The sequence below is a fragment of the Macaca thibetana genome, chromosome 12, assembly GCF_024542745.1.
Source record: "Macaca thibetana thibetana isolate TM-01 chromosome 12, ASM2454274v1, whole genome shotgun sequence".
NCBI classification, from domain to species: domain Eukaryota; kingdom Metazoa; phylum Chordata; class Mammalia; order Primates; family Cercopithecidae; genus Macaca; species Macaca thibetana.
In genome coordinates, this window is record NC_065589.1 from 124,516,163 (window position 1) to 124,588,251 (window position 72,089).

Sequence of the window (72,089 nt, forward strand, 5' to 3'; positions counted from 1 at the left end):
TGATGTGAAGACATTACTTCACACTACTGGAGGCTTTAGAAACACTGCACACGTATGCTACCCTGAATTTATTTTTTACATATTTTCTTTCCTCAGTAATACATTAACCTCAGCTTACTGTAAATGTTTTACCTTACAGACTTTTTAATTGTTTTTGTTTCTTGTTGGTACATATAACCTTACATATTTACGTGCATAAAACATGTAATGATCAAGTCAGGGTGTATGGAGTATCTGTCACCTTGAATAGTTATCATTTCTGTCTGTTGGGAACATTTCAAGTCCTCTCTTCTATATACTTTAAAATATACAATAAATTATTGCTGACGATAGTCGCCTATTCTGCTATCAAATATTAGAACTTATCTCTTCTATGTAACTGTGTCAGTGTACCCATTAACCAACCTCTCTTCATTATCCCCTCCCACACACTCTTCCTGGCCTCCGATATCTATCAATCTATTTTATACTTCGATGAGATCAACATTTTAGCTCCCACATATAAATGAGATCATGTAATATTTGCCTTTTTGTGTCTGGCTTATTTTGCTTAATATAATGACCTCCAGTTTCATCCCTGTTGCTGTAAATGACATGATTTCATTCTTTTTTATAGCCAAATATTATTCCGTTGTGTATATGTACCCCATTTTCTTTATTTATGCATCCATCGACAGACACTTAGGTTGATTCCATGTCTTTGCTATTGTAAATAGTGCTGCAATAAATAAATATGCAAGTGCTGGTATCTCTTTAATATACTTATTTATTTTCGTTTGGATGAATACCCAGTAATGGAATGACTGCACTGTATGGTAGTTCAATTGTTTGTTTTTTGATAGATCTCCATATTGTTTTCTGTAGTGGCTGTCCTAATTTCTAATTTACATTTCCTCCACTAGGGTATAAGAGTTCCCTTTTCTTTCTCTGTATATTTGGTTCTGTTGTCTGTGCTTCTGACGTCTTAGCCATAAAATCTCTACCTAGACCAATGTCCTAAAGTGCTTTCCCTAGGTTTTCTTCTTGTAGTTTTATAGTTTGGGGGGATTATGTTTAAGACTTTAAACATTTCGAGTTGATTTTTTATATGATGAGAGATAGGAGTCCAGTTTCATTCTTCTGCATATGGATATCCAATTTTCCCAGCACCCACTATTGAAGAGACTGTCCCTTCCCTAATGCATGTTCTTGGTGCCTTTGTCAAAAGCCAGTTGGCTGCAAATATGAGGATTTATTTCTGGATTATTTATTTTGTTCCATTGGTCTATGTGTCTGTTTTCATACCAGTACCATGCTGTTTTGGTTACTATAGCCTTGAAATATATTTTGAGATCAGGTAATGTGGTGCTTCCAGCTTTGTTATTTTTGCTCAGGGTTGCTTTGGTTATTTGGGCTTTCTGTTGTTGTTCCATATATATTTTAGGACTATTTTTTCTAATTCTGTGAAAAATAATATTGGTAGTTTGATACAGATTGTATTGAATCTAGATTGCCTCGGGCTGTGGGGTCATTATAACAATATTAATTCTTCAAATCCATGAGAATGAGATGTCTTTCCATTTGCTTGTGTCCTTTTTAATTCCTTTTATCAGCATTTTGTAGTTTTCCTTGTAGAGATTTTTCATCTCCTTGGTTAAATTTAGTCTTAGGTATTTTATCTTCCTTGTAGCTGTTGTAAATGAGACTGCCTTCTTGACTCCCTTCTCGGCTAGTTCATTATCTGTATGCAGAAATGTTACTGGTTTTTGGAATGTTGATGCTGCATCCTGCAACTTAACTGAATTTATTTATTAGATCTGAGAGTTTTTTATACAGTCAAGGTTTTTCTAGATATAAAATCATATCATTGGCTGGGCATGATGGCTCACACCTGTACTCCCAGCACTTTGGGAGGCCGAGGAGGGTGGGTGAGGTCAGGAGTTTGAGACCAGCCTGGCCAACATGGTGAAACCCCGTCTCTACTAAAAATACAAAAATTAGCTGGGCATGGTGGCATGAGCCTGTAATCCCAGCTACTTAGGAGGCTGAGGGAGGAGAATTGCTTGAACCCAGGAGGCAAAGGTTGCAGTGAGCTGAGCACTGCACTCCGGCCTGGAAACAGAGTGACACTCCATCTCAAGAAAAAAAAAATCATATCATCAGCAAAAAGCAACAATTTTACTTCCACTTTTCCAATTCGGATGCCCTTTATTTCTTTCTCTTGCCCAAGTGCTCTGGCTAGAACTTCCAGTACTGCATTGAATCATAATGGTGAATTTGGGCATCCTTGTCTTATTCTAGTTCTTAAAGGAAAGGTATTCAGCTTTTTGCCATTCATTATAAGGTTATCTGTGGGTTTGTCTTATATGGTCATTATTATGTTGAGGTACAGTCATTATATGTCTAGTTTGTTGAGAGTTTTTATCATGAAGGGATTTTGATTTTATCAATTTTTTCTGCCTCTATTTGATGATTATATGGTTTGTATTCTTCGTTCTGTTGATGTGATGCATCATGTTTATTGATTTGCACATGTCTAACCATCCTTGAATCCTTGGGATAAATTCCACTTGATCATGATTTTTTTTTTTAATGTGCTGTTGAATTCGATTTGCTAGTATTTTGTTGAGGATTTTTGCATCTATGTTCAATAAAAATCTTGACCTGTTGTCTTTTTTGTTGTGTGATATGCTTTAGCTGTGTCCCCACCCAAAACCTCATCTTGAATTGTAATCCCCATAATCCCCAAATGTCAAGGGCAGCACCAGGTGGAGATAACTGGATCGTGGGGACAGTTTCTCCATGCCATTCTTGTGATAGTGAGTGAGTCTCATGAAATCTGATGGTTTTATAAGTGTCTGGCATTTCCCTTGCTTGCACCCACTCCATTCTGCCACCCTGTGAAGAAGGTGTCTGCTTCTCCTTTGCCTTCCACCATGATTGTAAGTTTCCTGAGGCTTCTCCAGCAATATGCAACTGTGTCAATTAAACCTCTTTCCTTTATAAATTGCCCAGTCTTGGGTATTTCTTCGTAGCAATGTGAGAATAGACAAATACAATAAATTGGTACCAGGAGTGGGATGCTGCTGTAAAGATACCCAGAAATGTTAATGTGACTTTGGAACTGAGTAACAGGCAGAGGTTAGAACAGTTTGGAGTGCTCAGAAGAAAGCAGAAAGTTGTGGGAAAGTTTGGATCTTCCTGAAGACTTATTGAATGGTTTTGACCAAAATGTTGATAGTGATATAGACAATGAAGTCCGGGTTGAGGTGGTCTCAGATGGAGATGAATAACTTTTTGGGAACTGGAACAAAGGTGATTCTTGTTATACTTTAGCAATGACACTGGCAGCATTTTTGCCCCTGCCCTAGAGATCTTTGGAACTTTGAACTTGAGAGAGATGATTTAGAGTATCTGGTGGAATAAATTTCTAAGTGGGAAAGCATTCAAGATGTATTAAAGCATAAAAGTTTATAAAATTTGCACCCTGATGATGTGATAGAAAAGAAAAACCCATTTTCCAGGGAGAAATTCAAGCTGGCTACAGAAATTTGTATAAGTAATGAGGAGCTGAATGTTAGGAAGACAATGAGGAAAATGTCTCCAAGGCATGTCAGAGACTTTCATGGCAGCCCCTCCCACCACAAGCCCAAAGGCCTAGGAGGGAAAAATGGTTTTATGGGCCAGGCCCAGGGCCCCACTGCTCTGTGCACCCTCAGGTCATGGTGCCTTGTGTCCCAGCTACTTTAGTTCCAGTCATGACTAAAAGTAAAATTTGGCCCATTGCTTCAGATGGTGCAAGCCCCAAGCCTTGGTGGCTTACAAGTGGTGTTGAGTCTGTGGGTGCATAGAGGTCAAAAACTGAGGTTTGGGAACCTCTGCCTAGATTTCTGAGGTTGTATGAAAACACCTGGATGTCCAGGCAGAAGTTTGCTTCAGGGGCAGAGCACTCATGGAGAACCTCTGCTAGGGCAGTAGAGAAGGGAAGCATGCTGTCAGAGCCCGCACACAGAGTCCCCACTGGGGCACTGCCTAGTGGAGCTGTGAGAAGAGGGCCACCATCCTCCAGACCCCAGAATGGTAGATCCACTGACAGTTTGCACCATGCACCTGGAAAAGCCACAGACACTCAACGCCAGCCCATGAAAGCGGGGAAAGGAGGGGGACTGTACCCTGCAAAGCCTCAGGGGTGGAGGTGCCCAAGGCCATGGGAGCCCATTAGCATGACCTGTATGTGAGACATGGAGTTGGAGGAGATCATTTTGGAACTTTAAAGCTTAATGACTGCCCTGTTGGATTTCAGACTCGGGCATGGAGACTTTAGCCCCTTGTTTTGGCCAATTTCTTCCATTTGGAACAGGTAAATTTACCCAATGCCTTTTCCTCCATTGTGTCTAGCAAGTATCTAACTTGCTTTTGATTTTACAGGCTCATAGGTGGAAGACACTTGCCTTGTCTCAGATGAGACTTTGGACTTGGACTTTTGGGTTGATGCCAGAATTAGTTAAGACTTTGGGAGACTGTTGGAAAGGCATGATTGTGTTTCGAAATGTGAGGACATGAGATTTGGGAGGAGTCAGGGGCAGAATGATATGGTTTGGCTGTGTCCCCATCCAAAATCTCATCTTGAATTGTAATCCGCATAATCCCCACGTGTCAAGGGCAGGACCAGGTGGAGGTAATTTGATCATGGGGGCGGTTTCTCCCATGCTGTTCTTGTGATAGTGAGTGAGTCTATCATGGTTTTATAGGAATCTGACATTTCCCCTGCTTGCACTCACTCTGTCCTGCTACCCTGTGAAGAAGATGCCTGCTTCTCCTTTGCCTTCCGCCATGATTGTAAGTTTCCTGAGGCCTCCCCAGCAATGTGGAACTGTGAGTCAGTTAAACCTCTTTTCCTTTATAAATTGCCCAGTCTTGGGTATTTCTTCATAGCAGTGTGAGAATGGACTAATACATGTGTCTTTGTTTGGTTTTGGTAGCAGGATAATGCTGGCTTTGTAGAATGAGTTAGGGATAATTCCTTGCTCTTCAATTTTTTTGTAATAATCTGAAGAGAATTGATGCTAATTTTCTTTGAATGTTTGGTAGAATTCAGCAGTGAAGCTATCTAGTCCTGGATTTTTGTTGTTGTTGTTGTTGTTGGAACACTTTTTATTACTGCTTCAGTCTTACTAATTGTTATTCATGTGTTCAGGTTTTCTGTTACTTCCTGATTCAATCTAGTGTGTGTCCAGGAATTTAACCATTTCCTCTAGGTTTTCCAGTTTGTTAGTGTTTAGTTGTTCATAATAGTCTCTAACAATCTTTGTATTTCTCTGGTATCAATTGTAATGTCTCCTTTCTATTTCTGATTTTGTATTTGGGTCTTCTCTTTTTTTCTTTTGGTTTATCTAGTAAATGGTTTATCAATTTTGTTTATCTTTTCAAAATGCAGCTTTTTGTTCTATTGATCCTTGAAATTTATTTTTAGCTTATATTTTGTTTAGTTCTGCTCTGGTCTTTATTATTGCTTTCCTTCTATCCATTTTGGTTTGGGTTCATTCTTGCTTTTCTAGATCCTTGAGGTGCTTAAATTGTTTGTTTTAAATCTTTCTTAGGTTGTTTATTTTAAATCTTTCTACTTTTTTGATGTAGGCATGTAGGCATGATACTGTAAACTTCCCTCTTCGCATTGCTTTGATGTATCCTATAAGTTTTAGTGAGTTATGCTTGATTTTCATTTGTTTCCAGTAATTTTTCAATTTTCTCTTTAATTCATTCCTTGCACCAATGGCCATACAAGTTGTTTAATTTTCATGTTTAATTTCCATTTGTACAGTTTCCAGAATTCTTCCTGGTATTGATTTCTGGTTTTGTTCTACTGTGATCTGAGAAGATACTTGGTATGATTTTGATTTTGTTTCTTTTGTCTAGATTTGTTTTGTGTCCTAACGTATGATCTAACCTGGAGAATCTTCCTGCCTTGATGATAAAAATATGTATTCTATAGCTATTGGAAGAAATGTTCTGTAAAGGTCTCTTAGGTCCATTTACTCTAATGTGCACTTTAAATCCAGTGTTTCTTTGTTGATTTTATGCATAGATGATCTGTCTAATGCTAAGAGTAATCTGTTGAAGTCCCCAACTACTAAAGTTTTGGAGTATGTATCTCCCTTTTCTGTTTTTTTGTTGTTGTTGTTGTTGTTGTTTTTTGTTGTTGTTGTTGTTTTTGACAGAGTCTCTCTCTGTCGCCCAGGCTGGACGTGCAGTGGCGCGATCTCAGCTTACTGCAACCTGGAGTGCAGTGGCGCGATCTCAGCTTACTGCAACCTCCACCTGCCAGGTTCAAGCAGTCTTCCTGCCTCAGCCTCCCAAATAGCTGAGACTATAGGCACATGCCACCTCACCCAACTAATTTTTGTGTTTTTGGAGAGATGGTGTTTCACCATGTTAGCCAAACTGGTTTCAAACTCCTGACCTCAAGTGATCTGCCTGCCTCAGTCTCCCAAAATGCTGGGATTACAGGTGTGAGTCACTGCATCCAGCTTCTCTCTTTAAATTTAATAATATTTACTTTATACATCTGGGTGCTCCAGAGTAGGTGTGTATATGTTTAGAATATTTTATCCTCTTGCTGAATGATTCATTTATCATAATGACCTTTTCCTCTCTTTTAGCTGTTTTTGACTTGAAGTCTGTTTTATCTGATATAAGTATACCTACTCCTACTCATTTTTGGCTTTCATTTTCATGGAATCTGTTTTTCCATTCCTATACTTTCAGTTTCTATGTGTCTTTATAGGTAAGATGAGTTTCTTGTAGGTAACATATAGTTGGGCCATGTTATTTACCTATTCAACCAATCTGTATATTTTAAGTGGAAAGTTTAATCCATTTATATTCAAGGTTATTATTAATATGTGGGGGTTTATTTCTGTCATTTTATTAATTGATTTCTGGTAGTTTTGTATATCCTTTGTTCCTTTGTTTCTTATTGTTTGTCATTATGGTTTGGTGGTTTTCTGTAGTGGTAACATTTGAATCTTTTCTTTTTCTTGTTTGTGTGTTTCTTCTACCAGTGGGTTTTATATTTTCATGTGTTTTTATGATGGTAGATATCATTAGTTTGCTTCTGGTGTAAGACTCCATTAAACATTTTTTGTAGGGTCAGTCTAGTGATAACAAATTCCCTCAGCTTTTGCTTGTTTGAGAAAGACTTTATTTCTCTTTCATTTATGAAGGATAACCTTGCTGAAAATAGTATCTTTGGTTGACACTACTTTTTTTTCAGCACTTTAAATATATCATCTCATTCTCTCCTGGCCTGTAAGGTCTTTGCTGAGAAATCTGCTGTTAGTCTGATGCGGGTTCCCTTATAAGTGACTAGACGTTTTTCTCTTGCTGTTTTTAGAATTCTCTCTTCGTCTTTGACTTTTGACAGTTTAACTATAATGTGCCATGGAGATCTTTTTGCATTTTATCTGTTTGGGATTCTCCAAGTGTCCTGTGTCTGGATATCTAAATCTCTTGCTAAACTTCAGAAGTTTAAATCCATTATTTTGTTAAATAGGTTTTCTAACCCCCTTATTTTCTCTTTATCTTCTGGGACTCCAAGAATTTGAATATTTGGTCACTTTATGTTATACCATATATCATATGCAGGCTTTGCTCGTTCTTTTTATTCTTTTTTCTTTATTGTTTTTCTGACCAGATTATTTCAAAAGGCCTGTCTTCAAGTTCTGGAATTCTTTTTCTGCATGATCTAGTCTATTGTTGAATCTTTTAGGCATATTTTGTGTTTCATTCAATGAATTTTTCAGTTCCAAAATTTGTTTGGTTCTTCTTTATGATATATCTCTTTGGTAAATTTCTCGTAAATACCCTGAATTGTTTTCCTGATTTCTTTTTATTGTTTTTCAGTATTGTCTTATATCTTACTGAACTTCTTTAAAATCAGTATTTTGAATTCTTTTTCTGGGATTTTATAAATTTACTTTTGATTAGAATCTATTGCTAGGAGATTATGTTCCTTTATGAGGGTCAAACTTCCTTGCTTTTTTGTGTTTTCTGTGTCCTTACATTGATATCTGTGCATCTGGCATAATAGTCACTTTCTTCCAATTTTTTAAGTTTTCTCTCATGGGGAGTGCATTTTCCTGAAGATGTATCTATGGTGTTGGTTGGGTGGGGCACTTTGGCTTTGATTCTGGGTGCATGCAGTAGTGTAGCCTCTGTATGATTTCTTTAGCTGTAAACGACATCAGTGGTGCCTGTGATTTCCTCAATGGCTTTGGGTACAGTTATTAGTGAAGGATATGGTGAAGTTTTGCTGGGGACTGGGATGCCAGGTGGGTCAATCTTTTGGCCCCAGTAGTGGCAGTGGTGGGCTGAGCATGGCTGTCTTTGGGGTCTAGGGCAGCATCCATTGGCACTGATGTCAACAGGTTCAAACAGGCCAATTCTTGGGCCTCCAGTTGACTTGCTCAAATGCAAAGAATGGCAGCAGTGGGCAAGGAGGATGTGCAAGTTCTTAAGCCCCTAAGCAGCAGGAATGGTGTGAATGATGGCAGTAGCAGTGGTAGGACAACCCTCTGGGTCCTGTGTAGTGTACACTAATGTTGGCAGTTTCTGTGATGGGCTGGGTGGACCAAGCTCCAGGCCTGCAGGTGGTATGTGTAAGTTAGTGCCAGCTATGTGGTAGCGGCACAGTGAGTGGGCCCAACCTCAGGATGAGTGCTCAGATGCCAAAGGTGGAGGACTGTTCTGGAAGATCTCCAGGCCCCCACATGGCATACTCTGGCATGAGCGATTGCAGGCAAGCTTGTCCTCAGGCCCCCCAGTGACACCTACAGGCATTAGCTCTAGTAGGCTGGGGCAAGGTGTTTCCTAGGCCCGCAGTGGAATGCTTGGTTTGTGGGTGGCAGTGGCTTCACTTTGGCCTTGCTCCTAAGGAAGGTGTGGTTGCTTTCAGTGGTAGCAGCCATATCCAGTTGAGTGGAGAACATGTACTTGGCTTATGGTTCAGTCCTGGTGGCAGCAGCCCATGCTTGACTTGAACTTCAGCCCCAGCACTACAGCAATGATAGCTGTGGGTCTCCAGGGGGGCAGGGCTCTATGCACGCGAAAATACGTGGTGGCTCCAATGGTGGAAGCAGCAGGGTTACAGCCAGTGGCCCATGCTTCAGCCCCAGCAGCAGCAGCCATTTGCAGTGGTAGCTGCAGATGGGGGATATCACTGGGGCTCCAGGGATATAGAGATACACACACTGGTTGAGCAGGATACAGTCTTTTGGGGGTTGTGATCTCAAAATGGTGCCTTACTGTAGCTACTTAGGACTGCGGGGGGAGGGAGAGAGCAGTGCGGGACCCACGTGAGCTTCCTCTCTGGAGCACCTCACTGTCTCCAAGCAGCTCCCTGTGTTAACTTCAGGGCCCATAAAGGTCAAGTGGCTCTACCATGGCTAGGATTGCAGGAGTCCATGGTGGGAATGTGGACCGCTGGGATCTCTCACTCACCCTTTCTCTGCACTGGGGAGTCTCTCCAGGGTCCCAGGTGATCCTAGCCAGGCAGGCTACCTCGGTCCCCTCTCTTTCCCTCCTTTGGATGTTTCCCGTCCCTTCTCTGTTGAATGCCAGTGTTCTCTCTTGGTTTATCTATTGGACGGGTGATTATCTGCTCACGACTGGGGTTCTTCTTTGTGGAGCTAAGTACAAGATGTCGCTGGTCAGCCATCTTAAGGCCCTTATTTTTAACTTTTTGACTCTTTTGTAACAACACTTAGCTTAAAACACAAGCATGTTGTAGAGCCGTACAATTTTTTTTCTTTATATCCTGATTCTACAAGCTTTTCTTTATTTTTTAATTTTTTTTAACTTTTTAATTAAAAACAAAGACACACACCCGTTAGCCTAGGCCAACACAGGGTCCGGATCATGAGCATTACTGTCTTCCACCTCCACATCTTGTCCCACTGGAAGGTCTTCAGAGGTAATAACCCACACGGAGCTGTCATCTCCTAGGAAAACAATGCCTTCTTCTGGAATACCTTTCGAAGGACCTGCCTGAGGCTGTTTTACAGTGAACTTTTTTATAAATAGAGATGAAAAATATAGCATAGTAAATACATAAGCTAGTAGCATAGTTGTTTATTATCAAGTGTTATGTACTCTGCATAATTGTACGTGCTATTCTCTTATACAAGTGGCAATGCAGTAGGTTTGTTCACACTAGTATCACCACAAATGCATGAGTGATGTATTGTGCTACAATGTTATGATGGCTGTGATGTCACTAGGCGATAGGAATTGTTCAGTTCTATTGTAATCTTATGGGACTTATCATACAGGCAGTCCTTTATCAACAGGAACATCATTTTAGGAGGCAATTAAAGTTGAATGAGGTCAGAAGGGTGAAGTCCTAATTTAATAGGATTAGCAGCAGTTTAAGAAGAGGAAGAGGGAAATACAAGTAGCTCTCTCTTCCCACTCACGCATCAAGGAAAGGCCATGGGAGGACACAGTGAGAAGGTAGCTATGTGCAAGCCGAGAAGAGAGCCCTCACCAGAACCCATCCCGCCTGCACCCTGAGCTTGGACTCTCAGACTCCAGACTGAGAAAATAAACGTATGTTGTGTTAGCTACGCACTTTGTGGTATTTTGTTATGGCATCCCGAGCTGGCCAATGCAGAACCTCTATCCTGACATCTGCTTCCCCAGGCGGGTTTGCCCGTGTGGACCCCACCACCCACACATGGATTCCCCCCAGCCAATGAGATGGAGCAGCCAGGCGAGTCATGAGAGCACGTCAAAAATGGCCCCTTCCCTGGTGGGCCAGGGCTGTGACCCCTGAAGGCATGCTTGGAGACAAGTGGGGCAGGCAGATGGCTTTGGGAAAGGACAGGAGAGGGGCTCTGTCCCCTGCTGCAGCACTGCGGAAACCTCAGCCTCCGCTCCCCATCTGTTCCCACCGAAGCCGGAAGGGAAGGCTGCAGCTTTCTTATGGATAGGCTTGCAGGTTTTCTTTATTTTTAGACGATGTCTCACTGTCTTTCTTCTGTGGCCAGTCCTGTTGGTATGAGAGAGGGGTGTGGGAGGAGGCCAGCTGTAATAAATCCTTAATGAGTTGTTAAATCAGTCCCAGAAATACGACAGGAGCTATTTGGCCAGGAAATGGGATTCTAGGTCTCCACACTGGAGGTCTGCTATTTTTAACATGAAGTTAAGAGAGGAAACTGTCTCAAGGTAAGGACCACAGTAAATTCCAACTCACTTTCATTCTTCCTCCTTAAGAGTATAGCAGTAGAAGACTGGTAAACTCAAGGAGAGCCACTTGAAAGGGAGGAAAAAATAAAATAAAATCCCAGATAACATACTTGGACTGGGTATTTCCACTCCCTTGAATGCCAAGACTGTGCTGCCACGTGGAGAGCCCTGGGCCTGAGCTCAGGGAGGCGGGTCTAGCCTGGGCCCCTCACCAGCTAGCTGGGCGGTCGTGGGGATCCCTTCCGCTGAAGGCCTCGGTCTCCTCCTCTGTAGCATGAGGGGATCGGATTTATTTGCTTTATTGATTTAACATCTGTTGAGACCCATCTTGTGTCCAGCAGTGTTAGACTCTGGGATACAGTTGAACTGACCATGTGCCATGACCTCCAGGGACCCCAGGAGGTGGCAGAGACCAACAGAGATCCACAGAGTGGCTTGTGCTGTGCAAAAGCTCATGGTGGAGGAGCATGGCAGGAGATGTGGAAGAGGCACTAACTCCAGGCTGCAGACCATGGAAGGACAGACCAGTGTGGTCCCTGAGCTGAGTTTTCAAAGGTGAATAAGAGACATATAAGTTGGGGTGGACAGGACCTCAAGCAGAGGGAATATTGGAGTACCCCCTTATCCATAGTGATATCTTCCAAGATGCCCAGTGGACACTGCAGGTAGAACCAAACTGTATACATTATGTTTTTTTGTATACACACATCCTATGATAAAGTTTAATTTATAAATTAGGCATAGTGAAAGATCAACAATAAAATAGGAAAACTGTACCTAATAACAAAATAGAAAATTATAAGGATATACTGTAATTAAAGTTATATGAAGGTAGTCTCTACATCTCTCTCCTTTCAATATCTTCTATTAATACAAATAATCAACCAAGGTTGACCACGAGTGACTGAAACCTCGGAAGGTGAAACTGCAAATAAGGGGGTCCACTGCGCAAGCAAAGGCGAAAAGGGGCAGGTTTTGAAGGTGGGATTAGCGAAGTAGGTGAGGGCCGGTTCACCGGGGCACACACTAAGGCACACGGCATTTGTCCCACAGCATGACAGCTCCAGAACAGCTTGAGACAGAGGTGCCACACAGTCTGATTCACAGTTAAGAAAAAAGACAGAGAGGTGAGAGAGAAGGAAGTGTCAATAATAACACCTCGATATCTGGCCTTTACCAAGAAAGGCAATGTGAGTGGAAGAGCGGGTGGGGTGGAGGGAAGCAGGAGGATGGTGAGTTGAGTTCAGGGCACGTTGACATTGTGGCTTCTGTGAGGTGTCCACACAAAGGCGTCCTAGATACAGCTACATGTCCCATTGCAAAGCTAGGGAAAGGGCACTCTGGGCTGCAAACATAGACCTGGCAGCCATCAGCACGAAGTGTGTGCAAACTGTCTCACAACACTAGCATCAAGACGTCCAGTTTCACACCATTGGGCCTCCTCCCTCCCCACACCTACATCAGCCAAGACCCCCAGTGGCTCACTCAGAACAAAAGAGCGACAGTCTCCTTTCCCGGCAAGGCAGCAAGAGCCATGGAGTAGCTGGGGCTGCTGATGAGGGGATGGCTCCACCAGAGGCACCCGGCCAGACACAGCTGCTGCCTGCCAAGCTAGCACAGCAGCTGCAGAGCCGCAGAGCTCAGGACAGACCTCTGAAGGAGGCAGGCGCAACTGGCCATGCCTTGTTCCACACCAAGCTCAGTCCCACAGCCTCCGGTCTAGGCCCCTACCTCCCCCTAACCATTGTCATCATTCTCCCCGAAATCCCCACTGAGCCAGGCTGGGGTATCCACCATCCACCAGACACACAGCCAGCAGCCTTCCCAGCTACTCAGACAACCGCCACCTTCAGCCTCACCTTTCTCAAAAACATTTACTTGACTGTATAGCTTATTATGGTGGGATTATATTTATTTCTCGAAAATGCTAATATAATTCACATATTTCAAAAATTTGAAAGTACAAAAAGGAAGACAAAGTCTTCCTCCTCACCACTGTCCTCAGCCACCCGGCACCCTAACCCACAGTTCCCCAGGACACTTCTGCCGTGCAATCACAGGCTCACACAACCCTCAGACAAAGGGCAGTGAGCTACGCATGGCTCTGCACCTTGATCTCTTTCATTTAATGATACGTCTTGAAGAGTATTTCCAACTAGCACTTAGAGAGCATTCTCATTCTTTGTACTGGTGCTTTGAGGGTATGCATTACCGTCATAATTTGTGTAGCCCCCTCTCTATTGGTGAATCGCTGGTGTGTGTCCCATGGTTTGCTGTTACTGACAATGTTGTGGTTAATAACAGCACTTAGATGTCATCTCACCCACGTGTGAAAAAATTTGTAGACTAACACCCTAGAAGTGAAAAGGATGAAGACGTGTTACCGTCTCTCAAAAACCACCCAAGAGACCAGCCAGCACTTTTTTTTCTTGTAGCAGAAAAGCTGAAATAGAAGTGAAATGCCATCAGAGAAGGGAAGACAGACGGCAGGAAGCAAGATGGCCCTTGTGCCCAGACTTTCCAGAGGAAGCAGGAGTTAGATAAAGGGGTGGAGGAGGATGAGCAATGGACAGACACAGAAGGTTGGGTTTACCCGGAGGCAGACTCAGAAATAGAATCTAAGGAGCAGAATGTTTATGAGGGAATTGCCTTTGGAATCCACATCCTTGGCAAAGAGGGGATGAAGCAGGCATGAGCAGGGGAGAAGCTGGGCAGCCGTGCAGGCCAATACTGTGAGGGACTCAGAGCTGAAGGGAGCGGTCAATGCCTGATGGAGGCAGGGATAGGTATTAAGGCCCAGCTATTCTGACTGCGTTGGGTGGATCAGGCATGGGCCATGCACCGCCTTAGGCAAAGGGACTCTGCAGCTGAGGGAATCCCTGAAGACAGCTGAAAGCTTTATGCCAACATCACTCACAGCAGTAAGGGCACTAAGTCCTCCCTGAAAGACAGTCTGGGCAATGCATCTCCATGTCCATCTCAACGGCAGACAGGACCGTGGGAAATAACAACAGTTCCTAGAAAGGCAGATTTAGAAAGAACCCAAGAAATGTTTTTTTACTGATAGAGGTTCAGGACATCAACGGAGCCCCAGCTCAGTGAAATGGGAGGATGGTTTCTCCATTGAGACAGAGGTGGTGCTGAAACACAAAAAGGCAGCCAAGTGGTACAGATGGCATGGCTGGGGACCCAGTGTCAGCTCCAGGCTCTGAAATGCAGGGCTCCAATCCCGACACTAACCAGGCATGACACTGACAAGTACCTTGGTTACTCTGACAAGTGACTTTACATGGATTCCCCTTGCCCTTTGCTTCCCTCCACCCAAGGGCTGAGCACTGATGTCCACGGTTCTTCTTGGTCATCTTGCCCATCTTCTGGGCCTAGAACCCTGCAGGTGGGGGTGAGAAGTGGAAGGGAAATTGAACAGGGTGAAGGGGAAATGCAGGTTAATACAGGATTACACTCTCTATCCTTCAGTTTCCTCAACCATAAGGTACAGGAGATAAAACTTACCTTGCAGTCTGTCTGAGACTTCAGTGAAGAAAAGACATAAAGTCTCTGGCACATCGCAAGAAATAGTAGCCACCCTTGTTAATGCTGTTGTGATTACAGAAACAGGTGACTCTAGAATTCGGAAATTCAACCTTGCACAGCAAGGCTGCAGCCAGTCAATCTGTCAGATTCCCCCTCAGCCCCCTCCCCTTGGCTGTCACCCTCTCCACAGCACCTGACCATTTCCCCTTCCCAAAGGCTGTGCTACCTACTGGCTCTTAGCAAATCCAAACACAGGTCAGTTGCATTCTAGAGGGATTCTAACATTGAAAAGCCTGAGAGACCCAGAGTAACAGAGCATTACTGCAGGCACTTGAGGCCCAGAGAGCTTTTCCGTCCAAGCCCCTCTACCTGGCAACCACACTCAAGTGTACACGTCTGTGCGCAAAGGTGCGTGCATGCATGCGAGACTTGACGTAGCCTCTCTGTGAGACTGAGAGAGCTTTGCAAGCATCTTAGGTCTTCAGCAAAGCTGATCCATTTCCCAGTGGTTCTCAAAATGTGTCCCCAGACCAACGACATCAGCCTCACTTGGGAACTTGTTATAAATGAAAATGTTTTGGTCCCCACCACAGACCTTCTGAATCAGAAACTTTGGAGGTGAGCCCCAGAAATCTGAGTTTAACAAGCCCTCCAGTTGACTCAGGTACACACTCATGTGTGAAAACTACTGCCCTAGGTGGAGACTTCGGGGTGGAGGCTGCTGTAGAGAAAGAGGCGGCCCTGGGTCTGCAGTGCAGCTTCTCAGCCTCGTTCCACCCACTGCATCAATAGCAAAGTCTCTCATTGTCTCTCACTAGACCAGTGTCGCTCTCTCACGCCCGGGTTGCTCATCTTTGACTGTTCCCTCTTCAAATAAGGCTCCTCAGCTGCTGGATTGCACTTCTCAAGGCATGGTTTTACTCCTTCACTCTACAGCTCAGACACCTTCAGTGGCTCCCACTGCCCATAGGACCAAGTACAAACTTCTTGATAAGATCATCGGACGGTCTCACTGAACAACAGGCAGTGTACCCTTTAGATTCACCTCCCATTATCCCAGCCCGGAGTTCATGCACAAGCAGAGAGGACAGGCAGGCAGTGCTAAATGCACTAAGCCCAGTCAGCACATGCCCTTCCACTGAAATGATCTATCACTCTCCTTTTGAAATCTTGTTCCCCCAGCTCTTTTCTCTATTTCTGCATCTCTGACTCTTCTTTTAGCGTTCATCATAAGAATCGCCATGGGAAGGCTAATTGAGTTTCAGCCCCTTTCCCCAAGACGCCTAAACTCATGCCCCTTTCCCCTAGCTGGACAACATCAAGCCTCCAGAGAGAATAATCTGCCAAATAGAGGCGCTGGTAAGCAAGACCCAGCATCCCATGTTAAGGGGTAGATACAAACCCAGAGAAACAAGGGTTTTAGAAGAAAAGTAGCTAGTTGCCCTATTGTTGGTAAAATTTATCATCATTTAATGGCCTCAAACAGTGACATTAATAAGCATATCAATGAACCTCTCCTCCCCTTGCAAGTTTGCCAAATGCCAATTAAAAAGCCAGGACCTCTTTCTGAGTGGCATTTGGCAAACTTGTTTGTTTCAGAACCTCCCAGATGTTTAAGGGAGCGCCTCCTCTCCACTGAGAACAATACCAGTTATTACTAAAAACTCCAGAATGTGGTTAAAAAGGGCACAAAGAACAGACAAGAGCCGGTGCAAACTGAGGATGTCTCACTGAAGACCACTTGAAGACCCATCAGCTAGTCATAGCTAACACAAGTAACTTACTATATGTTCCCACACTTTTACACGTATTAACTGACTTTATCTTCCTCACCTCTATGAAGGAATTTCTATTAGCAGTATTACTGGTATATTTTGTACTGACTAATATGATTTATTTTCACTCTGCTTTAAATAAATCAACATTGATTCCAATGGCCATAGTGAACCCAGCTTTGATTTTCTGGTTTGCTTACAACTAGATTGTTGTTACTATGGAATTAAGCCATCATTCATTCATTCATCTATTGAATGTGAAAATGCATATTAGGTGCCTACTGTGAGTGAGATACAGTGTCCCATGAAGCAGACAAAATGAAAAAAAATGACGAAATCCTATGTGTTCCCCAAATCTTTCCATTTTCTTCCTGAACACACACATTTAACGACATTTACAAGACCCCTGGGACTTAGTCTGGGGCCAGGTGACTGAATCAAGGTTAAGAGAACAAGGGCAGAAGTGGTATACACCACCTCCAGGCCTGGCCCGTAAAAATCTCCACTCCGTTCACATTCTTGCTGCAGTAACATGGATGGGCACACATGCTGAGGATGGTAGCACCACAAGACAGAGGAACATGGTCCTTGAAAGGCTACATGGAGCAGATTGTCCTCCAACCAGTGCCAACCACATCAAACTTGGGTCATTAATACTATTTTGTGTCTTAAGCCATTGAGATTTGTGGGCTCTTTGTTGCCACAGCTACCATTACTGAAGCAGGATATTTCCCTGACCCCTTCGCAGGTAGGAAGTGGAGCGCAGGGTCACTGGAACTAGCCGGCCACTTCACTGCTAGCAGGGGTGAATCCCACTCAGTCAGACCCACTGTGCTTTACCCCTCATGGGGGGAGAGCACACAGGTGAGTGGGTGCAGGAGCCGGGGCAATCACTTTTGGGTGCTGGAAGGAATGAACTTCGGACCGGCCCCACGGAGCTGCCCCTGTCCCCTGAAGCCCCAGAGGGAGTGTTACAGTCAGTGCTCTTTTAACTTTGCCATCTGCAGATGGTTTAACAGCTCAGTGGAGGGTTAGTGTGACAGCCTTTTGCACCCACACTCATGGCTCCAAGCTCTTGTCCAGTGTCCAGGAAAAATGAAGTCACACAAATGAATTGAAAATGAATTGAAAATGGTAAATGCGGGGAATTTTATTGCTGGTGAAAGTGGCTCTCAGCAGGATAAGGAGTTGAAAAGGGGATGAGGCAGGAAGGCAATACTCCCCCAAAGTCCAGCCACTCCCAGCCAAACTCCTCTCCAAAGTTACGCCATCAAGCTACTTCCCTCTGGTGTCAAGCCACTTCTGTCTGACGTCCAACCATAGTCTCCTACGTCCAGCTGCTTCTCCTCTTCTCCTTCCTCTGCCCGTTGAGCCTGGGTTTTTATGGGCACAGGATGGGGGGCAGGGCAGGCCACAGGTGGTTTTGGAAAAGGCAACATTCAAGTAGGAAAACAGGGATGCAAGTTCTCACTTGAGGCTGCGGCTCCAGACTTGACAGTGGGGGCCCTTGCCAGGAACCTGCCCTCTTCTGCCCAGAATTTTCCTGCCTGCTGTCCCTACCATTACTACCCTCAAAAATACTCTACATCTCTGAGATTTTAGTCAATCACTGTTCAGTCTTTTTATGTCAGTACCCCTCCTTCACTACTTTGCCACTGTGTGCTGTAGAGGGGCCAGAGACCCCCTCCAACTCTCCTTTAGCTCTTAGTGGGCTCTCAGGCTGTATCTGGAAACCAAATTGATACCAGGCAGATTAACAAAAAGAAAGCACCCCAATTTTATTAGTTTTACATGTACATGGGGATCTTCACAAGACAGTGGAGTCCAAAGAAGTGGCCAAAGGGAGATGCTTTTATACTTTTAGTCAAAGAACCATAAATTTGCAAAGAAATGACAGGACAAAGGGGATCTGGCTAGTGCAGCAAATTTCCAGGGGACTCACTTGGAGATGTATAGGGGCTGGGGAAAGTGGTAAAACTGAAGGAAGATAAGCATTACTGTTGTGGAAGGAAAACAAATCACAGGACCCCAAAATCACTAGGCCAAAGGGAAAAGTCAAGCTAGGTATTGTGTAGACAAACTGGCCTCCCATTCTATTCCTTAACAAGACCGCTGTAAAGACTTTTTTTAAAAGCTGCATACCTCCCTCACAGTTTGCCCACAAGGAAATCCCTTGTGGACAAAAGATAGACAGGACTCAAAGTCATCCCTCTGCTCACACGAGACAAATGCATATCTGATTGCTTCCTCTGCCCTGTTATTTCACTAAGCAAGACTAAGGCATAAGTGACTTATGTAAATTATGTATTCAATGAAAGGCTAATCAGAGACACCAAAGAATGCAACCATTTGTTCCTTACCTACCTATGGCCTGGAAGCCCCGTCCCCAGCCTCGAGTTGTCCTGACTTTCTGGACCATACCAGTGTACATCTTACATATACTGACTGCATGTGTAATGCTCAAAAATGTATAAAACAAGCTGTGCCACCTTGGGCACATGTTACCTGAGGCTGTGTCATGGGCATATCCTTAATGTTGGCAAAATAAACTTTCTAACTTGGTTAAGCGCTGTCTCAGACATTTTGGGTTCACACTTTAGGTATGTTTATTCAGGTCCATTGTAGCCCCAGTTCCCAGTCTCTAGTGATAAGGGCTATTTTCTCACCCTGGTACTGTGAGGGCACCCCTCCCAGAGGAATATTAATAGTTTGCTGCATGCAGAAGACAGGTCAGCCAGCCCTTCCTGAAACTACATATTGAATATTTTCCACTTGAAATAATCAATACACCAGTCTGGCATATTTTGGGATGGTATATGCTTCATTGCATCAATGTCTTTGAGAAAATTATTTAATCTACGTCAACTGTGATTTACACACTGGAAAACAGAACTAATAGTACTTAATTAAAATACGTGGTTGTGGAGAGATTTGAATGTAAAATAGCACTGACATTGTCCATGGTTTGTAGCAGATGCTCAATTAATGGTAGTTATCTCTCGTGCAGCCATTCGAGCTCAAAATTGTCACAAAAATAAATGATACTGGATGAAGAAGGAAGATAATTGCATTTTTCCTTGTCCCCTTGGGATGAGTTAAGTCCGGGATTTTCACAGTTTGCCTCAGTTTGGCTTCACACCTTCTGTGTTCATCAGAGGTTGCTTTATTTACCTGGATGTAGAATCCAATAGGTGTGAATTCCAAGATAACAGCTCTGGAGGGCTGACATTAGCATTTCAAAAAAGTCGTCAAATGGCTGATGGGAAGTGTTTTCACACACTGCCTAATCTCTTTTCACACATCTATGCTGCAGGCTGGATGCTTTTTGTCACCTGTGGAAGGAATTGAATAGCTGTGGGTTCCACAGCCATGAGGCTTACATCGTATTTTCGCATTTCAAAGGGAAATCAAAGGAGCCTTTAGGAAGAATTTCCACATTTCTCAAAGTTATACCTGAGTATTTTCTGGATTCCAGTAAGTTGTTGTAAGTCCAGAAAGAACTGAACTGAGAAAATCGAAGGAAAATCAATTTTGCATGGAAAGGCCCTCAGAGCCCTGCAGGGCCCTCCTGCCCCATGCTGACAAGGAGTCTCGAAGCCCTGATGTGCCCCTGGTGGTGGGACAGGCTCCCTCAGGGGCAGCTGCACCGCTGTTGAGCCTGTCAACTTTGAAGATTTTTTCTTCTCTTGGGCAAACATCTGCTTCCCTAAATGCCTGTTCATCCTTCCTGGTTATATGTTTTACAGTAAGACGGAATGAGCTAGACTCCCTGTTGTGGGACAATCCTTCGGACATCTCACGGCAGCTGTTGGAGATGCCTGTCACCCTCAGCCTCACTACCTGGCACCCTCATTCCTTCCCTTTGTCCCAGACATGCCTTCACTGGGAGCCTTCCCAGATATCCTGGCCACTCTCCTTCTAATGGATTTTTTTTTAATATACTTTATTTTTTAGAGTAGTTTTAGGTTCATAGCAAACCTGAGCAGAAGGCACAGAGCTCCCAAATACCCCCTGCCCCACCTATGCACAGCCTCCCGACCTATCAGCATCTCTCACCACAGCAGTGCATTGCTACAGTTGATGAGCCTGTGCTCACATGTCACTGTGTTACCCGAAAAAAAATGGGGCTCATTCTGAAACCAGTCCAATTGTCCTATCAAACTAATACTTACTTTTTTTTAATAAACCTAGAAATTCACTCCCCCCACCCTGAGCTTAAAACTTGTAATTTGTCTCATCTGTGTTTCTTTCTCAGAAAACTGACTCTCAGGCAAGAACCTGAAACTCATCAGATTTCCACTTCCAGACAATGAGATGTCAGCCCCCTCATCCATCATGATTACTTCCTTATCCCTCCCTAATTCCTGGTGCTATAAGCACCCCAATTTTAATCTGTTGGAGAGATGGATTTGAGACTGAGCTCCCATCTTCCTTGGCTGCAGCACCCAATTGAAGCCTTCTTCCCTGGCAGTACTTGCTGTCTCAGTGATTGGCTTCCTGTGCAGGACCTAGACCAAATCCTCAGTGTTTCAGTAACAGTTTGCCTGGCAGGTAATGGATGACTCCCTATGAGAACACAGGTTTTGATCAATAGTTTCATTACTTGGCACAAATAAGAAGAGCACTGGGAGGATTCTCCAAAGCAGTGTCTCCCTGAGAAAAAGGGACAGAAGAGTCTTATGGGGTGATGGGGTGGGGAGAGGGTGCATAGCTGCATGCAGAGGAGGGGTCCCAGTGGTGCAGACACAGTGAGTCATCACGCCATCGCTTGGGTTGCATGTTATGGTAATGAAGCCACAGCTACTCCCAGCACGGAGATTTTAGCATGGTCATGAGGAACGTTCACTCGGGTCCATTTATAAGTTGCTGGGGTCTGTCGGGACCTGGTTTCAACTGACTGGGTGACTACATTCCACACACTGTTTGGGGAAAAACAGGCTGCAAGGTAGGAGGCTGTAAAACAGGCTAATTGCTGAAGTTGGTTAAATTCCTACAGTCCTTGGAGACCCTCCCTGTCTGCTGACAACGATCATCCAAAGACCATAGTTTGCATGAGGATTCAGTCTGGATAGCGCATATTCTGTGGGTTTGGACAAATGCATAATGACATGTATCCACCATTATAGCATCATACGGCATAGTTCGCTGCACTGAAAATCCTCTGGGCTCTGCCTGGTCATCCCTCCCCACCTCCTATAGGGGAGGAAGATTTCCTCAACGCTTTTGGGGTCCCTGGCTAGGCCCAAAAATAAAACTGACAAGTTCAGTTTTGATCAACAGGAGAAAAGCCCACAAATTTATTCAAGAAACTTTACATGACATGGGAGACTTAATAAAGAAATGAAGAGTCAAAGAAACTGCAAAACCTGTGTGTTTTTATGCTAAGCCTGGTGAAAGAAGTGATGGCTGTGGGGAAACAGGACTGGACAACGTGGGTGTCATCTAACAGTAAAACACTGAGGGGAACTCAGCCTGACCTGTGTGGCCTGGTGCATTTGCCTGTCTCTGGGTGACACTGTTTCCCTCTGAGTATCCAGCTGAACATCTGTCACTTGAGGGTCTCCAGGGCAGAAGGGTGGGAGAAGGGAAAATAGTGCCCATCTCAGGACCATTAGGAGGATTGATTTTTTCTTTAAAAAATTTAAGAATGTAAAGCTCTCAGTTTTTACTTTAGTCTTAATAAACACATGACCTGCCACACATTAGGTACCCTGTAGCTAATTAATTGATCAAACTGGTTAACAACAAACAAGGCATTAATGCTTTCCCTTCCCAGGGCATCAGATCTGAAAAGCAAAGGGAGGAAGTTGGAGGGGTAGATGTGGGGGCAGAGACAGAAACAGAGAACGTGGGAAAGAGGCAGCTTCCGCACCTCTGGCGAGGCGCCAATGCACTCACACCACCGGAAGGCTCGGTTGTCTGGGGCAGCAGGGGCCAGCTGCCCACCAGACATTCATGCTCCCCTTCCAGAGACTGAGGTATGGCTGGAGGGCAAGAGTCCCACCAGAGTTGCAAAACCCAGGCTCCACACATCTCAGTGCGTCATGTCACTCATTCCCACTGTGAAATAAAAATAAAATCTTAAGCCCTTGACAGATTGGATGGGCTGCTCCTGGCCAAGGAGATCCCAGAAAAAAACATTTAAAACTAAGTTTCCCAGCCATAGCCATGAAGAGACAGGAAGACTCCTCCGTGGATTCCAATTTCAATCAACTCCCTGATGCTGTCACCAGGGTCCCCTCCCTTGTTGCCTTTCAATGTGATGGCTGACCAGTGTCACAAAGCTTTCCTATGACCCTGACAACAGACTGGTTCTGGCCAGTTTACAGAGGCTATCCACTAAGTGCCTCTGGATCCTAAGTTTTATAGGATAAAATTGGCATATAGCAGCTAATTTTATTATTTTCCTGTAATGTTAAGTCTCCACCCCAAGGTGAACATGGGATGCATGCAACATGTATGTTTGCTTATCATGCCTGCACAGGACCCTTTTTCATGAATATTCATAATTGACCTATAACCTGTTAGGAAGTTAGGTTTAGCCAACTGGTTTAGCAAAACTCCTTGTCCTCCTTCCTTCCTCACCTTGCCTGCTTTTGGCCTCTGCCTGAGGCTCCACTTCCAAGCGTGCAGGTTGCATCCTTTGTAGAAAGTTTCCCTTTCCAAATTTATAAATCTCGTGAGTTCTAAGTGGATACCACCAATGGCGTGAGACACGAGGTGATGTGGGTCACATCCACGGCAAGCTGCCTAAAACAGGGTCCTCTTCTTCACTCTCACTCTTGCTTTCTCTTGCTGCCAGATTAATACAGATTAGCAGGATGGATTCATCTCACCCCAGTCCAAGGCACCACTGTCTGATTCCCAGAATTATACCTGACCTCCCTGAGGATTAGGATAAACACAGCTCCCCCTCCCTGCCCCCATAGGAGCTGCTCCAGCCTGAGCGCTCATCCACCCACCTGGTTTCAATCACCACCTCCTGGCTGACAATTCCCACGTGTGCGTGGAGTCCAGACTCCACACACCTGTGCATCGTATGGCGTCTGGGCTATCTCTGCCCGCAGGCACCTCCAATTCCACACAATGCTGCCTAAGTCAACCCCTTTCCTGTTGCACATCCCACATCATCCACATGGGCACCAAAGCCTCCTCTTCCTCATCATCTAAACCCGGATTCCATCACCTTTGCATGTTAACTACCTACCCAGGTTAACTATTCACCCAGGTTAACTACCACCCAGGTTGGGTCACCCCTGCTCCAATTCTCCATATCCCCCAACTCCTCCTTGTCCACTCCTTCTGAAGCCCTGCTGTATATAACTCTGATATGACATCTGCCACCCTACATAACAACTACCTGATCACAGGGAGCACCAACTGTCACCCTAAAGGTCCAGGTCCAGAGGCCCAGTGCACAAAACCATCACTAGGGGCTACAACTCAGCCACACTGGCCTATGGGGGAAGAAAGGATATAAAGACCAGGCATATTCCCACAGCCTCACTAACAGGGAATGTCCCCCCTTCCTATCAGAGGGAGGAAGGGTACAAAGTCAGCAGAGAGTGTGCCTGAGCAGGGCGCATAGTGTGTAATATATGCCTGTGCCTAAGTTAACTGTGCAGGGAGCTGTACTTCTCACGCTTGGTGCATTCCTTGGCCATCGTGTGCAAGTCCTGAGTTAGCCAAAGTCTCAGGGGGCCCTGTCGGGAGATCTGCTTGGCTGCCATGGTCAGGATCCTGATGCCCACAGGGGAGACCAGCTGAACAGTCCGGAATGTAGAAAACTGAACAAGAGTGGTTCCTCTTATTTTATTTTGTTTAGCTTTATTGGATTGTTGTTTTCTCCAATTATATATATAGCACATTCTCACTCTAAAAAGAAAAGGCCAAACAGAACAGGAAAGTATACAGGGAAAGTAAGAATTGCCTGAAATCTCTCCACAGCGGCCATCCTTCCGTATGTTTCTCTATGCAGATTTAGTATTTAAACGCTGCTGTTTAAGATACCTAAGTGGAGATTTGTGTTGGGACAGTGATGTGGCTAACAGCGTGTTCTCTGGAGCCACACTGCCCAGGTTCCAACCTGGCTCAACCACTTCTGGATTTGTGATCGGGGGCAAGTTTGACCTCCCTGTGCCTCAGTTTCTTCACCAGCAAAATCAAATTAATAGGGTGGTGTTTACCTTGTATGGTTATTGAGAGGATTCAATGAACATCCTATGAGGCAGGCACTCTAACTTCATTTTACATTTATGTGTGTCTTTTTTTTTTTTTTTTTTTTTTTTTTTTGAGACGGAGTCTCGCTATGTCGCCCAGGGTGGAATGCAGTGGCCGGATCTCAGCTCACTGCAAGCTCCGCCTCCCGGGTTTTTACGCCATTCTCCTGCCTCAGCCTCCCGAGTAGCCGGGACTACAGGCGCCCGCCACCTCGCCCGGCTAGTTTTTTGTATTTTTTTAGTAGAGACGGGGTTTCACCGTGTTAGCCAGGATGGTCTCGAACTCCTGACCTCGTGATCCGCCCGTCTCGGCCTCCCAAAGTGCTGGGATTACAGGCTTGAGCCACCGCGCCCGGCCTTGTGTGTCTTTTAAATATATCATCCGCTTATCTAGGCAAGCTCATCTGCACATTCAGGCCGGTGCTGAAGTGTTCAGATCCTTTCCTGTCATTTTTTGCGACTGTAAGAGGTGTCTAAAGCCCACTGCCCAACGCCCGGGCAATCCTGCCCCTGGCTTCCCATCTCACAGCTCCTCCCAGTTGCCCCTTGTCCATGGCTGCTGGTTGAAGCCACCCTTCCAGAATCACTGCCTTTCCTGTCTGCTCCCGTCCCTCTCCAGTCCCAGCCAGCTGGGCCACTCTGCAGCTGGGACACAGCCCTCCTGGCCAGGAAGCTCACTCTGTAGGCAGGCCCAGCCCCCAGCCATGTTGGCCCATCCATTTGCCTGGTCAGAGCCCCTCATTCCCTGTGCATACCACTCCCCAAACCGCACATCCAAGAACGACAAAGTCCCCTCCTGATGGACCCAGCCTGCGTCTCCACCTGGCCACTGAGTCTAGACACCAAGAACCCTCTTCCCCCAACCGTATCTCAATGTCCCCATCTATAAAATGGGACCATTGCATGCAAAGGTCTCCCTTCCACCCTGACATTGCACATCCGAGACTCTGTCCTGGCCTGTGACATAGATGCTAATTCTACTTTACACCCCTGGGAACACTGTCCTGCTTTGGGCCGTTGTCAGCTGGGCTGTCACCGGTCAACCCATGCTCCCCCTACCAAGCATGCATGTTTTCAGTCCGGGCCTTTCCCTCCTTGATCTCATTGCCCCCTCCCAGGGTCCTTAATCAGTGTGAGAAGGCAATGCACGTGGCCTTGCTTTGTACAGGTGCAGGGTTAACAGAATGGATTCAGCAGCTCAGCAAGGTGAGCACACCCCGGTGCTGTACGGTGCTTTGTTGTTTGAGGAGGGCGGTGGGTGGCTTAGATTTTTTGATAGCAAGTTGATTTGTTAAATTATTGGGTGCTAAAATTAGACATTGCAGTATTGGCAATGCCTGTGCTCAAAATGCCCCCTCCTGGCTTTCTAGCTGCTACACAGCACCCTCCGTGCCCCTGGCTCTCCTGCTTTGGGCTGGTAGAAGATCGGGCATCCTGGGCCAGTTTCCTCAGAATACTCCTGAATTCCTGCAGAGACTGGGAAGGGACCCATCCCCGCCAGCTGCAGACTCAGCCGGAGTTGGCTCAAGCTTGTCTTCTTCACAGGCGTAAGCTAGTGGGATTTTTCCTGCTGGGGCTTTTGTGCTAATTGTTCTTTATTGAAGTATCACTGACACACGGTAAAGGACACAAATCTTAAGCGCTCAGCTCAATGCATTTTGACACATTCACACACTCATGTGAGCATCACACAAATGCAGTGAGAGTATTTCCATGGCCACACCAAGTCCCTTTCAGTCACTCTCCCAGCCCCTGCTCAGGCAATGATGGCTCTGATTTTTCAAAATTCAGTGAGATTATACGGTGTGCTGTCCTCTATGTCTGACTGCTTTCTCTCAACAAAATGTTTCTGAGACGTATCCATGATTGCATGTATCAGCAGTTCCTTTCTATCAATGAGTAGTATTCCATTGTAGGAAGATAACATGGCTTGTCCCACCCGTTGGTAGAAATTTGGATTGTTTCCAGTTTGAGGCTACAGTGAAGAGATGCTATGGAGGTCCTTGTGCATGTCTTTTTGTGGACATAGTCACTCATTCCTGCTAGGTATATTTCTAATATTGAAACTGTTGGATCATAGGGTAGTTATATGTTCAACATTATTGAGAAGGAGCAAGGATCCCTAAGACCCATCTTAAGGGCCCACGGGGTCATCCCCAAGCATGGAAATGAAGGAAAATCTGAGTCTCTTCAAGGGAAATTCCAAACATCTAGCTGGCCTTGGGAGGTAAATGAGAAATCTGATAAACAAGAAGGCAACAGCAGCTTAAAACAATCACCAAGGAAGTTAGAGACACAACACGTTTGGTTCCTATAGAAATTAAAATAGCATCTTGAAACATGTCCCTTAGTTGTTTTCCAGAAACGTGGGCTGCCGTGAGATGGAAAGTGCTGACTGCTGTCACGCAGACCTCAGAGAAGGAGGAACTAGGGACTGAACTCTGACCATAGTGCTTTGTTCTAAATTTCTTCCTGGCTGGGTGCTGTAATCCCAGCACTTTGGAAGGCTGACAGGGGCAGATCGCTTGAGTTTGAGCCATCATGGCAAAAACCTGTCTCTGCCAAGCCCAGTGGCTCACTCCTATAATCCCAGCACTTTGGGAGGCCAAGGCAGGCAGATCACCTGAGGTCAGGAGTTCAAGACCAGCCTGACCAACATGGTGAAACCCAGTCTCTACTAAAAATACAAAAATTAGCCAGGCTTGGTGGTGGGTGCCTGTAGTTCTAGCTACTCAGGAGGCTGAGGTGGGAGGATGGCTTGAGTCCTGGAGGTAGAGGTTGCACTGAGCTGAGATTGTGCCACTATACACTGCAACAATAAATAAATAAATAAATAAATAAATATTTCTTCCTGAGGGGTCTGGAGAGAGTCATGCCCACAGGTTGCAATTTAATATTCCTTTTTTCTGACCTCAAGTTTTTAGACAAAGCCTCATGTATTTAACCAACTGCAAATCAGAGAATCTCTGAATCCATCTATGACCTGTAAGCCCCCACTTTAAGATATCCCACGTTGTCCGGGCACAGTGGCTCACTCCTGTAATCCCAGCACTTCGGGAGGCCAAGGCAGGCGGATCACAAGGTCAGGAGATCGAGACCATCCTGGCTAACATGGTGAACCCCTGTCTCTACTAAAAATATAAAAAATTAACCGGGCGAGACTCTGTCTCAAAAAAAAGATATCCCACCTTTTTGAGCCTAACCAATGTATAACCTCTATGTACTGATTAACAATTTTGTTTGTAACTTCTGCTTGCTTGCTATATACCCCTGCCTTTGAAAGCCCTTGTTTGCAAGCTGCTGGGGAGTTTGAGCCATGAGCATTAACTGCCCAGTGCTCGCTTGGCACCATGCAATAAATGCCTCACTTTCTTTCACAGCAAATCTCAATGTCAGCTTTTGGTTTTGCTGTGGACCCAAGTTTGGTTTGCTACCATTATCAAAAATAGCCAGATAATTTTCCAAAGCCACTGTACCATTTTACATCCCCACCAGCAATGTGTGAGATTTCCAACTATTTCACATTCTTATTTTAGCCAGAAAAGTGGATGCATGGTGGTATCTCATTGTGGGTTATTTTGGTTTGGGGTTTTGTTTTATTTTGTTTTGTTTGCATTTCCCACGACCAGTGAGAATGAGCACCTTTTCACATACTTATTAGTCATTCTAATATCTTCTTTTGTGAAGCCTGGTGAAGACTTCTCCCCATTGTATAAACTGGATTATTTCTTTTTTCTTATTTATAGTCATTTATCATATATATTTGTATGTGAGTCCTTTGTCAGACGTATTTGCAAACATTTTCTCCAATTTTACAGTTTACCTTTTTACTTCCTTAGTGGTGTATTTTGATAAGCAGACATTATTAATTTTTATGAAATTTTTAGGTGAAAAGAAATCTCTTTTTCTCTCCCATCACTAGGTGTATGGCTGAGGCCCCGTAACAAAAGGCAAATTAACAGAAGAAAAACATATACATTTTAAATGACACAGAAGTCTCCAGAAATGAAGACTCAAAAGAAAAGGTAAACTTGTGGATTTTTTTATGCTAGGTTAGATAAAGATGTGAATAGGATGAAGAAGTAAGATTGGATGGAGGGGGTACAGTCTAATGGTAATAAACTAGCGGAATGTAGAAGACCTGCTGGTTCAAATTCTTCCCTGTGATAAGGATGCTCGTTTCCTCCAGATACAGGAAGGGCACATTTCACATGAGGTTCTATGACCTGCTTCAGGGGAAAAGGATGAGGAAGGTCAAAGCGTGACTTTCCCGCTTCTGTACTTTGCTCACATGCCAAAGTGTCATATTTTGGGCCTGAATTCCCTTTACCAAATTCAATTTACCAATTTCTCTTTTCTGACTAATGCCCTTGTGTTCTGTTTAACAACTATTTGATTTCCATGAGTTCATGAATATATTTTCTGTCTTTTGTTCTAGACACTTCACCTGTCACATTTAGGTTTCCATTCATTTTAAATTAATTTTTGTGCATAGTTTGAGGACGGGGTTAAGGCTCATTTTGTTTTCTCCAGCTGTTCCATCACTGTTTATTGAAAAGAAATCTTGGCTAGACAAGTGGCTCACACCTACAATCCCAGCACTTTGGAAGGCAGTGGTGAAAGATCACTTGAGCCTAAGAGTTTGAGGATGCAATGAGCTATGGTGATGCAACTGCACTTCAGCCTGGAAGACAGAGCAAGACCCTGTCTCCACAAATTAATAAATATTAAAAATAAATTTAAACAAAAAGTATTTTCTTGCTTTGGTGACTCTGTTGAAAATCAGTTTACTGTATACGTGTGGGTCTATTTCTTGACTCTATCCTGTTTCATTGGTCTTAGGACCACACTGCCTAATTTCTGAAGCTTCATAGTATGTCTAAAAATCAGATAGTTTCAGTACTCCAACTTAGTTCTTCTTCAAAGTTGTCTTAGCTATTCTAGAATTCGCTTGTCAATTTCAATGTGTACAAGTCTGCTAGATTTTTATTGATTTTGCATTTAATATAGAGATCTATTTGCAAACAATTATCATCTTAATAGTATTGAGTCTTATGATTAAACATATTATAACTCTCTAGGTCAAGCTTCAGTAATAGCTTATAATTTTCATTAAAGAGCTCTTGCATATCTCTTACTAAATTTTTTGTAGGTGTCTAGTATTTTTAACACTATCATCAATAGTGTTTTTTCATTTTATTTTCCAATTGCTTGTTGGCTTCTGTATAGAAATACAACTGGTTTCTGTCATGTCATCTATTTTAAAAAAGCAGTTTTATCTTTTCCCATTCTAGCTGTATGCATTTTATTTTTTCTTACCTTATTACACTATCTAGGACCTCCAGTATAAAACTGAATAAAGACCTGGCCTTGCATTTCTTCTAACCTAAGGGAAAAAATATTTAATGTTTTATGATTGAGGATTATGTTAGCTGTAGATATGTCATAGATACCTTTTATTAATTTATGAAAATTTCTTTCTAATCATCATCAACTAAGAAGATTTATCATAAATAGGTGTTGACTTTCATCACATTTTTCTAAAATTTTTAAGAAAATTATGTTTGATTTTCTGTCTTGCTAGTGCAGTGAAACAAATTGATTTCAAAACGTTAAACCAACCTTACTTTTTTGAAATAAAATGCAGCTGGTCTTGAGGTAGTGTCCCTTTTAAATATTGGTTGATTAGGCTTGATAGCATTTTGTTAGAATTTTTGCATTTTTATTCATTATTTATTTATTTATTCCTTTATTTATTTATTGCAATATCCTTGCTAGACTTTGATATCAGGCTTATGTTGCTCTTATAAAAGAAACTGGGAAATATTTCTTCGTATCTATTCTCTGAGGGAAAAAAATTGTGAACAATTGGCAATTTTTTTCTTTCTACCATGTCAGGGAGAATTCATCAATAAAACCATGTGGATCTAGAGTTTCAAAACTCAGAACAGTTTTTCATGTGGCCTTGATTTTTTAAAAAATTTTTAGCAGTATTCAGATTTTCCATTTCTTGTGTTGGTTTAGGAAATTGTATTTTTCAAAAAATCTGTCCGTTTTCTTTTTCTTTTTTTTTTTTTTTTTTTTTTGAGACGGAGTCTCGCTCTGTCGCCCAGGCTGGAGTGCAGTGGCCGGATCTCAGCTCACTGCAAGCTCCGCCTCCCGGGTTCAGGCCATTCTCCTGCCTCAGCCTCCCGAGTAGCTGGGACTACAGGCGCCCGCCCCCTCACCCGGCTAGTTTTTTTGTATTTTTTAGTAGAGACGGGGTTTCACCGTTTTAGCCAGGATGGTCTCGATCTCCTGACCTCGTGATCTGCCCGTCTCGGCCTCCCAAAGTGCTGGGATTACAGGCTTGAGCCACCCCGCCCGGCCTGTTTTTGTATTTTTAGTAGAGACGGGGTTTCACTGTGTTAGCCAGAATGGTCTGGATCTCCTCACCTCATGATCCACCCGCCTCGGCCTCCCAAAGTGCTGGGATTACAGGCATGAGCCACCGCGCCCGGCTCCATTTTCTTTAAACTGTCAAATTATTAGCATAAAGTTGTTTGTAATAATAGTTAATACATTAATATCCCTGAAAGACTGTAGGATCTGTATTTTTTTTATTTTATTTTTTATTTTTGTCAGTAGTCCTAGAAATTGACAATGTTACATCTTACCAGAGCCCTGGGTTCTGGAAAATAGCAATCATTAAGAAATCCCCTTACTTTTTGGTATTCCAGAAAAAGACTTACTGCAAAGAAACACTGCTCCCTATATAACTTCCCCCATATGACTCACAGATGCCACCTTGTTCATCTATGATGAGGTCAAACACAGGCACTCCAAATTCCCACTCTTTGCCTCATAAATTATTAAACTATTTGCTCCCCACTGTTCAATCCGAAGAAAATGCTTGTTAACCTAACCTTAGTTAAGATTCTGTCTTTCCCCCAGGTCCCAGAATTCTCACTCACCTCCACTATGAGCCAACATATAACATACAGCCCACCCTTAATGGCCTTTCTCAAGAGTAGGCTGACCTCAGGATACAACATCCTCTAACCTATTGTCCGATCATCTCCCCTCCAACCTGTAATCCTATTCTTCCAATTCTCACACTCTGGGTTCCTTCCAGGTTTGTTTACTCCTCCTTATACAAGAAAAATCCTTTTCTGCTTAACCTTTGGGACCCGTACAGGTCTCATGGTGAGAGCGTTCTCCTTAATGCAATAGTCTCTTTCCCCCTCTTGCAATAATCTTTCACTTGAAGTCTCTTCTTATCTAAATTTGGAGTTGTTTTTTATTTGACAGAATTCATCAATTTTACTTATCTATTCAAAGAAACAACTTTGGCTCTGTTAATTTTATCGGTTGTTGATTTGTTTTCTGTTGATTTCTGCTCTTAATTATTTTCTTCTACCTTCTCTCTGTTTCATTATTTCTTCTGTTTTATGACTTACTGAGATAAAAACTTAGATCGTTTAGTTTAAAACCACTTTCCAATTTAATAGATTCACTTAGTGCAATAAATACACCCCTTTACATCCCACAAATGTTCATACATTGTGTTTACATTTTTGCTATTGTCTAACTCCCTTGCGATTTCTTCCTAGATCCATAGGTTATTTAGAAGTATGTTGCTTAATTTCCAAATATTTTATAATTTTCTAGGTTTCTATTTTTTGGGGGAAAGGAGGGGGTTTAATATGGTCAGAGAATGTACCCTGTATCATTTCAATCCTTTAGATGTCATTGAAATGTTATTGTTTTTAATATGCCCCAGGCTATAGTCTATCCTGGTAAGTATTCCATGTGCACTTACACAGAATGCTTATTTACAGAGACAAGTTTCTATGGGTTCTCATGTTTCTGTATGTCTTATAAGCAGAGACACTAATGGTCTTTTTTATTTTTTCAAAGATATTTACATAGCAAACAGCCTTTGAAGATGGAGATAATGTATTCATTTGGAACAGAGGGCAGGTTAATTTGCTGGACACTGTAATAAAGATAATGACTCCCTCTGGGGCAAAAGTTGAGTAGATTTGCTTTCACCCCATGATAAAAGCCTGAGGTTTCCTAATCTCAAGGTTCCTCGGCTGTGATGCAAATCACTGCTTGCATAGCATCCACCTGGGCCGTACTACATCACCCCAAAGAGAGTTGGCAAGGAAATAAACGGAACCGAGGCAAACATGAAGCTCAGTATACTTGCTGTGCTGTAAATTATAAGGTTTTTTTGTCTCTGACGCGGGGAATCTCAGGCCTTCTCCAGCAACCATGAAACTGGGAGGCTAACTAATTAGCATGCAAGTAGGGCAAAATCTAAAACCTTTACTGTTCTTGACATTTATTATGCAGCTGTTGGATGAAATGTTCTGTATATGCTCATTAGGTTAAATTTATTAATCAGGTCATTCGGATCTTATATATCCCTACTGCTTTTTTTTTCTGTATTTTTTAATCAATTACGAGAGAAGGGTGTGTGTGACTTCCATTACGATTGTGGATTTGCCTCGGTCTTCCTGTACTTCTGCCAATTTTCGCTTTTTGTGTACTTTTTTAATAGATGTTGATATGGTTTGGCTCTGTGTCCCCACCCAAATCTCATCTTGAATCATACTCCCATAATTCCCACATGTTGTGGAAGGGACCTGGTGGAAGATAACTGAATCATGGGGGCAACTTCCCCCATACGGCTCTCATGGTAGTGAATAAGTCTCATGAGATCTGATGGTTTCATCAGGGGGTTCTGCTTTTGCATCTTCCTCATTCTCTCTTTGCCGGCTGCCATCCACGTAAGATGGGACTTGCTCCTCCTTGCCTTCTGCCATGATCCTGAGGCTTCCCCAGCTAAGTAGAACTGTAAGTCCAATTAAACCTCTTTCTTTTGTAAACTGCCCAGTCTCGGGTATATCTTTATCAGCAGCATGAAAATGGACTAATACAGATGGTGTCTTATTTCCCAGGCTGGCCTCAAACTCCTGGACTCAAGGAATCCTCCCATCTCAGCCTCCTAAGTCACTGGGACTACAGGCATGCATCATGGGGCCCAGCTTGTTTTGTGTGTACTTTGAAGATATAATACTGTGTTCAAATTTTTTGGATTATTTGTCATCTTGAATAACCAGCCCTTTTATCATTTAAGATACCCCTCCTTATCTTTGGTAATATTTCTTATTATTAATCTACTTTGAGATTAATACAACCACACCAGCTTTCTTGTGCTTACTGTTTATGTGGTATGTATTTTCCATCCTTTTACTTTTAGCAGTAGTTCTATTATATTTAAAGTGTGTCTAAAAAATAGTATGCAGTTTATTCCTATTTCAACAGTCTGTCTTTCATCATAGTACTTTGGTGGTTTTAAAATATGTCCACAGGCACAGCAAAATGACTGACTAGGAGACTCCAAGCTCTCATTCCTCCACAGAAACACACACACAAACTGTGTAAGCCAACTTTACTTGAGCTCTGGAGAATAATCAAAGGTTACAGCTCCTAAGAAAACATCTAATCAAAAAAAGCCATCTGAAAAATGGTAGGAAAGTTTTGTGGTGCTTTTTATTCATCCTTTCCCCATCCTCTTCCAGTGTGACACCAGCCTTGGTCTTGAGTGTCAGGATCCCAGTCTCCCTTTCTTTCCCTCAAACCAGAAGGAATAGAGCAGACCCCTATTTGCAAATTACTATGTACATCTGTTATAACCTGGCTAAGGAATACCTAGAGGACTGATGTAGGGTACTCATCTCTGTATGGCATAACTGAGTATGCAGGCAGAAAGAGCAGTGGGCACTTTTCCCCTAGTAGTTTGTAAAGCTACAGGGGAACTGCAAGTCAACAGATGTTTTGGGCAAGAGATTACAAGTGGAGACATACAACAGACCATCCAAGGCCCAGAGGAGAAGCTGGGGTGAGACTCTTTGGGAAATTAGGACATACAAAGTAGCCACATATGTGGAAGAATTTAGTAGTCTCCACATGGTCAAACAAGATGCATGCTCAGAAAAGATCTGAGATGACATTAAGTTCATCAGTCACCTCAGGCTGACTCCTAGACTCAGAGCAAGCCTATCTCTAGACTCAGGGCAAGCCTGTCTCTAGACTCAGAGCAAGCCTATCTCTAGACTCAGAGCAAGCCTATCTAAGTAGCAAAGGAGCGGTCTAGCACAAAGCCCGTCTGCAAAGACTAGAAGAGGAGATTATTCACTCTTTGGGGCTTCTATTGTGGGGAAGGCTATTGTTTGCTTGCTTTAGCTCCACGCATTCAAGAAACTCTGAAAAACATTAGCTGAACCAAGCTAACATAAAAGAGTGATCACACGTGACAAGGGCTTTGCAAAAATAGTTTGAAAAATTCTCAAAAGAAACTACTACAGCCTTTGACAATTAGAATAAAAAAGAGCAAATGTTGTGAAAAGAAGAAAAACTGTTTTTCAGAGTTACCACATTATAACAGTCAAATACCCAATATTTAATAAAAAGTCACAACGCATAGAAGAAAGAAACACAAGAAAATATGGCTTGTTCAAAGAAACAAAATAAATCACAGAAACCATTCGTGAAGAAGCCCAGACATCAGAATTAGCACACAAAGACTTTAAAACAACTATATTATGTATACTCAAAGAGACAAACAAAACCACAAAGGACTAAAGGGAATCAGGAAAACAATATATGAACAAATGAGAATACAAATAAAGACATAAAAGTCATAGAAAGGGGAGTGGCAGGCAAGATGGCCAAATAGAAACAGCAGTGGTCTGCGACTCCCAGTGAGATCAACACAGAAGGCTGGTGATTTCTGCATTTCCAACGGAGATACCCAGCTCATCTCATTGGGACTGGTTAGACGGTGGGTGCAGCACAGGGATGGCAAGCTGAAGCACGGTGGGGCTTCAACTCACCTGGGAAGCTCAAGGGGTTGGGGAACTCCCTCCCCTAACCAAGGGAAGTGTGAGGGACAGTGTCACGAGGAAAGGTGCACTCCAGCCCAGATACTACGCTTTTCCCACAGTCTTCATAACCCGCAGACCAGGAAATTCCATTGGGCGCCCACACCACCAGGGCCCTGGGTTTCAAGCACAAAACTGGGCAGCTGTTTGGGCAGACACTGAGCTAGCTGCAGTTTTTCTGTTTGTTTGTTTGTTTCATACCCCAGTGGTGCCTGGAATGCCAGCGAGACAGAACCGCTCATTCCCCTGAAAAGGGGGCTGAAGCCAGGGAGCCAAGTGGTCTAGCTCAGTGGATCCCATCCCCACAGAGCCCAGCAAGCCAAGATCCACTGGCTTGAAATTCTTGCTGCCAGCACAGCAGTCTGAAGTCGACCCGGGATGCTAGAGGTTGGTGGGAGAAGGGGCATCCACCATTACTGAGGCTTCAGTGGGTGGTGTTCCCCTCACAGTGTATACAAGCCCCCAGGAAGTTCAAACTGGGCGGAGCCCACCACAGCACTGCAAAGCCTCTGTAACCAGACTACCTCTCTAGATTCCTCCTCTCGGGGCAGGGCATCTTGGAAAGAAAGGCAGTACCCCAGTCAGGGGCTTATAGATAAAACTCCCATCTCCCTGGGACAGAGCACCTTGGGGAAGTGTACAGGTACTTCTACATTAATGTTCATCGCAGCATTAGTCACAATAGCTACAAAGTAGAAAGAACCAAGTGTCCACTGATGAATGGATGAATGAATGAATGAATGAATGAATGAATGAAAATGTGATGTATACATATAATAGAATATTCTTCAGCCTTAAAAAGTGCAATCTAATATATTCTATAACATGGTTAAGCCTTGAAAATATTAAGTGTTTGCCAGATGCAAAATGACAAATGGTGTATGATGTACCTAGAACAGGCAAATTCATAGAGACAGAAAGTAGAACAAAGGTTACCAGAGGATTGGTGGAGGGGAGAATGGAGAGTTACTGTTTAATGGGTACAGAGCTTCTGTTTGGGATGACGAAAAAGTTCTGGAAATGGATAGTGGTGATGGCTACACATTGCGAATGTACTAATACCACTGAATTGTAAATTTAAAAAGTGTTAAAATGGTAAATCTTATGTATATTTTACCACAATTTAAAAATCACCAAAAAATCTTCACTTCTTTCAGCATTTTTTTTTTTTACACTTTAAGTTCCGGGATACATGTGCAGAATGTTCAGGTTTGTTACATAGGTATATGTGTGCCTTGGTGGTTTGCTGCACCTATTGACCCATCCTCTAAGTTCCTTCCCCTTGCCTCCCACCCCCAACAGGCCCTGATGTGTGTTATTCCCCTCCCTGTGTCCATGTGTTCTCATTGTTCAGTTCCCACTTATGAGTGAGAACATGTGATGTTTGGTTTTCTGTTTCTGTGCTAGTTTGCTGAGGATGATGGCTTCCAGCTTCATCCATGTCCCTGCAAAGGATATGATCTCATTCCTTTTTATGGCTGCGTAATATTCCATGGTGTATATTTACCACATTTTCTTTATCTAGTCTATCATTGATGGGCATTTCGGTTGGTTACAACTCTTTGCTATTATAAATTGTGTTGCAATAAAAATACTTGTGCATGTGTCTTTATAGTAGAATGATTTCTATCCCTTTGGGTATATACCCAGTAATGGGATTGCTGGGTCAAATACTATTCCTGATTCTAGATTCTTAAGGAATCACCATACTGTCTTCCACAGGGTTGAACTAATTTACATTCCCACCAACGGTGTGAAAGCGTTTTGGTTTCTCCCCAGCCTCACCAGCATCTATTGCTTCTTGACTTTAATAATTGCCATTCTGATTGGTGTGAAATAGTATCTCATTGTGGATTTGATTTGCACTTCTCTAATGATTAGTGATGTTGAGTATTTTTTCAACATTTGTTGGCCACATAAATGTCTTCTTTTTAGAAATGTCTGTTCATATCCTTTTCTCACTTTTTAATGGGATTGTTTGTTTTTTCTTGTAAATTTGCTTAAGTTCCTTGTAAATTCTGGATATTAGACCTTTGTCAGATGGGTAGATTGCAAAAATTTTCTCCTATTCTATAGGTTGCCTTTTCACTCTGATGATAGTTTATTTTGCTGTGCAGAAGCTCTTTTGTTTAATTAGATCCCATTTGTCAATTTTGGCTTTTGTTACAATTGTTTTTGGTGATTTTGTCATAAAGTCTTTGCCCATGCCTGTGTCCTGAATGGTATTGCCCACGTTTTCTTCTAGGGTTTTTATGGTTTGCAGTTTTACATTTAAGTCTTTAATCCATCCTGAGTTAATTTTTGTATAATGTGCAAGGAAGGGGTCCAGTTTCAGTTTTCTGCATATGGCTAGCAAAAAATAATGTACCTTTCCCAGCACCATTTATTGAATAGGAGATCCTTTCCCCATTGTTTGTTTTTGTCAGGTTTGTCTAAGATCAGATGGTTGTAAATGTATGGTGTTATTTCTGAGGTCTCTTCTGTTCCATTGGTCTATATGTCTGTTTTGGTACCAGTACCATGCTGTTTTGTTTACTGTAGCCTTGTAGTATACTTTGAAGTCAGGTAGCATGATGCCTCCAGCTTTGTTCTTTTTGCTTAGGATTGTCTGGGCTATAAGGGGTCTTCTTTGATTCCGTATGGAATTTAAAGTGTTTTTCTAATGCTGCAAAGAATGTCAATAGTAGTTTGATGGGAATAGCATTGAATGTATAAATTACTTTGAGCAGTATGGCCATTTTCATGATATTGATTCTTCCTATCCATGAGGATGGAATGTTTTTCCATTGTTTGTGTCCTCTCTTGTTTTCTTGAGCAGTGGTTTGTAGTTCTCCTTGAAGAGGTCCTTCACATATATTGTTAGCTGTATTTCTAGGTATTTTATTCTCTTTGTAGCAATTGCGAATGAGAGTTTATTTATGATTTGGCTCTCTGCTTGCTATTTTTGGTGTATAGGAATGCTTGTGATTTTTGCATATCGATTCTGTATCCTGAAACTTTGCTTAAGTTGCTTACGAGCTTAAGGAGATTTTGGGCTGAGATGATGGGGTTGTATAAATATACAGCCATGTCATCTGCAAACAGAGACCATTTGACTTCCTCTCTTCCAATATGAATACCCTTTATTTCTTTCTCTTGCCTGATTGCCCTGGCCAGAACTTCCAATACTATGTTGAATACGAGTGGTGAGAAAGAGCATTCTTGTCTTGTACCAGTTTTCAAAGGGAATGCTTCCAGCCTTTGCCCATTCAATATGATATTGGCTGTGGGTTTGTCATAAATAGCTCTCAATATTTTGAGATATGTCCCATCAACATTTAGTTTATTGAGAGTTTTTAACATGAAGGGATGTTGAGCCCACTAGGGGCTCAGCCCCAGGGAGGTCAGGGTTCTCTGTGCCTGAGCCTCCGGCTGAAGTTGTGGGAGTTCCTGCAGGGAGGCCCCACCCATTGAGGAAGGATGGGCCAGGGACAGGCCTGAAGACACACTCTGACCACAGTCTGCCACAGCCGGTATCTTGGGCTGTGGGGACACCTCTTGCAACCAAGCCATCCACCCCTCCTTGCTCCAGCAGGGGAAAAGCACGGCCTGACACTATAGACTTGGATGCCACCTTCCCCTGCCCAGGGAGCTCAGCATGTTAGGCAGTTATGAGATCCCTTGCTGGCTGCTGCCCCTCCCCTAAAGAGCTCAAATGGCTCAGACAGCTGGCAGCCACAGCTGTGGTTCTGGTTGCCCCTCCCGCAAGGAGCTTGGCAGGCTTAAACAGATTCTAGCTGAGAGGCTGTTGGGAATCTGCCTGCCTCTGGGGTGGGGACCCTAGGCCCAGGTGGCATGAATTCACGAGTGGGATCATCCAATCCATGGGTTGCACAGTTCTGTGGAAAAAGCAGTTTCCCCAGCTGGGTAGCGCCCTCACTCACCACCTCCCTTGGCTGGGAGGTCAGTGCTCACCTGCCCTGTTGGGCTCTCAGACGGGCCACTCACCACACTGCTCTTCCTCTCCACGGATCGTGTCAGACACCTAGTCAGTTCTGATGAGAGAATCTTGATACCTTGGTTGCTGGTGCAGGAATCACATGCAAATTATGGTTCTTTTTGATGGGAGCCTCCAATCCCTGCTGCTTCTAGTTGGCCATCTTGGCCCTGCACACCCGCATTTTTTATACATTACTCCCTTCAAAAGGTGGAGCCCAGTTTTCCTCCCTTGAGTGCAGGCTAGACTTAGTGACTCCATTTCAAGATACAGAATAAAGCTTAAGTGATGGTCTGTGATTTAAGAGACTAAGTCCTAAAAGGCACTGTAACTTCTCTTCTCTGTCCACTGGACTGCTCCCTCTGGGCAGTTAGATGCCACGTCATGAAAACATTGAAGCAGTCACTGGAAAGGCTCTTGAGAGGCAGAGGTCTCCTGTCACTGGCCATGTGAGGGAGCCATCTAGGGACAGATCCTCCAGGTCCCATCAAGCCCCAGTTATCTACAGCTTCTGCTGACATCCTGATTGGCGTTTCATAATAAATCCTGGACCAAAACAACCTAGCTAGGTCTCTCCCGAATTCCTAAGCTACTGAAACTGTGAAACAGAAATGTTTGTTATTTTAAGCTTCTATGTTTTGGAGAAATTTGTTTTTCAGCAATAGATAATCCATGCAAGTGTATAGTTCATTTTTACTTAATGTAATTACTATTATGGTTATGTTTCAATCTGCCATCTTGCTTTTGTTTTCTATTTGTTCCATCTGTTCCTTGGTACTTTGTTTCTATGTCCCATTTTTCCTATTTTCTTTTGGATTAACCAAATAGTTTTACATCTTTCATTTTATCTACTCTATTTGCTTTTTGTTGTTGTTGTTTTGTTTTGTTTTGGGTTTTTTTGTGTTTGTTTTTGTTTTGCTGTTGTTTTGTTTTTAGTATGCAGTCTCACTCTGTTGTCCAGGATGTAGTGCAGTGGTGTGATATCGGCTAACTGCAGCCTCCACTTTTCAGGTTCAAGTGATTCTCCTGCTTCAGCCTCCCCAGTAGCTGGGATTATAAGCATGCATCACCACGCCTGGCTGACTTTTGTATGTTTAGTAAAGACAGGATTTCACCATATTGGCCAGACTGTTTTCAAACTCCTGACCTCAAGTGATCCATATACCTTGGCCTCCCAAAGTGCTGGAATTACAGGTGTGAGCCACTGTGCCTGGCCTCTAGTTGCTTTTTTAATTGTAACTCATTGTAATTTAAATTGCTTCTCCCAGGATTACAGTAGGCCTCCTCAATGTATCACAGCCTGGCTTGGATTACTATTATAGAATACTTATCACATATAAAAACTTTATAACAGCATAATTTCGGTTATCCCCCATTATTCCCTTTGTGCTTTGGTTGCCATCTATTTTCTTCTACATATATTATTAATTTCATTGCATATTTATATTGTTGTTTTAAATAATCAATAGTCCTTTAAGGAAAAAATGTAATTTTTTTTTATTTACCCACATATTACAATTTCCAGTGCTTTTTCTTTTTTTTTCTTCTTGTTAAACTGTAATGCTTCACATTTAGCCCAAGGAACATTCTTTTGTGTTTTTGTAGCATAATTCTGAGGGCCACAAATTGCTCTTTTTCTTTAAAATGTCTTTCTTTTCCTCTTAATTTTTGGAGGATATATTCATTGGATATAGTTTTCTTGGCTTTCTGTTTTATTTTAACGTTTTTTAAATGGTCATTTCATTGCATTCTTATTCCATTTTTCCTAATGGAATGTCAACCTTCATTCTTCTTATTACCCTGGATGTATTATTACACACACATAGCCCAGTTGCTTTTAAGATTTTCTCTTTACCTTTGGTTTTCAGCAGTTTGACTATGTTGTGCTTAAATATTTTTCCTGCTTGATATTTGCTGAGTTTCTGAGATCTGTAGTTGATTTTCTTCAGCAATACTGGAAATTTTCAATTATTATATTTTCAAATATTTTTTCTCTTTCTTCTATTTCTGAGGCTCCAGTTGTTCATATGTTAGACTGCTTGACAATGATCAATCTTAGGCACTCTGGATGTGATGGTTGTTATGTTTGGTTTTTACCTCCTCTTTTCTTTTTATTCTTCAGTTTGTGTAATTTCTACTGACCAGTCTTTTAATTCACTGATCCTTTCTTCAATTATCCAGTCTAACATTGTCATCTCACTGAATTCTTAATTTCAAGGAGGACAGTTTTCAGTTCTAGAATTTCTGTTTCCATTTTTTTGATAAAATTTTCTATATGTTCACCATTTTGTCCACTTTTCTATAATTTTTTAAATTACTCATTACAGTGATTCTTATTTCTAATTCCAACATTTGAGTCATCTGTGAGTCTACTTCTGTAACTTCATTCTCATTATTACGGGTCACGTTTTCCTGTTTTTTTTATGTTTGGTTATTTTTTATTGTATGCTGGACATTATCAATGATATCTGTAGAAGTTCTGGGTTATCTACCTCCAAATAATGCTATATTTTGTTCTGCTAGGTAGTCAAGTTACTGGCAGGGAAGGTCTATCTCAGGTTTATTCTTGATATTACAGTGTTTTCCACTGGGGATGTTATCTTTATACCTTAGATATTGTCTTTCTGGAGTTCATACTAAATGTCAAGTGTGTTCAACAAGGTAGCTAAGCTGGGGTCAGAACTCCAATATCTCCCCAGCACTTTGCAACTTTGCAAAACTCCTCTCAGCTCTAATTCTATGTTCTGGTTACTGTTGTTGTGTAACGAATTACTCCCAAAACTTAGCAACTTCAAAAACCATTTTATTATGCTCTCAGCTTCTGTGGATCAGGAATTTGTACAGGACAAAATTGACTTCTCTTTGCTCTACAAAGCAGTCACTGTCTATCAAGACTCAAAAGGAGAGAAACATACTCCACTTCTTGATGGGAGCATGCCAAAGTCATATTTTTAAAGAGCATGTGGGATGACAGATATTGTTTGACCATCTTTACACAATCCAATCTGCCACAGTCCCCCAGCAGCTGTTATTGGCTTCTCAGTCTTTTGCTAAATATGAGCAAATTGGGATTTGGCCAAGCTCTTATGGATTTCCAGGGCTTCTTTTCCAAGGTTCCCTCCCCTCTGGTGCCCTACCCCTAAAATTCCAGCCACCTAGCAGCCCCAAATTTCTATCTCTTTTTCCTCTGCTCAGCAAGACCACCTTCCATTTAAGCTCTATTTTCCTAAGCTATGGCTTAAAATTGCCCCCATGCAGAAAACTAGGGTCAATGTGGAGCTCACCTCCTGTGCCCTTCTCAGGGTGTACAGTCCAATGCTGTCCTCTGTTCTGTGTCCAAAAGTAGTTGCTTCAAATATTTTGTTCAATTTTATAGTTGTCAATGTGAAATGGCGTGATAGACTGACTCTAAGATAGTCCCCTGTTTTCTCTGACTCTTAATGTTTATGCTCTTGTGTGGTCTCCTCCTCTTGTGTGTGGGAAGGATCTGTGACCTGCTTCTAACCATATAGAATATGCCTGAGGTGATGGGACTTACGGCATATGTGTACCTGATTTCTGAATATGGTTATATTACATAAGATAGTAGCGCCTGTTCTATTACAGTCTCTCCCTTTCCCCTGCTGACTTTGAAGAAGCAAACTGTGACGTTATAAGATGCCTATGGGGAGGGCCATGTAGCAGGAAACTAGAGGATAATCTCTGGCCACAGCCAATGCACAACTAGGGCTCCTAGTCCAACAGCTTTCAGGGAACTAAAAAGACCCCAGCCATGGCCAATACCTTGATGGCAGTCTTGCCATCTTTAAATCCAGTTAAAGAGTGCCCAGAATCCTAACCCACAGAAACTATGGGATAATAAATGGGTGATATTTTAAGCTATGAAGTTTGTGGTACTATTGTTATGCAGCAAAAGACAATACAGATAAGTCTGATCCTACCAACTCCTTTGTGATCATCCTTCCTTTGTTGGCAACCACAGACCTCCATGGGCCTAGGAAAGGTTAGGGGATGAGGGGTCTTATGCATCATTAATTCTCAACTAACAGACACCTAGCAATCTCTTTTAGTATATGCCTCAAAGCATCCCCTTCTATCCCAGTATCCAACAGTCCATCCTTAGAGTTTCTTTATTCTTTGAGTTAAACGTTCATCCATTCAACAAAGTTGTACAAAGTCTCCTACATGACAATCCCCATGCTTGGCACTGAGGAACCAAAGATGAGTTAAGCATTGTCCCTGCCTTCAATAAAGGCACAATGCAACTCACATTATATATTTATCTCATTTAGTATTCACAATAGGCCTATGAGGTGGGCACCATTATTGTCTGTATTTTGCAAATTAGGAATTAACACTCAAAAAGGTTGAATCACTCATCATAGACATATAGCTAATGTGTAGTATAACTGGGTCATAATTTGAATTTAGGATTTTTTTTATGCTGAAGTCTTCCCATTACATCATACTAAATTACTGCCTAGTGTGGGAGACAGACAAATTAAAAAACATTATTATAACTCAGTGTAATGAATACTCTACTAGAGGAAGCAAGGAGACACCGGGGAGCAGAGAGAGGAAAGTTTTGAAATCAAGAAAGGTGGGAAGTGGACAGCTGAACTGGATCTTTCTGGCTATCAAAGACAGAAGCAGTGCTGGGTCAGAGAGAGCAGCAGGAGGGAAGAGCCACACAGTGTGGCACCTGCTGGGGAGAATCCACTCAGTCATGGTGGTGGAAGTGTGGGAAGAGTGGCATGTAGGGGAGGATTCCAGTCGCTAGGATGAAAGCACAAGGATGGGAGCTAGATGGTAAGGATCTCCCTTATGGCCTGAGAAATCAAGGTGGGATGACTCAGACCACTGAAGGCCATGAGACCTCTGACCACAGGGGAATCTGGGACATCCAGTGTCAGCCACTCTGCACCAGGCATGCCATGGCTGCCTCCCTATCATTCCCACTAAGAGAAAATGCTCCACCCATGGCCTTTGCTGAAGAGGTGTTCTATTGAACCATGACTATACTCGTGACCTCATGCCTCTGTCCACAGATGATTGACCCAGGACTAAACATGCATTTTCGCTTTCCTCCTGGGTCCATGTAATTAGCACAGCACATCAGGAGATACTGCAGGTGTGGCTGAGATGCAGACCTTGAGGACCAGGACCATCATGGGCACCAAGGCTGTCCAAAGCCACAGATGAGCCTAGGTACCAGAGCGTCCAACAAGTCACAGACCAGCCAATCTACAGAGGGAAACAACAGAAGAATGCAGCAGAAACCCAGAGGGACACAGACGTGAAACTCAGACCCCAAAGGGATAGAGGAGGAAAGATGGCCTGAGGAACTCCCTCCTGACCCCATTTTTCACAAGGTCAAGTTGTACGTCCCGTTCCTCAATGCCAAAAGAATTCCCTACACACACACACAAACATACACACACACACACACTTTTAAACATGAGTTAGTTTGACTAGGTTGCTGTTGGTTATAATGAATGACTCCTGTTCTGTTCAAGACTCTTGATTGCAAGTGACAAAAACCCCGCACTGGCTTGTTCCATCATAAAGGGATGTGCTCACTCACATAACTGAGAAGGACGAGGTGGGAGTGGGGTTGATGGCATCCCACACAACTGAATCCAGGATGCAGGTCATGCCCTTGGTGAGCCATTCTGCTGGCAGCCCAGAGTCACAGTCTTCCAGGACGGCTACCCCATGGGAAGAGACAGTCTTTCCACCACCACCAGGAGAAAAATCCTGGGGAAAAACTCGGGCCAAGCCCTGTGATCTGCAGAAGACCTGAGGACCAGAAGACCTTGCCCAAAAAAGGAAGAAAAGGAGGTCCCTGCTGGGTGGCCCAATGTGATAGCTACCACATTTCTAAACTAAGTTGGAACCAAAGAACAGGCAGCCCATTCCCTGCAAACAACCTAAGATATACAGAGAATCCATCAATACCTGGTCCACAAAACTCAAGCATGTGAGCAAACGGAGAGCCCTTGGGGGTCTACCCTCTCCCCACCTGCATCCAAACCCCAGGCCAACAGGGGTGCCCCAGATTACAGGAAGCAGCTGGCAGAGCAGAAAGAGTCCAGTCCATCAGAGACCTAGATGTGTGTCTCAAATCTGCTGTTCTAGCTGTGGGATCTTGGGCAAACTGCAGGACGTCTCTGAGACTCCAGTTTTCATTAATAGAATGGAAGAAAAATTGTCCACATCACAAAGTAACTGTGAGGTTTACATCATGACGAAAAGGTCTAGAATGTTAAATAAAGAAAAAAGACAGAAGCACAAGAGGCAATATTATACATCCAGGTAGGCTGCATACAGCCCTGTGAAAAATTCCTGCACGACAAAAACATCAAAAACCATGCAAATGACATCAGTGTTCGTCTCTGGGCAACAGAGCTTGGGAAAAAAGTATTTCTGACTGATCACAATTCTTCCTATCTGTCATCTCATACCTGAGAATTTGAGTTTTTGTTTCTCCAATTCTGCTGTGGCAAGACCCTGTCCCCGACAGCAGGCAATGGTCATACTCATTGGTCAGCTGCCCAAACAGAGGACGATTTCAGTGTAAAGGGCATTACTAAGGATAAGTGAGTTCTGTTACAATGTCAGTATATTCTCCTGTGTCTGCATTATACATGCCCCAACAGAATAAAGGCCTTTTCCTTTAACATCAGGGGAAAACCTTTTTCTTCAGCCACTGGGGAGATGAATCCCCCAGTCCCTCATACTGTAAATTCAGTGCTATCTTCCTCATGTCTGCCCTTCCTGCAGAGACAGCAGTCAGATGGCATTCCCCAACTGCACACGATTCTCCCACACGGCCCGTCCTTCCAGAAGCCTCCCAGCCAGCCAGCTCCCTGCTCCTCCACTCCCTGCCATCAATGGCTCAGAAGGGCCCTTCGCATGCCAGTCATCCTTGTCCTCCTGCTGTGAAGATTCTTAAGCTACAAACAAAGCAGGGCTTTGCTTCCTGGGCAGGCAGTGGCTTGGCAGAAGCACAAGCTTCTCAGAGAAAGGCCCCCTGGAATTCAGAGTCTGCTCTCCCCTTCTTTAGCGGGGTGAGTCCTTCAAGTCACTAACAGGGGTTCAGCTTTGTCATCTATAAAATGGGGGCAATTTTACTCACCTTACAGGGTTACTTTGAAGATTAAAGGCAATGAAAGTAAAGCACACAACCTGGTACCTCAAAAGCTTTCAATGAATGTGGCTTCCCTCCCTGGGAAAGCTAACTCCTCTCTAGCCAGCTACCTGAGCAAGAGCCTCCCTGGCTCCCGCAGAGCCTGCTCTCTGCCTCTGACCCTCTCCTGGGGGTTGTAAAGATCAGTAAAAGTCTGGTGGAATAAGTGGTAGCTCCTGTAGCATATGGCTCCATTTGGCAGAGGGGAAACCGAGGACCGGAGACATCAAGCTCTAGGGAAGGTTAAAGACAGCCGCCAAATTCTTCATCCCTCTCTCCAAGAGGCGGCATCTGTTTTCCTGCCCTTGGGTCAGCCTGGCCCTGAGAGGTCAGCAGGAGTCCGTGGCAGTGGCTCTGTGCCTATCTGGGTCTCGCCTTGCGAGGGAACTTCCTCTTCTCCCCTCCTCAACACTGGCTTTTAGGGTCTTTCCTGGAGGGGCACAGCCACAGGAGTGGCTTGCGTGGGCACTGACTAGGGTCGGGAGCCCCAGCCAGCTCCCAGTCGACAGTCTACACCACAGCCAGCCCCGTGAGAGGACCAACCCCATGGAGGACCAGCCCATGGGAGGGCCAGCCCGTGGGAGGGCCAGCCCGTGGGAGGACCAGCCCCGTGGAGGGCCAGCCCCGTGGGAGGGCCAGCCCCGTGGGAGGACCAGCCCCGGGGAGGACCAGCCCCGTGGGAGGACCAGCTCGGGGAAGATCAGCCCCGTGGGAGGACCAGCTCGGGGAAGACCAGCCCCGTGGGAGGACCAGCTCGGGGAAGACCAGCCCCGTGGGAGGACCAGCTCGGGGAAGACCAGCCCCGTGGGAGGACCAGCTCGGGGAAGACCAGCCCCGTGGGAGGACCAGCTCGGGGAAGACCAGCCCCGTGGGGGGCCAGCCCACCGAGCCTGCAGATGCAGCAGCCCCAGTCCACACCACGTGGATCAGAAGGACTCGGAGAAATGTGCGAGAAAAAAATGGTAGTTTTAAGCCACTGAGTGTGGGGTGGCTTTGTTTCATAGCCAATATTAACAGATACCCGGAACAAGGGCTTTGGCGAGGGCCACGCACAGCGCAGGTCGGGGCCTGGGAGCCCTGTAGGGATGGGACGGGGGTGGCGGAATCTGCTCAGGCCCAGGGCCCGGTTCCCGACTCCAGTCCAAAGCAGCTGTCTCGCTACGGCCGCGCAGGCCGCGGAGCCAACCGCGGGGCTCTATCTCCCCCTGGCGGAGCGGAGCTGGCACTGCAGAGCGCTGCCTGCCAAGCCCGCTCCCCCGCGCCACCTGCCCGCTCTATTTCTGGACCCGGAGCTGGCCCCTGGCCCCCGGAGGCCTCCCGCTGCCAGGATAGCTCGGCTGTGAGGCCAGGCCTGCGGCTGTACCAGCCCTGACTGCCGGGGTCAACAAGAGTGCCAACGCCTGGTGCTCAACCGGGCTGCCAACGGGGTTGGAGACAGCAGGAAGCACTCTCCTAATAAATGAGGGGCTTCTGGAGAAGAGCTGCAAACAGGGCTGGCACTGGCGAGGCTGCCTTAAGATACATCTGCCCAGGGGCTCGGCCAGCAGACAGTAGCCTTTCCTTCATCAGCACTGGGCCTTGCAGGGCCTGATGAGGACACTCCTGGAACGGGAGTGAGGCTCCGGAGCTAAGGGGTCATCCAGCCCCCTCCCCTCCACCCACAGGGAATGCCACCCAGGTGTAACGTCTGGATTTGTTCATGTAGTAAAATATGCATAACAAGAAGTTTGCCACTTTAACCATGTCAAAGTGGCATTAAGCGCATTCACATTGCTGTGCAGCCATCCGCACCTTCCATCTCCAAAACTCTTTGCCTCTTTCTAAACTGAAACTCTGCACCCACAAAACACTAATTCCCTCTTCCCCCTTCCTCCAAGCCCCTGGCACCCACCATTCTACTTTCCATGTGTATGAATTCGCCTATTCTGGGGACCCCATGTGAGTGCAATCGTAGTGTTTTGTGATTGGTTTCCTTCACTCAACATAATGTCCTCTAGGTTCATATTCGCGGCAGGTACCTGCATTGCTTATCCATTCATCTGTGGATGGACACCTGGGCTGCTTCCACCTTTGACTATTGTGAATGATGCACTAGGAACGTGGGTGTACAGATATCTGTTTCAGTCCTTCCTTTCACCTCCTTCTAGACATTGCAAAAAGCACTCTTTTACCTCTCCCTCTGTTGACTACAAAATAAAGAAATGTAATCCTGCATACCCAACCCCACGCCCCGTACCAAAGGCTGGCTTGAGATCAAAACTCCCACTCCTAAGCCCCTTGCCTTTCCCACCAGGTTAATAAGAGTGAACGTTGACAGAGCGGTGACCACATGGCACTGCCTTACAGACACTTTCATTCCCTCAGCAACCCTGGGAGGGAGGCATGATTATCTTCCTTCTTTACAAAGAAAGAAACTAAGGCTCAGAAAGGGCACGGGCCCCACTGAAGTCGCCGGCTGATAGGTTGCGGAGTCACAACTTGAAGTCAGGCCCACGTGAGTCCAAACTGGCTCCACACCCACACCCTGCTCCACACAGCCCCGTCCCAGCCCCAACATGAGCAGCCCATGCCCTGCGGCTCCCTCCTGCCTCCCAAGCCTGAGTATTGATACTGCTTCTCCATCTTTCATCTTTTTCTTCCCCTGCTGGACAAAAAGTCATGCAGTCCTTCCCTCTAAGGGAGGCTGTGTGGTGCGTGACTGACCCTCTCCCAGATAAGCACCAGCCCAAGTTACCTTGGGAGCCGAGGCGCACCCCAGCCGCTCTCCCTGGCCCCAGCTCAGGATAGCAGTGAGGACTGTGCCCCTGGCAGTGGCTTCCAGATGATGTTAGGGGAAAGGAGACAAACGGCTTTCTAAGCCAGCACCTACTCATTCTCACCTCGCTGGATGGGTCACCCTCACCAAAAGGCAGAGCCCTGCAGTGACCCACAGGCAGCTTCAGCCTCAGGTCCTGCCTGTGCTCCCTGGGAGGTCAGGACAGGGCCAGGTGGGTGCCAAAGTCCAGAAGGAAGGGTCTCAGTCTTCCAGGGCAGCCATTGGCAGAAAGTCCTGGGGAACACAGACACTTGGCTCCACTTGACTCAGGTCGTCGTGTTCAGCCTTCTTGACCAGACCTAGGAGAGGAAGAGGGTGACAGATGGAGTGGCCGGTTCAGCGTCCAACCCCCTGGGAACCCCCACCAGGAAGGAGAGGAGTCACCTGGCGAATGGCTGGACCTCATACGACACCTCGACAACTGAGTTTCACCCCAGACACCATCATCAGGGCAGCAGCCAACAAGGCCTAGGAGCAAAGGGCCCGATCCTCTGTCCACAGGGGTGTCTATCGCCCCTGTGCTGGGGTCGGGGTGAGAAGTAGGGGCAGGTTTCTTCACAGCCCTAGGGAATAGATGTGTGTGCTCTCTGCTCTCCGCTTTCAGAAGCCCAAGCTCCAGCCTCAGCATCAAAAAACACACAGAATCTCAGAGCCACACACCTTGAAGACCATCCCGTCTAGTCACAGGTTTTTAACTGGATGATTTCAGCGTCTGTGAGCCCTTAAACCCAAACGAAATGAGGCACAGCGGGGATTTTTCCGGGCAGAGTCCGTAGCTTTCATCATGTACAAGGTGGTTCATGGTGCAGGAACTGTCCAGACCCCCAACACCCCTCCTCCTCAGGTGGAAAGGTTAAGGGGCTGGGAGGGAAAGGGCCTGTCCACAGTCACACAACACACTGGACAGCAGGGCCAAGCCTGGATCCCGGGCAGCCTGGCCCCAGGAGGGTGCAGAAACCCTCCACAGCCCCCACAGACTCCACAGCCCTGGTCTCGGACGATGAGAGGACTGGTCGCTGAAGCGGGAGGAAGGGTGGATGGGAAGGGAGCCGGGCGGTACATGACCATGGACGCCTCCACAAGGAAGCAGCTCCCTGGTGGAAATGGAACTGGACCAATGCTCCCATGGGCCTGATATTTACAGGGTTTTTGAATAAACATAGAAATTGACCCTCCCTGGTCTTACAACCTGAAACTTAGTAATCCTAGAACTTTGGGAGGCCGAGGCGGGCGGATCGCCTGAGGTCAGGAGTTTGAGACCAGCCTGGCCAGCATGGTGAAACCCCATCTCCACTAAAAGTACAAAAATTAGCCGGGCGTGGTGGTGGGCACCTGTAGTGCCAGCTACTCAGGAGGCTGAGACAGGAGAATCACTTGAACCCTGGAGGCGGAGGCTGCAGTGAGCCAAGATGGCACCACTGCGCTCCAGCCTGGCGACAGAGCAAGACTCTGTCTAAAAGAAAAAAAAAAATCGTCTTTCTTGACTTCCTTCCTGGGAAACCAACCGTCAGGCAAGGGACTGAACTCACCAGATCCTCACATCCACCCCTCATTCATCGTGATTGCTTCCTTACCCTCCTAAGTCCTGTTTCCCTACCTTCCCTGCTATTAAAAACCCCAATAGTAGTTGGTGGAGGAGATGGATTTGAGACTGAATTCCCGTTCTCTTGGCTGGTGTCCCCAAATAAAAAGCCTCCTTCCCTAGCGATACTCATCTCTGGTGAGCAACAGGACCCAGACCAAACCCCTAGTGTTTTCGGTAACAGAAAGCGCTTTGAATACTATAAACTTCAACAAATGTAGGGAGCAGTAAATGAAGAGAAAATTGCCTTGGTCAAAAACATAAGGAATTTGTGAATAAAAACAATAGAAAAAAAAATTTTTCCCCAAGACTCCTTAAAGATTTAATGTACTTAGAGCCAGTTTTACATACATAATAATTACAGAGTTATATATATATATATATATATATGTTCTTTTGGGTCAGATATGCAACCGGAAAAAGCCTAAGAAAAGGGATTATAGAAAGCATTCAGATTTCATGCATACTGAGCAATTGACCAAAAAGTAGCGTTTTGAAGGCGCCCAAGTTTCAGGATTTAAATTCTGCCCTCTATTATTCACTAGATGGAAGAACTTTTCGTCATTGAATGGTTCAACCATGTACATCTTTCACATAACTTCCTCAGTTAGTGGGTGATCAGTAAAATTGCCCAAGCAAGAAAGAGCCCAAGACAAAAAAAGAAAGAAAAGAAAAATTGGGAACCCCAGCCTTCGAGAAAACAGCGCTGCTCTGTCTACCCTGAGTGCAACAGGGCAGCAGCTTCAGTGGAGGCCAGGCAGGGCCTCCAGAGGCAGAACCCGGGTGTCCCTCCACGAGTCCCCAGGGCGGCTGTGGTCAGCCCTGCCCCAGGCCTCCTGAGGTCACTCTCAGGGAACAGGTTCTGACCTAATGTCCCCCGGCTGCTGCACCTGCTGGGAATGGAAGATAGCCTGCATCTGTCTGGTCATTACCGCTTTTTTAGATAGCAAAACAATGTAAGGTGTATGTTTTTTAAGACTGTAAATGTTGGAGTCTCCTCTGCAGGCTCCCCAGGCACAGTGGCCAGCCCTTTCCGGCCCCGGCCAGCTTTTTAGCTGGTTTCGCAGAGCCCAACCTTAGCTGAAATTCTGAGAGAACAGGACCTCCCTGTGGGTGGCGGAGCGCGGGGGGCCAAGCCCACACCTCTGCCCTCCTTTCTTCCAGCTTTTCTTTTAGACCCGACGGCCTGGTAGGGAGCATCCCAGAGCATGAGGGCTCTGCCAGCAGAAGGCATTTGGATTTAATTCTCGTGAAGGGCCCGGGGGCCAGCGTCCCTGTGTCTGTGTAGGCCCACCCAGCAGGGACACAAGCCCCAGAGAGTCCCCAGAGAGGCCGAAGTGTGAGGACCCCCGGAACTGCTGGACGGGAGGCGAGAGGAGACCTCACAGCCAGAAGAGGGGGAGCTGCCCCCGCCTGCCCTGCCCTGCCCGACTCACGCAGCGAGGTGCCGCATCAGACTGAAATGTAATTAGAGTGTAATGCAAGCCAGGACGCGCGGAGACTCCTAATTGAAAATTCCATTTCCAGGCCCATCACGGCTCACAGCGCCGATGCTATCAGAGATAGACACGGCCAGCACCCGCAGTGCAGCCCCACACAGCCCACCCGGCCAGCACCACCCCGCCACTGGCCCCCCTTCGCGCTGCAAGGCCTGCGCTAGGCCAGGTCAGGGACGTTTCTCGGGGGAGGCCCAGAGGGGCGTGTTGAGGAGGGGTCTTAGCTGAGACTGACCTGAGTCTCCACCGTTCCCCCAGGTCACCTGCCTCCCGGTCTCTGCAGTCACGTGGGGCGCCTGAGCTGGGGAAACACGCACGGGGTGGGGGAACACGCTGAGCCAAGCCTGGCCCCTCCACACACATTCTCCTCCCCATGCATCCTCTCGGGTGGTTTATAGTTTTCAAATGTGCATTCTACAGGTGACAGAGCAGTGGCTCTGAAGTCACACCTCGCCCACCCTGTCACCCAGCTGCAGCTTGAGTGCAAGAGAGTCCCTTTCAAAGCAGGCGTTCTTATAACTGCTCTGATGCCGCCCAGGCTGCATCTTCTGTAGGGCACACTTCTTGGGGCAGGGTAGGGGCACCGCCTGCAATGGGCAGTTCCCCAGCCACCGCGATTGATCCAGAAGATGCCAGAAGCAAGCAGGTCAACGCAAGGCTCCCTCACTCAAACAGGACTTTCGAAAGGACTGAGGCAGAAGCTGGGAGAGGCTGCAGCAGTGGTCTGGGTTCCACCACCACCACCCATGACGCCAAGGACTTGGCCCTCCTGCCTTCCTTTGCTGCTGTGGAACACTCCATCAGCCTTCCAACGGATGTGGGGACCTGGGAAGGTTGGGGAGGTAGTGTTTGTTTATTTGGTTGCCTCACTTAGCGTGGGTTTTCGTTGCTTGCAACCAAAGAACCTTAGATAATTAAATCTAAAGAGGTCTGAAAAGGTGTAGAGACAGGGCTTTGTCATTCCAGCTCCATCCCATGACTCAGAACTTATCCTTGCATCTCCAATGCTCACCCCACCCAGGCTCCACCACTCAGACCCGTGGCCTGGAGGTTCCTCTGCATAAGCACCCTCCCCACCCCAAGCCCCACCTTGCCACCAACCAGAGAAATTCTACCCGTCCTCCAAAGACTCCCTTCAACCACCTCAGCATACTGTGGTCCACCACAATACAGCAATCCAAAATAATAACCAAACCCAGCATGTGGCTTCGTACCGCTATTTCCCTGGCTAACAAGGCCTTTGATCACAGAAATCGCAGAGCCTCTTGTCACCGCACAACACAGATGGTCTAGCACAGGCTGGGAACAGAGCAGATGTACTGATTTGCTTGAGAAGGGGTCCTGGTGGAGATGGCTACGTCCTGTCGAAGAACCTGGTTCACTTTACAGCTCCACTGCACAGCCCAGACTCCCGTGCGCGGAGGCTTGCAACCAAAGATCTTTAGGTCCTTAAATTCTGTAGGGCTGTGCTCTAACCCACGGAAAGTGAGCCAGCCCACAGCTCTTGAGAAGCAGGTGTGCCCACCCACACCTTCTTTCCCTTCCCTTTGGTTAGATGCAGACCACAAGGAGGCCCCAGGTGATGGTAGGGGCTAAATTCTAAATCGTTGTGTGATGGAAAGTCTCCGGCAACTAAGAACACCTGCTTCAGACAATGACCTAAGTGAGAAATAGACTTCTGTTGTGTCTGAGTCCTTTGATATTTTGTGGTCCTTTTGTCAGAGCAGTTAGTACTACCCAACTCCTGCAGATGCCGATCACAACAATGCAGGAGCTGGCGATGGGGTCTGTAGCAGAGATATTTGTGAAGACAGCCACAGTGGTTATGGGGCCGGGGTCATAGTAAGTGTGGCAGGAATGGTGGCAGGGATGGTGGTAGTGGTCACGTTAATAATGAGGTGGCCAGTATTGTTAATGACTGTGAGGTTAACCACAGTGATAATGACACCACTGAAAAATACTTTCCCTGTTAACCACAGAAATGGCAACCAGACCCAAAGCTAAAGAAAAGAATCACTAAGTTCTCCCTATTTAAAACAGGGTTACCAACATTTCAGGGCAGGCACTCCCTCAGAGACTGGTAAGGGTTGGGAGAACAGGTCTCTGAGCCCTGTCCTGGTGGAGCACCCACCGGTCTGTGGAAACGGAGGGCTGGGAGGTGACAGGTGGCTCCTTCCTGGCTTCTCCACCCAAAGCCAAGATTGGAAGGCAGTGGGGGGATGGCCTAGATGTCCTGAAACAAGGAAGGCTGCATCTCATTCTCCCATTGAACACCTGCCCTGGGATATGAGGTGGCCCTGCCGGGCCCTCCAGAGAGCTCATAGTCCCTCAGTGTGGGATTCTTGTGTGTCCCATAGAGAGCATGGTGTGGACATCTGCCAAACAGGGCATCTGTGTCCATTAGTGCAGTGACAGCCACTCAAGAGGGGACTGCAACAGCAACTAGTTAAGTAAAAATTTAGACATGTGTGTCACCCCACTCCTTCCTCCCTCTCAACATGGGGGTGGACAGGACTTCCAGAGGGGAGGGAAGGGGTGTAAGACTACGCCTCCTCCCCTTCGAAAAGTCACAAGCTGAGACTACACTTGGGAGGAGGGAGGAGAGGATATTTCATTTGCATGAGAGTGGGGTTTTAAATCAGAGGGGTTTGCACCAACAGAAGAAAAAACCACATCACATTGTAATGAAAATTGTCCATGATATTCTCAAGGGATGGGAAGGGGAGGATGTACAGAGCCCAGGTAAGGCACTTACAGGGGAAATGGAGCCTTTTGTTAAAGTAATGCCCCACCAATTTGAGAGTTAATAGACTGGTTACATCAAGAACAGGAATAATGGTGGTGATTCATTAATGTTTTTCACGAAATATACACTGTGAGGCTGCCAAGTTGCAGGCCATGAGCTGCTGGGAACAATGCTGGCAGTGGCCACCATGGTGGAAATGGCCATGGTTCTGGATGCTGGGGGCGGGGGCAGTCTCTGCTCCCTCAGCCCCTACAGCAGCCTGGGCCCCATCCCACTGTCATCAGGAATGTTTGTTAGGATACTGGTGCTCACTGTAATTGAGACTCAATTTCACGAAGATTAAGCAAGATTGAAGTTTGTTTCTCACCCATGAAAACATCCAGGGAGTTGGGGCTGACGAGACAGCTTCCCTTGCCAGTGGCCCAGTTTCCATCTGCCATGCTTTGCCGTCCTCAACATGTAGCTTCATCTCAAGCACAGCCCCCACCATCAGGCCACCTCCAGCCAGGCACCAGGACAAGGGAAGAACAAGATGCACTGCACTTCCCTTGATGGGCTTGGCCAGAAATTGCAGCTGTCATTTCCAGTCACATCCCATTGGCTGGAACTTTGTTGCGTGGCCATACCCACTACAAGGGAGACTTGGAATGTCCATGTCATCTTTAGCTGGGTGGCCATGTAACCAGCTAAAAAAAACTCCATCATTGTGTAAGGAGAAACGGATACTGGAGAATAATTAGCGGCCTTGGCCACATGGCGGCGTCTCCATTCACCAAAGTAATCTTTTAAAAAATATTAAAATGTTTCTACCTGTAATCCCCCTTTTGAATAAAATCCAGTTCCCTATGGTGGCCCATGAGGCCCTGAAAGACCTGACACCTGCCCTCGCTTAAACCCCACCTTGTACCTTGTTCTGCGTTACTCATGGTTTTCTAGCCACACTGGTAGAGTCTTGAGAGCACCATGACATCCAATTCCTTGCCATCCTGGGGACTTGAGACTGCTGTCCTCTCGCAAAAATGCCCTCCCCCAAGTCTTCCTCATCTTGCAGGTTCAGATTGGCTTGATCCCCTTAAACAGGCCTTCCTGGACAGACCCCCAGCCACCCATCCAGTTACTCTCTATTGAGTCACTTTATGTCTTTGTTTCTAGGAACTTATCGGCACCAGTAATATCTTGTTTATTTATTAGTTCTCTTACTGCACTTCTCCCCACTAAAATGTAAGCTCCGTGAGGGCAAGACCCTCCTTGTCTGGTATATTCACTGTAGAGCCTCTGCACTTAGCCTAGGTAGGGTCTCATTTGCTAAATAACACTAAGGTGTTCCAAGACTGCCTCCTTCCTTTCCAAGGGGACCACGTGGCTTCATATTTATTCTCCATCACGTATAAATAAAGTTAAGTCGGTAATTTGGCCCCAAGAAGACCCTCAAATCTACTTACCCAACTAGCTGCTTGATTGAGAATGTCTGGCACACCCCATCAGGGTGGTGGGCCAGACATTCTCAATCAAGGGGTGGGCCAGACATTCTCAATCAAGGCACCACACAGAGTGAAAGAGAAAAACTGCACGTGGCTCATGATAGGTTTCCCAGCATGGAAGTGAAAGGACACAAAGATAGATGTGTACCCGCCCCCCACCCGCTACACCCTTGTTCTGCTCTCTAATCTTTGCACATACCAGAGATTTCGTAAGTTCTGTGAGTACCTGGTTTTCTGCACGTACCAGAGATTTTGTTTTGCACATACCAGAGATTTTGTAAGTTCTGAGGCAAGGTCACAAGACGTGTTTAAGTAAGATAAACTCTTGCTGCCATAAACCTGCTCTCCCGCCTCAAAGTTTGAACCAAAATATCAGAAATGGCAGGAACCAATCATAGTTAGCCAAATCGCCTTGTTCAAACACTAGCCAATCATATATCTGATTTGTATAATAACTCTATGCCCACTTTTCTTAGACTATATAACACTGCTCGGAGCTCAGTGGGGGAGCTCTCCTGCCCGTCTCGTTTCACGAGCGAGGGAGAGTTCCAGGTTCGAACCTGTAATAAAGATCCTTGCTGCTTAGCTTTGACTCTGGACTCTGGTGGTCTTCTTCGGGGAATAAACGGTCTGGGCATAACAGAAGTCAGATCACCAGTAAGCATGGCCCAGTGACTGCCTCAAACTCTTCTCTTAGGGAGGAGTTCATTAAAAAGTAAGAGCACAAAGAGAGAAGGTCTGCTGTGAAGAGGTTTCAGAGCGCACTCCCTAAGGCTAGAGATTTGTGTAGATTAGGAAAGATGAAAACTAAGGCCAGAAATGAAGTAGGGAGGTACCTGCCCACAGAAAGCCGTTGGCCTTGGTTGTGGAAGTCAGAGCTGCTGGTCTCAGCCCCACCCTCAGTCACCACATGAACGAGGATAAGTCATGCCACCTTACTGGGCAGCCGCCTCTCCATCTGCTTAATAAGAGAGTTATGCCGGGCGCGGTGGCTCAAGCCTGTAATCCCAGCACTTTGGGAGGCCGAGACGGGCGGATCACGAGGTCAGGAGATCGAGACCATCCTGGCTAACACGGTGAAATTCCATCTCTAATTAAAAAAAAAAAAAAAAAAAAAAAAAAAAGAGTTACCACGTTATCTTTAGGGTCCCTTGAAGTCCTGGCAGTCCACGGGAAGAAAGGGCTTCCTTCGTTAGCACCAAAGCCCACCAAGCTCTGCACTGAACGGGGTCCCCTCCAAGCGCCTCCTGTCTCCATCACTACATGGATCCTCTTCTAAACACACTGCTGTTTACTGCACCTCTGAGTCATCAAACATGGCAACGGAATCTGAAGAGGGTTCACTTGACAGTCCAGCAAGCTGGTATCTGAAGCAGCTGGGAGTGGCTTTTTAACATCTGTGGATCCTTTGCCATAGGAAGGCAAACTTACTAGCACCCTGTCCCGTGCAGCATGCTGGCAAGGGGCCACAAACTGCTGGCTCAATAGCCAGGAACTTCCTAACCGGTTTGGAAATCTTTTATAGCAACATCCCTTATGGGTGCTGAGTGAGCCTGGAGTAGCATCCTTTCTGGCTTGGGGGCTTAGGGGAAAACAAAACTCCAAACTATTTATAAGGGTATCTACTGAAAAAAAAAGAGAAATTCCACCATGAGTGGGGGACAAAAATGTTGAGTATATATTTTACCCCCATCCCTAGACTAGATGCTTTGAGGAGTGAAGTCCAGGTTGGAGTGACAGCTTTAAGCTAATGTCTTCCCACCTCCTAAGTTCCAGGAAATGGTGGGACAGTGCAGGATGGGAAGCGACCTGGGAGGATGATGTGTAGGTCAGTTCGTTTTAGAACTGTAAAAAATGAACACATTTCTAGAAAAACATGACACAGAAAAATAGAAAATCTGAGGACCAGGTGCAGTGGCTCATGCCTATAATCCCAGCACATTGGGAGGCCAAGGTGGGCGGATCACCTGAGGTCAGGAGTTCGAGACCAGCCTGGCCAATATAGCAAAAACCCTTTGTCTACTGAAAATACAAAAATTAGCCAGGCATGGTTGTGGCCGCCTGTAATCCCAGCTGCTTGGGAGGCTGAGGCAGGAGAGCTGCCTGTAATCCCAGCTGCTCGAGAGGCGGAGGTTGCAGTGAGCTGAGATCACGCCATTGCACTCCAGCCTGGGCAACATAGGGAGACTCTGCCTCAAAAAAGAAAAGAAAAGAAAATAGAAAATCTGAATAGTTCTATAATGATTTTAAAAATTAAAACTATAAATTAAACAAAAAACTTCCCACAAGCAAAGCATCAGGCCAAGATGGCTAGCCCAGAAATCTGTAGCAAACATTTAAAGAAGCAATAAAGGCAATATTACACACAGCCATCCAGAGATACAAAAAAGGAAACGTCACCTTAACCACTGAGGCTAGTTTAACATGCAAAATCAATTGATATCATTCCCCACATTAACGGAATAAAGGAGAAAAACCATATGAGTATTTCAAGAGATGCTGAAATGATGCATGTAAATAAATTTCAAGGCCTGTTTATAATAAAACCCTCAGCAAACCTAGAATGAAAGGGAACTTCCTGAATCTGACAGAGTACAGTTTACATCACACTTAACAGTAACAAAATGATCATTTTCACCCTGCGGTCAGGAAGAACACAAAGCTGGCCATTCTCACCACTGCTGTTCAACATTATACTGGAGGTCTTAGCCAGGCAAAGAAAAAGAAGTCAAAGGCATAAAGTCAGGAAAGGAAGAAATAACACTCCTTATTTATAAGTGATGTGAGTATATGTGCTGACAATACCAAGGGGAAGAAAAAACAATAGTTGAATTTTGCAGGAACACAGGACACATACTCGATAGTAAAAATATATTGTATTTCTATACACTAGCAACAGACACTTGAAATGAAACTGAAGAGATAACACCATTTACAATACCATCAAAAAATATCAAAGATAAAGGAAGTCATCCACGTGCAAGTTCATGAGAGCCAACTAAGCATACTTGTGTTGGTTTTCTATTGTAGCATAACACCACGTACTTTGTGGCTTAAAACAACACTGATTTATTACACATTCTGTAGGTCCGAGTCCAGCGGGACATAGTTGACTTCTCTGCTCATGGTACCAACGGCTGCCATCAAGGTGTTCGTTGAGTTCTCATCTGGAAGCCTTGGAGAAAAATCCACTGTCAACCTCATTTTATTGTTGGCAGAAATCAGTTCCTTGCAGTGGTAGAATTGAAGCCTCCAATTCCTTGCAGGCCACATTCAGGAGGCCACTCTCAGCTCCTCAAGGATCCCTGCATTCCTCATCACATGGCCCCTTCAGCAACAAAGAATTTCTTGCATATCAAATTCACCAGATCTTTTCCCTCATGTTCAGTGACCAGCCAGACAAAACTCTGCTCTTAACTTATGTGGTGAGGTGGAAATCGCCCAGGTAATTTTCCAATCTAAGGTCAACGGTTCCACAGTCAGTAACATAATCATGGGAGCAAAATTCATCATCTTTGTCGTTTTGGGGATTATGCAAGGTGTGTAAACACCTTGAAGAGGTGTTTACCTCTCAAAGAAGAGGTTCAATTTGGGGAAGATTTCCCAATCTTGCTCAGCACAGTCCATCCTCTGAACCCCAAATATTTACATCTCTCCCAAATGTAAAAATACATTTACCTCTTTCAAGGTTGGCCAGGGTCTCATCCCATTAAAGCATCAGTTCAAAGTCAAAATTCTCATATAAATCTCATCATATAAAATACCTAAATCAGGTGTGGATGAGCCTCTTAGGTGTAATCCATTAGGTGTGGACTCTGGGGCACACTTTCTCTCCATTTATGGATCTGTGACATTAGAGATGGTTATCTGCCCAAAACACTCCTTTCATACAATTGTGGGACAGGTGTAGGATAATAGCTATAAGCATTCTGGTTCTTAGGTCTGATGCCAAAAAAAGAAAAATGATAAACTGGATTTCACCAAAATCTAAAACTTTTGCTCTGTGAAAGATTCTGTTAGATTAAAATAAGGGAGAAAATATTTGCAAACCACGTATCTGGCAAAGCACTAATATCTAAACTATATAAAGAATTTTCAAAACTCAACAGCAAACCAAGAATCCAGTTAGAAAATGGACAAAGGTCATGAACAGATTTTTCGCCAAGCAGATACACGCATGGCAAACAAGCATCTGTAAAGATGTTCAACGTGCATTAACAAACACAAATTATAACTGCAGTGAGATACCACTACACACCTATCAGAACAGCTAAAATAAAAAATAGCCACAACACCCATTGCTGGCAAGGATGCAAAGAAACGGAATCACTCGTATATTGCATGTGAGAATGAAAAACGGGACAGCCACCCTAGAAAACAGTTCAGCAGTGTCTTAGAAAAAAAAAAAAAACACGTAACTACCATTCAACCCAGCAATTGCACTCTTGGATATTTACGTCAGAGAAATAAAAACTTACATTCACACAGAAACTTTGCACGAATATTCACAGCAGCTAGCCAACACCTGGAAACAACCCAGATGTTCTTCAAGTGGTGAATGATTAAACAAACTGCGGTGCCTCCATACCATGGAACACTATTCAGCAGTGAAAAGGACCAAACAACTAGTGCATGCAACTACTTGGACAGATGTTCAGGGATTACGCCGAGTGAAAAGGGGCCTATCTCAAAGTGTTACACATTGCATGATTCCATTTATGTAATATTCTTGAAACAAAATTATAGAAATTGAGAACAGATTAGTGGTTGCCAGGGACCAAGGAAAAGGGAGCTGGATGTGGGTATAAAAAGGCAACACGCGATCGTTTTGCTAATGGAACTGCTACGCATCTTGGTAACCTACAGGCCACATTTTGTCCAGCTTCCAAATTAACCCGCTGGAGAAGGTCTGATGATTCATGGCTTACATCCTATCCCTGAATAAAGAATCTTGAGTCCCTCAAATCTTAATCAGTTCCTCAAACTGATTAATACATAACCTACTAACATTGAAAAAGACATTCATGGCCGGGCGCGGTGGCTCAAGCCTGTAATCCCAGCACTTTGGGAGGCCGAGATGGGTGGATCACGAGGTCAGGAGATCGAGACCATCCTGGCTAACACGGTGAAACCCCATCTCTACTAAAAAAATACAAAAAACTAGCCGGGCGAGGTGGCGGGCGCCTGTAGTCCCAGCTACTCAGGAGGCTGAGGCAGGAGAATGTCGTAAACCCGGGAGGTGGAGCTTGCAGTGAGCTGAGATCCGGCCACTGCACCCCAGCCTGGGCGACAGAGCAAGACTCCGTCTCAAAAAAAAAAAAAAAAAGAAAAAGACATTCATTTGTTTCTGAACCGGTTTTTTCAACTTTTATTTTAGAATCAGTGGGTAGATGTGCAGGTTTGTACATAGGTATATTGTGTGATACTGAGGTTTGAAGTGGAAATGAATCCATCACCCAATAGGTCGTTTTTCACATTTCTTTTTTTTTTTTCTTTTTTTAATATTTATTTATTTATTTATTTTGAGACAGAGTCTTGTTCTGTTGCCCAGACTGGAATGCAGTGGTACAATCTCGACTCACTGCAATCTTTGCCTCCCAGGTTCAAGCAATTCTGCCTCAGTCTCCCTAGTAGCTGGGATTATAGGTGTGTGCTAATTTTTGTATGTTTAGTAGAGACGAGGTTTCACCATGTTGGCCAGGCTGGTCTCCAACTCCTGACTTCAAGTGATCCACCCGCCTTGGCCTCCCAAAGTGCTGGGATTACAGGCGTGAGCCACCACGCCTGGCTGGTAGTTTTTATCAACCCTTCCCTCCCTCTTCACTCTGGTATTCCCCGGTGTCTATTGTTCCCCTTTTTATGTCCATGTGAACCCAGTGTTTAGCTCCCACTTATAAGTGAGAACAGGAATCATAAATCATAAAGTTTGCTAAATGTCTTGCATGTAGAACCTTTTAGCCAGTGTGTTATCATCTGTAGCCAATGACTGTAACCTCTGTATTGTACTCTCCAATGAAAAGGACAGCTCTAATAAGAGGTTCCTATCTTCTCCTAAGCTTTCCCATAGAAACATTCTAACTTAGAACAGACTCTGGAATACATTGAATTTTGTTGGTGTATCTGCCCAGGTCAGTCCTCACATTTGGCTTCCAATAAACCTTCATCAAATTAGTTTGGTCAACAATCTTGACTGTATTATGTCAATATTGGGTTGTGATATTTCATAAGAGATAACCATTGAGAGAAACTGGGTAAAGACACACAGAATCTCTTTGTAATATTTCTTGCATGTGAATTTTCAATAATCTCTAAAGAAAAAGTTTAAATAGAAACATTGAGTTGGCATGGAATTGGACAGTTGATAGAGGCTGACAGAATTTTGAAAGACAAGATAGGAAAAAACCCTTGATCGCTCTGATCAAACTAGTAGAAATATGGACATTATAGACATTGTTAGTAAGTGCTCAGAAGGTGTAAGGAGCATAATAGAGAAATCCTAAATTGCCTTAGAAAACAACTACATCTCTCTGAGTAGACTGTTAACAGAAATCTGGAATTTAAGAACACTTTTGGACAGAACTCAGAATTAAGTAGAGAGCATGTTATTGGAGAAAGATATATCCTTGTTAAGTGGTGAAAGAAATGTTAACAAATTGTATCCCACAGTCCTGTGGAAAGCAGTACTTGTGACAAACTTGCTTACGTGGCCAAGGAAATTTCAAAGCAAAGTGCTGAAGGTACTCCCTGGTTCCTCCTTGCTGCTTGTAGTTAAATGAAAGAGGAGAGAGAAATTGAGGAGAACAGCTAAACAAAAGGAACCAGAGCGGGATGGCTTTGAAAACTGTCACCTTCTCCAGATGGCAAAAGATGTTAAATGTCATAAATAGCAGCTGAAAGTTTGCTTAGAGAAAAGGCTGCATGTGTGACTGGACAACACTCTGCTGAAAGTCTGCAAAGGTTTAAGGAAAAAAAAAAAAAAAGGTCAGAGTGTTCAGGCACAAACAATCCCAGGGCTTAAGGGTGTGAGTATTTTCTCAGTCAAAGTTGAGGGCTTCTAGGAAGCTAGAAGTTTCCTAGTTGAAGGCTTTCCAGCCTTCTAGCTTTGCTCCTCAGCCACTGAGGAAGAAGAAGTCAAAGATGGAGAAGGCAGTAACTCGAAATAACCTGGGAATGCAACTGTTGCTAATGGAAACAGAACATGCTGCAAACCCATGCTCCCTTCCATGAAGTAGGAAGGCTGCCTCCGAGGGTGGAGCCAGAAGCCACACAGGCCAATTCCCAGGCCGTGAAACCTGATCAAGGATCTCTGGCTACTATTTGCCTGGCTGGATTTCCAAACCGCTTTGGACTGCTGATCACTTTTTAACCTTCCATTTCTTCCTGTTTTGAGCCAGAATACTTATAGCTATTACCCTATACCTGTTTCATGATTGTAGGATGAGAGTTTGGGGGCTGATAATTGTGTCTCTGGTGTCACAGGTCCAGAGATGGAGCAGAAGTGTGCCCAGGAGTTGCACCTAATGAATTATACCCAGGAGCCACATCCACACCTGATTTTGATTTTTTTTTTTTTTTTTTTTTTTTTTTTTTTTTTTTTTTTGAGACAAGGTCTTGCTCTGTCATTCAGGCTGGAATGCAGTGGTGCAACCACAGCTGCTGCAGCCTTGACCTCCTAGGCTCAAGTGATCGGTTTCCCCAGTAGCTGGGACTACAAGCACGCATGTACCTCCAAGCCCAGCTATTTTTTTTTAATTATTATTCTTTGTAGACAAAATTTCCCTGTGTTGGTCAGACTGCTCTTGAGCTCCTGGCCTCAAGTGATCCTCCTGCCTCAGCCTCCCAAGTAGTGGGGTCTACAGACATGCACTACCACATTCAGCTTATTTTTAAATTTTTTGTAGAGTGTGGGTCTTGCTATGTTGCCTAGGCAGGTCTCAAACTCCTGGCCTCAGGTGATCCTCCTGCCTCAGCCACACAAAATGCTTGGATTATAGGCATGAGCCACCATAGCCTGCGTGATTTAGATAGTTTACATGAAGAGATTTTGGATTTTTGGACTGATGGGATTTATATGAGATTTTGGACTTTGAATTCATGCTCTAGTGGAATGAGACCCTTGCCAACCTTGGAAGAAGGTGGATGCATCTTTGCATTTGGGAGAGATGTAAATATTTGGGGGCCAGAGGATGGACTGTGCTGGGCAGGATTGGAAATAATCCCCAAGATTAACCTCTCCCTATTTACACACCTTGCACATCCCCAGGAACTTAAAGATGACGAATGTTACTCCCGTGATTAGGTGACTGACTATGGTCCTTTCGCCTTAGGTTGGGAGATGACCTGGGTGGACCTGATCTTGCCACACAAGCTTGTTAAAAGCAGAGTTTTCTCTGGCTGGTCACTGAACAGGAGTCAAAGCTCTGTGGTGATATCCCATTTCATTTCTGATATTGACAATCTTCTCTTTTTATCTTCATCGGGCTTGCTAAAGCTTCATTGTTTTATTAATATTTTTCTGCTGGGCGGTGGCTCACACTTGTAATCCCAGCATTTTGGGAGGCTGAGGTGGATCACTTGAGGCCAGTCAGGAATTTGAAACCAGCCTGGCCAAAATGGCAAAAACCTATATCTACTAAAAATACAAAAAAGCCAGACGTGGTGGCAAACACCTGTAATCCCAGCTACTCAAGAAGCTGAGGCATGAGAACTGCTTGAACCTGGAAGGCGGAGGTTGCAGTGAGCTGAGATCACACCACTGCACTCCAGCCTGCATGACAGAGTGAGACTCTGTCTCAAAAAAATGCATTTTTTTCCCCAAAGATCTAGCTTTTGTTTCATTGATTTTCTCTATTGATTTCCTGGGGTTTTTTTCTGCCCTTATCTTTATTATTTCTTCTGCATACTTTACATTTATTTTGCTCTTCTTTTTCTAGTTTCTTGAGGTAGATATTTGAATTATTGATTTAAGACTGTTCCTCTATTCTTATGTAAACATTTAGTGCTATAAATTTTCCTCTCAGCTGTGTTCCACGTATTTTGATATGTTGTATTTTCATTTAAATATAGTTTTTGTATTTGTTTATTTCTGTGAAAATTATTCTTTGACTTATGTATTATTTAGAGGAATGATTTTGATTTCCAAGTGTTTAGAGATTTTTCTGTTGTCTTTTTACTATCGATCTGTAATTTGATTCCATTATGGTCAAAAATCATAATCCGCATGATTTCAATTACTTTATATTGTTGAGGTTTGTTTTATGACCCAGGATATGGTCTACATTGGTGAATCTTCCATGGGTGCAAAAAAAAAGGAAAAGAAACATGGCCAGGAGCAGTGGCTCATGCCTATAATCCCAACACTTTGAGAGGCCGAGGCGGGCAGATCACTTGAAGTCAGGAGTTCAAGGGAGACCAGCCTAGCCAACATGGTGAAACTCCGTCTCTACTAAATATACAAAAGTTCGCCTGGTGTGGTGATGAGGCCCTATAGTCCCAGCTACTTGGGAGACTGAGGCAGGAGAGTCGCTTGAACCTGGGAGGCAGAGGTTGCGGTGAGCCGAGATTATGCCACTGCACTCTACCCTGGGCGACAGAGCTAGACTCCGTCTCAAAAGAAAAAAAAAAAAAAAAAGACCAATTGCAGTGGCCCACACCTATAATCCTAGCACTTTGGGAGGCTAAGGCAGGCAGATCACCCGAGGTCAGGAGTTCGAGACCAGCCTGGCCAACATAGCAAAACCCCGTCTCTACCAAAAATACAAAAATCAACCAGTGTGGTGGCACATGCCTGTAGTCCCAGCTACTCAGGAGGCTGAGACAGGAGAATCACTTGAACCCTGGAGGTGGAGGTTGCAGTGAGCTGAGATTATGCCACTGAACTCCAGCCTAGATGACAAAGTGAGACTCTGTCCAAAAAAGAAAAGAAAAGAAAACCAGCAATATGCTCTCTGCTATTGAGAGTAAGTGGACAGTTCTGTAGGTGTCGGTCAGGTCTAGCTGGTTTATAGCATTCATTGTTCAAATCTTCTATTTCCTCTAGTTTTCTGATTCTGTCTTTTGCCTTTTTTACTCTACTCTTGAGCCCATCCAGTGAGGTTTTTTTATTTCAGTTAGTGTATTTTTTAGTTCTATAATTTCCATTTTTCTCCTCCTTATAACTTCTTTTACATTGCTGAGATTTTCTACTTTTTCATTTGTTTCCAGAGAATTCACAGTTTTTTGTTGAAGCCTTTGTATGACGGCCACTGTAAAATCCATGCCAGATGAGCCAACACCCGATCTCGCTCCGTGCTGTCACCTCTTGATTGCTTGTTCTCATTCCTGCTCTGGTTTTCTTGTTTCTTGATCTGGCGCATGGTTGTCCATTGTAATCTGGACATACGGGACATTATATTGTGAGAACCCTAGATTCTACCTAGCTTTCCCCTTTTTAAGGGGCACAGTTGAGGCATAGCACAAGGGCTGGGGTACGTATGGTCAGCTTCACACTGAACTTACTCACAGCAGCCCCACAGAAGTAGGACCGTGACTCACACTGACCCTTGCGGGTGAGTGAGGTGGAAGTGTAGCTCCTCCCTCTATGTCCATGAACAGTTTCCTGCAGCACCAACTTGTACAGGCTCATCGCTTCCAAGTGGGGGTGTGAGATCAGCTGCCTGTGGGACCCCACTGCCAGCAAGAGAAAAGAGAGAGGAAGGTGACTCACACTGCTTTGCCACTGCAAGTTGGAGTCAGGAGCCCAGGTGTGCCTGCTGAAACCAGGAAAGAGAGAGGAAAGCTGAGCCCCAGCCAGCCCTGTTCCCTACCACCTTTTCCACCACCTTGGTGCCAGGTGAGGGTGGAAACTAATGCCATTCCCACTACCTTAGAAAGTTTTGTAGGGGAGGAAAAAACTCTCTGCTTTCTTGGGTTCAGCAGCTAAGGCGTGCAAATCAAACTGATTTTTAAAAGTCAACAGAAGCAAAAGAAAGCAATTTATTTATGCTTGCAACACATACACGTGGGGGTGCAAAGTGTAAGTAACTCAACGAGATGGTTAGAATCTGGGGCTTAGGAAACCATCTTAACAAAGGGAAATAAATCTTCAGAGAAGTGACAAGAGGAAGGAAAAAGGATTTGGGTTTCTGGGGGCAGTGAAGGTAAATATCTGGGAGAAGCCAGGGCAGATAAGGATCATGTTAATGGGGATTGTTTGTGCAGACCCAACCCAGGTCGCTTTCTGTCTCCAGTGATAATGGTTGTTTCGTCCTTCTGGTATGGGAAAGGGGAGGGAGATACCATCACAAAGGGAAATTTATGCCCTGCCTTTAGGCAGAAATTGAGGGGGTGGAGGATAGAGAGCTTTTCCTGCCTCTGCTGTTTCTCAATTGCCTTCAGCTCAAAATAATCTCTATGCCCTTTGGGGCAGCATATTCCAATGCCCTTCAGCTCCATTGCTGCTGGGTGGAGGGGGAGCTCAGCTTGCTCCTGGGCCGTCTTAACATCTCCCTGGCAGGGGAGCTGGAGCATCACTGGCTTCACCGGTCAGCACCACTGCAACGTGGAGGGTTGTTTTCACTGGTGTTTGGCTGGAGTAGGAAAGGCATTGCCAAGAAAATTACTGTTCTTAGGCCACCCTTTTCCCAGCCCTTTGGGTAGGGCGTATCTCCTAAAGCCTGTTGGTCTGAGCCTGTTGGAGGCTCTGCAGTACACTACAAGGATGTCAAGGATGTGTGGGAGGCAAGAGGGAAGCCGGGGCTCATCGCTGGGTCCATCCCGTGCCCTGAAGTCCCAAGGCCTGCCTTCTTCTTTCCACATTTCTGAGACCTCTGTGGTCATTTGTTGTTTTATGTCCAAGGACTCTTTGTTGTAAGGGAGAGGACAACAGAGAAACAGAGCTACTCCACCTTCCTGGAAACTGGGAGCTCCCTTCCACACACATGTTTGTTTGTTTGTTTGTTTGTTTTGAGACGGAGTCTCGCTCTGTTGCCCAGTCTGGAAAGCAGTGGCACGATCTCAGCTCACTGCAACATCCACCTACCCGGTTTGAGCGATTCTCCTGCCTCAGCCTCCCAAGTAGCTGGGACTACAGGTGTGTGCCACCACACCCAGCTAATTTTTTGTATTTTTAGTAGTGACGGGGTTTCACCATGTTAGCCAGGATGATCTCGATCTCTTGACCTCTCCACACACTCATTTTACGTGCTTGTTACAGCAGCCCTACTCTCTTGGGACCAAAATCTGTATTAGTTTTGCTATTGCTATGTGCCAGTTATCACAAACTTGGTGGCTTCACACAGCAATGTACTACTTCACAGTTTCTGCAGGTGAGAAGTCCAGGCATGGAATGGCTGGATTCTCTGCTTGGGTCTCATTGGAGCTTCTGTTCTCTCTGGGGCTCAGGGTTACCTTCCACATTCACTGGTTGTTGGCCCCAGTCGCCTGCTTGCTGTTGTGGGGCCGAGGTCCCCATGCGCTTGCTAGCTGTGGGCCAGGGACCACTCTTGCTTCCTAGAGGGCACTCTCCAGTCCCCGCCATGCGGCCCTTCCATCTCAGCAGCAGGGAACCTCCCCCAGGTCAAGTACTTCTCATGCTTGGAATCTCTCTTACTTCCCCTTCTGCAACCAGCCAGAGAAGAATTCCTGCTTCTAGGGGTTCATGTGATTTGGTGAGGCCCACTTGTAATATCCTTGTCTTAAGGCCAACTATGCCATATGTCAACCTAATCGCAGGAGTAAAATCCATCGTCTTCCCAGCCCAGGGCTCGTACAGGATGTGTACAGCAGGGGACAGGAAAGCTCGAGGGCCACGTTGGGGGTCCTGCACCTCTCTTCAACCGCACGTTCACAGACATCACATCGTTAGCTTGAAATCAAGCACGTTGGGTCTTTTTCCACCAGAGAACTCAACAAATGCTAAAAGGTTGGGCTTCTTTCCCCAAGGCAGGTCTACCAGCACACTAACTGAATAAATATAATGGAATATATCAAGTCCTCCAACACTGAACACTGCAAAGCGTTGTTAGGAAAAATAAAGATGACCTAAATAAACAGACCAGCTGTACCAGGTCCACGGGTGCGGAGGAATCAATGTTGTTAAAAGATCAGTTCTCCACAAACGATCGACAGAGACAAGCCAGTCTCCACCAAAATCACATCCGTTATGTGCGTGTGCATATGTATAAATTGGTATGTGATTCAAAACTTCATCTGGAAATGCAAAGACCTTTTGCATTGTTAGATTGTTAGATAGCTCTAACAATTTTGAAGCAGAAGAAAAAAGTGAAAGATATGCACTGTAAGATGTCAAGTCTTGCTCTAAAATCGCAGTAATAAAGTCAGCGTAGTAGTCACATAAGGATAGAGATAGAGACCAGTGGAACAGAATTTTATAAATCCCAGAAACAGACCCACACATATACAGTCATTTCATATATGACAAATGTGCTACTGCAACTCAGTGTGGGCAAGAGTGATCCTTTCAAGAAATGATGCTAGAGAAATTACATACTCAGATGGGAAAAAAATAAACCTTGACCCCTCTCCTACAAAAATGAATTTGTGATAGATCATAAACTTTAACATCAAAGGTGAAACGCTAAAGTTCCTAGAGGAAAATTCAGGAGAACATCTTTATGAACTTAGGGTAGGCAAAGGTTTCTTAAATGGAACACACACGGTCAGACGTGGTGGCTCACAACTGTAATCCCAACACTTTGGGAGGCCGAGATGGGGGGATCACGAGGTCAGGAGTTCAAGACCAGCTTGATCAACATGTGAAACTCCATCTCTACTAAAAATACAAAACTCTGCCAGATGTGGCGGGGCATGCCTGTAATCCCAGCTACTCAGGAGGCTGAGGCAGGAGAATTGCTTGAACCCAGGAGGCAGAGGTGAACCCAGGAGGCAGAGTGAGACTCCATCTCAAAAAATAAAAAAAAAAAAATTGAACACACACACAAAAGGAAAATAAATTTAGACTTTACTAAAATTGAGAGCTTCTGTTCACGAAAAGCTTCATTAAAACAATGCAAAGATGTAAAAAAAAAAAAAAAAAAAAAAGGAAAGCTTTTACCTCTACCCTTTTAGGGTTTTTCAGCTGAGTCTGAGAATTAAATTGACATAATACAGATCAACAGGAAAAAGCATACAAATTCACTTAATACAAGTCTTACATGGCACGGGAGCCTTCATCAGAAAGTAAAAACCCAAAGATGCAGTTAGAGGTGAGCGCTTACGTACTGAGTTAGACCAAGAGTAATAAGTTATGAAAATGTGACCAGGCAAAGGCTTGGGGAAAGGGAGTTAACTGGTGGAGAACTGGCTGGGAGGATGACGGTTAGTCTAGCAAGGTTTGTTTCTGCAGATTTCCCTGAGTCTCAACTTCCTGTCCCCAAAGATAAGACTGATGCTGTCCTTCTGGTGTCGGCAGAATGCCTTTCACAGGGGAACTTCATCTCCTGCTCTTCAGAGACAGAAGGAAGGTCAGAGTGATATTGCACCTCCTGTTTTCAAGTGCCTTTAACTCAAAATAGTCACTATGCCAGAGTGTCATATTTTTATCTCCCTCAGAGATAAGCCACAGACTTGAAGTCATTTGCATTACATAAATCTAGCATGAGACTCATACCCAGAATATATAAAGAACTCCTACAAACTGATTAATTTTAAAAACAGTCAATCCCGTGGGGAAAAAAATAGCAAAAGACTTATGCTTTATTAAAAAGGATATCTAGATGGCTAGTGAGTACATGAAAAGGTGGCCAACATCATTATTCCTAAGAAAAATGAAAATTAAAACCGTCACAACATACGACTACACCCCCAGTCAAGGTGGAATTAAAGGAACTGACAATACCAAATTTTAGCAAAGACATGATGTAACTGAAACTCTTATATACTGCTGGCAGGAATATCAATTAGGATAATCACATATGCCTTATGACCCGCAATTCCACTTCAGAGTTTGTTCACTAATGGTAATGTAAAAGACCCTTCAGGCCAGGCGTGGTGGCTCATGCCAGTAATCCCAGCACTTTGGGAGGCCAAGGCAGGCGGATTACCTAAGGTCAGGAGTTTGAGACCAGCATGGCCAACATGGCGAAACTCTGTCCCTACTAAAAATACAAAAATTAGCCGAG

General features: G+C 44.8%; 1 long non-coding RNA gene across 1 annotated transcript; it reads left to right on the forward strand.

Moving 5' to 3' along the window:
• The first annotated feature begins 25,913 nt into the window (after positions 1-25,913).
• LOC126933077 (uncharacterized) lies at positions 25,914-28,704 on the forward strand. Its single transcript, XR_007718414.1, has 3 exons — positions 25,914-25,957; positions 26,122-26,298; positions 28,674-28,704. It is a non-coding gene; the product is annotated as an uncharacterized LOC126933077 (long non-coding RNA).
• Positions 28,705-72,089: the final 43,385 nt, after the last annotated feature.